General features: G+C 34.3%; 1 pseudogene; it reads left to right on the top strand.

Moving 5' to 3' along the window:
• Positions 1-6135: 6135 nt before the first annotated feature.
• LOC123596377 lies at positions 6136-24219 on the top strand (annotated as a pseudogene).
• Positions 24220-63651: the final 39432 nt, after the last annotated feature.

Genomic DNA, 63651 nt, shown 5'->3' with positions numbered 1-63651 from the left:
GCAGAAATTTTGATTGATACAAAATAATTTGGATAATACAAAACACACACACACAAATGTCTATAACTAAATATTCTTTGGGTAGGTTTAATAGTTACACATTAAATCAGAATTAGTAACTTGACAAATAGTGTAAATGAAAAATGTTGAAAAGTTTTAGGAATAAGAAGGAAGGAAGGAAGGTTGGAAGGTGGGAAGGTAGGAAAATAAGGAGAGAGAAGAGAGAGAAAGAAAAGGAAAGAAGGACAAGTTGGATATAAAAGGTTTCTAACATAATCACAACTGAAATGTAAAAATCGTTTAAATGAGAGGAGGGAGAATATGGTAAAAAAGTATTAAAAGAAAGAATGGCTAAAAATTTTCTCTAACAGAACATTTTAATACAGATATCTTACAAGCTCAAAGAGTCCCAAGTAGTATTAAAACATCACTAAACTAAGAGATCACACAGGTAGACAAAGACAAAAATTTAAGAAGAAATCTTAGAAACAGAAGAGAATAAAAAGAGAAATTATCATTTGAGGCACACATCACTTCATATATATGAAATACATAAAAGCCAAAACATAAAGTTGCAAGGGTGCATGGAATGAATGAAATTGTTGTAAAACTTGCTTAGTGGACAAAGAATAAATGTAGTTATTTAAATACATGGTAACTAATTCTGCATATGAAATATCTAAGATATCTATAAAAACCACAGTTAATTACATTTTAAAGTAAATGTTAATATTAAGAAATTATGAAAATGTAAAATATTCACATAATTGAAAAGAAGGCAGGAAAGGAGGAATAAATAAATTAAGAACAACTAGAAATAAAACTAGGTTAAATAGAGCAGGAAGTTAGGTGATAGATTTAACCTCAAATATATCAATATATATGTATGATACCATTAAGTGTTAATTGTCAAAGAACTACCATAAGATTGTCCTACTACAAAGCAAACAAAAAATGAACAAACACAATTCTATGCTTAACTACATCATGTTTAAAGAGACACATTTAAAAAAATTTATTTAAATTTCAGTTAGTTAACATACAGTATAATATTAGTTTCAGGTGTAGAATTTAGTGATTCATCACTTACATACAATACCCAGTGCCATCATGACAGGTGCCCTCCTTAATACTCGTCACCTATTTAACCCATCCCCCTGCCCACCTTCCCTCTGGTAACCATCAGTTTGTTCTCTATAGTTAAGAGTCTGTTTCTTGATTGCCTGTCATTTTCTCCCTATGTTTATTTGTTTTGTTTCTTAAATCCCACATGCATGAAATCATATGGTATATGTCTTTAGCTGATTGGCTTACTTCACTTAGCATAATATTCTCTAGTTCCATCCACATTGTGGCAAATGGTAAGATTTCATTCTTTTTGATGGCTGATTAATATTCCATTGTGTGTGTGTGTATGTGTATATATATATATATACACCACTTCTTCAACCATTCATTAGTCAATGGAAATTTGGGCTCTTTCCATAATTTGGCTATTGTTGTTAGTGTTGCTATAAACATTGGGGTGCATGTGCACCTTTGAATCAGTATTTTTGTATCCTTTAGATAAATACCTCATACTGCAATCGCTGAATCATAGGATAGTTCTATTTTTAACTTTTTGAAGAACTTTTATACTGTTTTCCAGATTGGCTTCACCAGTTTGCATTCCCACCAATAGTGTAAGGGAGTTCTCTTTACTCCATCCACATCCTCACCAACACCTGTTGTTTCCGGTGTTAATTTCAGCCATTCTGACTGGTGTGAGGTGATATTTCATTGTGATTTTGATTTAAATTTCCCTAATGGTGAGTAATGTTGAGCATCTTTTCATGCTAAAGAGACACACTATATATAAAAATATAAAATATTAATAGTGTAATAAGTGAAATATATATTATTTTGCAAGCAGCAAACAAAGGAAAGCTGGTGTGGTTATGTTAATATCAGAAAAAAAGACTAACAGGCAAAAATATATTATTAGAAATAAAAAATATATTTCATAATAGTGCAGGTATGGCTTCAATTGGAAAGCAAACTAATCCTAAATTTATTTGCATGTAATAGTATTGCAGTAAAATATATTCAAAGATGTGTTGACAGAATGAAAAGAACTAATACATGAATCTGCAATCATAGTTGGAAAATGTTAATAATACACAACTCTCAGTAACTCACAGGACAAGCAGGTAAAGCTTCGTGAATATAAAGGAGATTTAAATATCTTGATTAATCAACTTCACCTAATTAATATTACTTGATACATGTACAGAATGCACCTTTTATGATCAAATGAAACATTTACTAAAATAGACAATATGCTGAGGGATAAACCAATTAATTCAGAATTCAAGTAATTGAACTTACATTAGTATATACTCTGATGATAGGAAAAATTAACAAAAATAAATATGTAGTAATAACTAAAATCACTCCAAATTTTAGAAATTAAGTAGGTCATTTCTTAGACATACATCAAACAAGAAATCACAATAAGGAATGAACTGTAAGATAAATATATGTAATATTCAAAACTGGGTTCCAGCTAACAGTGACTACAATCAGTAATTTCTTGCTCTAATGCACACACTGGAAATGATGAAATGCCAAAAACACACTATCTAAATTTATCTAAACTTATTCTTTAAAAAACAAATATCAAATGTTTGATAACAAATAAATGAGGAGATAATAAAGATGAGTTAATGAAATAAAAATCAGATATTTTTTAAAAATTAATAAGCCCAAGTTATTTTTTTAAATAATTATTCTTTAAAATTTTATTAACATTATAAACCCAGTAAGTGGCATAATAAATGTAACTTGTTGTCAAATGATTCAGAAGACCATATCTATTTTTCTATATATCCAATCTGTCTATCCAACCATCTAGTTATCTATTTCAAGAGAGAATGAGGAGGAAATATAACAACGGATTAATTCTTGGAATATTTTTTAAGTTTCAAATTACTTAAATGAAGAAAACAAGAGCAAAAATGTCAATCTTATTCACTATATTAATAAAATATATCTCTGTCCCAAAAATAAATAAACGTTGAAAAAAAAAATTAAAAAAAAAAAAAGAAAAAAAGGGGCGCCTGGGTGGCGCAGTCGGTTAAGCGTCCGACTTCAGCCAGGTCACGATCTCGCCGTCCGTGAGTTCGAGCCCCGCGTCGGGCTCTGGGCTGCTGGCTCAGAGCCTGGAGCCTGTTTCCGATTCTGTGTCTCCCTCTCTCTCTGCCCCTCCCCCGTTCATGCTCTGTCTCTCTCTGTCCCAAAAATAAATAAACGCTGAAAAAAAAAAAAAAATTAAAATGTTTAAAAAAAAAAAAAAGACTAATCAAATTACAAATCTAAGCAAATCTTTAAAATTTTTTTTAATGTTTATTTATTTGAAAGAGAGAGAGAGAGAGAGCGCGCAAGCATGAGTGCGCGCTCCAGGCATCAGCACAGAGCGAGATGCGGGGCTCAAACTCACCAGCCGGGATATCATGACCTGAGCGGAAGTCAGACACTTAACCGGCTGAGCCACCCAGGCGCCCCTATAAGTGAAACTTTTAAATTGAGAAGTAGTATCTAAAGAAACAAAAAACAAAAATAAAATTCTGCTCTTGACAAAAACTTAATGATGATATAATAAATGTTTCTCCCCTAAAGTTAGGTAAGATAAATGATATGCACCTTCAGCATTTCTTTCTCTCTCTTTTTTTTAATGTTTATTTATTTTGAGAGAAAGAGGAGGGACAGAGAAGAAAGAGAGAATCCCAAGCAGGCTCCGGACCGTCAGCACAGAGCTCAATGCGGAGGTCTATCTCACAAACTGTCACCTTCACCACTTCTATTTGACATTATACTGATGATCCTACGGTACAATACATGAAGAAGTAGAAGTAATTGGTGTAAGATTGGAAGGAAATACATATTTGGAAATACATTATTTGGAAATGAAATAATTGTGTGCATTGCAAACATAAGAATACCCATAAATGATCAGTAAATGGTGATCTTAGTAAGCATTGAATAAAAAGGTATTAAAAATTCATTTGTATTTTAACAACCAAAAAGCAGTTATCAATTTAAAGTAGAAAAATATCATTTGAAAGACCTTGGAAATAATAAAATATCTAAGGATTAATCCCCAAAAAGTGATAAAAAAGTAACTACACTGAAAACTACCAATTTGCTGAGGGATGGACATAAAGGAGTCCCAGAAAAACTGAAAATTATTGTAAGACTCAAGACTGTTAAAATATCAAATCTTGTCAAAGAAATCAATAGCCTCAATACAATACTCTGTGTGTGTGTGTGTGTGTGTGTGTGTGTGTGTGTGTGGTCCAATTTGACAAGCTGGTTTTAAAATTTATATGATGATGCAAAATATCCAAGTCAAGACAATCTCCAAGAAGAATAACAAATGTCGAGTACCTGAATTTTATGTTTTAAAGCTTTTGCAAAATATAAAAATGGTGTTAATAAAATAAAAATTAATTAATAATCAGAGTAAAGTCCAGAATAGTTCCGCACAGATACAATAATTTTATTTATAACAAAATTATCACAGTAATTTAGTGAAAAATTAATGGACTTCTCAATAAATGTGCTACAGCCATGTGCCTGGGTGACTCAGTCTGTTACGTGTCCAACTCTTGATTTCAGCTCAAGTCACGATCTCACAGTTTTGACATCCAGTACCATGTTGGACTCCATGCTGTGCTTGGAACCTGCTTGAGAATCTCTTTCTGTCTGTCTCTCTCTCTTGGTCTATCTCTCTCCCTCTACCCCTCTCCTGGTCTCTCTGTCTCCCAAAATAAATAAAAAAAATAAACGGTGCTAAAGCAGTGGATAACAATGCATAACTTTAATGTACTTTATATATATATATATATATATATATATATATATATATATATATGCCAAAACAATCAACCTTTTGTAGAAAGGAAGGAAAACATGTTTCTAGCAAAGCCTATTTAAATAAGATATATATTAATAAAACATTAATCATTAAATAATGATGACCTGAAATTCATTAAAACTAACAATTTCCATTCTACTTTTATTAAGAATGTGTGTTGTCTGGGGTCTTCTGAGAAACAAACATCAAGACAGATTATACATGAAAAAATATGGGAGGGGATCCTAGAGAAGCTGGCAAAGCACAATACAAATTTGACTCAGAGTGAATGAAACAAGAGAGGAAAATAAGGATGGAAAGTTGAGTGGAAGTTTCTTAGAGAGCATAGTGATTCCAATGAGATTTTAAGAGAGCTGCTAAGGTGTCTTCCAATCGAAGTCATACATCATATGAGTCCTATGTATCCCAGAAATGGGCCCACCTTAATATACTGGATGTATTACCAATTATGAGCAGATCATGGGAAGTGTGAGTTCCCTACAAACGAAATGGTAGATTTCAGAGAGGGGTTTCAGTCAGCTGGGTTCTCTGCATCCATAGGTCTGAAAAGATATTTTAATGGTCACCATAGATATGAAAAGCAAAGCAGTAAGTCTATATTTATACACCCACACACACACAAACACACCCAGATGTGTGCAAAATTATGAAAATCATTGTCAATTTTTTTGAAAAAGAAAAGGTTTGAAGAAGCAACAAATTAATGGACTCATACTGTTCAATTTTGGAAAGATACCAATTCCTTTTAGGTTGATCACTAGTTAAATTAATTAAATCAAAATCAAATGGAAACCTGAAATACTTTTAAATTTTTCTATAAATAGGGAAAATGCTAAAAATGTCTATGGATCACAAGGAAGAGAAACAAACTTGGGGAGTTTAAGTGCTATATACAAGACTTATTATAAAGATGTGGTAATTAAGATAGAATAGTTTACAGATAGGTTTTACAAAGACCACTTGTGGACTCCTGGCTGGCTCAGTCAGTTAAGTGTTTGAATTTGGTTCAGGTCATGACCTCAGGGTTCATGAGTTCAAGCTCCATGTCAAGCCCCATGTCAGGCTCTGTGCTGTCAGCATGGAGCCCACATCGGATCCTCAGTTTCCCTCTCTCTCTGGCCTTGCTTGCAGTCTCTCTCCCTCTCTCAAAAATAAATAAACTTTAAAAAATAATTTAAAAAAGCTAAAAAGGACCATTTGTATAAAATAAAGAAGAGATTATGGGAGAACCTCATGTGGATATAGAACTTGATCTCTATGGCTTATATGAGACTGCAGATTATAGAGAAAGGTTAAATCATTTAGAATTCAATGGTGAGAATATTAATTATTGTGTATTAGCTATGTATTTCCTGCATATAAAAATTCTCTAAGATGTAAAGGGGTTAAACAATACATTTATTCAGCTCCCAATTTTATGTATTACCTAATGTGGTTATGTTCTTGGCTGGTTTTGCTGATCTTTGTGGTCATTTAACAGCTTGGCTGGGATGGATGGCCTAGGATATCTAGCTAGAATAGCTGATCTAAAATGTCTCTACTAAGACAGGTTTGTTTTGTTCCACATGCTACGAATTTCCTGGAGGCTAGACTGGGCTTGCTTACATAGTGACAGCAGCATAAATAGAAACCTTAAAGAGCAGGCAGTTTTCAAATCTCTACTTATGCCACGCTAGTTTTTTACCCTATTTGTCAAACCTGTTCAACAAAGTTAAGATCAGTTTTGGAATATAAGAAAAGTCAATAATGTTCAGAGAAGGAGTGGAATAATGGACAGTTTCAAAATTACACACACACACACACACACACACACACACACACACACACACACACAATCTGCTATAGATCGAATGTGTCCCTCACCAAAATGATATGCTGAACCCTTAATACCCAGTGTGATAATATTTGGAGGTAGGACCTTTGGGAAATGATTAGATCATGAGTCTGGAGACCTTATGAATTAGCTCCCTTGTAACAGAGACCACTGAGAGCTTCCTTGCCTATTCCGCTGTGTGAGGACACAGAAAATGGATGGCAGTATCCAACCAGGAAGAGGGCCCTCCTCAGAATCTGGCTATGTTGGCAATTTGATCTCAGACTTTCAGCCTCCAGAACTGTGAGAACTAAGTTCCTGTAGTTTATAAGCCACGCAATTTATGTTAGTTTGTAATAGCAATCCAAGCAAATTAATACACAATTCATAAGAGAAAAATGAAAATTTTAACCCTTACAACATAGATACAAAATGGATTAAGGGTTAAGTTTAAATTTAAGCCTTAAAAATTTTTAGTATGAAATATGGATATATTGTAAAAAAGTTTTCTTAACTCAAAAATAGTCAAATAATTAACCTCATTAAATTACATTAAAATTTCTGTTCAAAATGGACACAATAAAGAAAATGGAAAAATAATTTGGAGAGTATATTTAATGCATATAAGGATTTAATGATTTACATATTGTACATTCTTTTAAATCTTAAAAAATAGTTTAAAAATCTTAAATGGTCATTTCACTAAAAGCAAATCTGAATGGATACTTTAACAATAATTAGGGAACTAAAATCATTATCACAAATGCTCATCAGTTTATAAACATTACATTAAAAACTACAGATGTTGAGGTGCCTGGGTGGTTCAGTCAGTTGAGCTTCTGGCTCTTGGTTTTGGCTCGCATCGTGATCTCACGCTTGTGAGTTGGAGCCCCACGTCAGGCTCCCACTGACATTGGGATTCTGCTTGGAATTCTCTCTTTCTGCCCCTCCCCTGCTCATGTAGGCATGCACGCTCATGTGCTTTCTCTCTCTCTCTCTCTCTCTCTCTCTGTCTCTCTCTCTCAAAATAAATAAATAAACTTTAAAGAATACCATAATTTCTGTTAAAAAAAGAAAATGTAGAAGTCTGGTAATGCCCACTTTGGTAAAGATTTGGAGTATTAAATATGCTTCTCATGGAAGTGTTCACTGACAAAAATATAGTGGAAAAATATGGTATTTATGTAACTTGAAAATGTCATTTCTCAATGACCCAGAAGTTCTAGTAATGAGTATACTCCACAGTAAAATTTCTCATGAATGTACATCAAAAGACATATAATTCAGTGTTTGTAGAAACATTGTAACACTTGGGAACAATCTGAAAATCCATCAAAGAAGACTGGATAGTTGAATTGTTATATTCACTCATGGAAATACATATGAGTGCAAAAATGGATATCTATACTATCACACCGATACATATACCTTTCGTAATTAAAATGCTGAGCAAAAAAACCCACAAAACACAGTATACCTTGAGTGTGGTTTCAATACGTGATTTTTTAAAAGCAAACTCTACCTGCAACATGGGGCTTCTATTCACTACCCTAAGATCAGTAGCCTCTTGTTCTACCAACTGAGGCAGCCAGACACATCACAATAGGTAAATTTCAAAAGCAGAGAAAAGTACAAATATATCATTTCCCGTTCAATAAAAGTAATCTGAAAATTATGAGTATGATAGTCATGTAACTCAGAATAATGTTTGCCTCCCTGTATGAGGACAGTGTAGTGACAGAAATGTCAAAGGCTTTGATTCTCAAGCAGTATGTTGTATATATATATGAGTGTTCAGCTTACCTCTTTACCTCATACATCTATCTAAGTCCAATATTTGTAAAATGTCTTTATAATAAAATAATTTTAAAAAACAATATTTGGGATAATGAGAATAATCTATAGTTTATGGAAAATACGTTATTCATTGTTCAAAAGTCAGTATAATTAAAAAGAAAATAGAGTATAAAAAAAGTAAAAAATGAATATGGGCATACTAGAGTGTATCACAGGCCAATTTTTTCTCATGAAAATGTTAGATTTTGATCATTCAAATTTCTCACAGGTTATTGAGGCCAAGAGGTTTGATACCATGTAAAACATAGAGTATTACTACTTTATGGAATTCTTGACTTTACACAAAAGTTAATATTGCTAAGCTTCTCTTACATCACATCAGAATGAAAGTATTAATGTAATACTAAATTATATATAATATTAATAGTCAATTTCTGCCAGGTTAGTGTAACGACATAAACATGAGAGTGAAAAACATTTAAAGAGGGAAAATAAGGGCTCAATAGCTATAGTTATTAGTACTGTTTATCATTACGCTTATACTGAATACCAGTTAGGATTGCTCCATAATTATAATAACTTAATTAATTGAATGTCGTATAAATGCTTAACACACGGAGAATTGATTATCTTTTATAATCTATTTCAAGTATCCTTCAGTTAACACTCTTATAACCATTACAGTTTCATGAACAAGATTCAAGAATATTTTGATGTTTTTCCCTTATTAGAATATCAATGATATTCCTGTCAAAAAAGTTACATTTATTAATAAATTCACTTATGTTTTTGCTACAGGTTCTGTAACTTTATTTGTATTATCAAATTGGCCTGTGACCCATAACAGCAAGAGAGATACTCTTCTGAATAAAAATATGAACAACTAATATTTTCAAGTTCAAATTAAAATTCTTAAGTGCATTTTTGAAATAATAGCTGATACTATAACTAACACAATCTATAACAGATATAGCATTCAAGATGGACAATTTGTTTCATCTCTTAAAAGTAATACGGATGCATGGATCAGGAAAAGTGACAAAATTTTGCTTTCCTTGGGAGGAAACGTTGCTATTGTTTATGCTAAATGGGCATTCTTGTTACCAATAGAGTGACCGAACTGCGGTTGATTTCTTAAAAATGGCAGACTCTACGGGAGATGTGGCGGCGTGGTGCACGACTGCAGGAGAATAAAGTTACAACCTTTTATTCTGCACCAGCACTAGCTGTGCTAGACAAGTACAAAGTAATACCATTTTTATTTCTTGACTTAAAATATAAATTTTAAAGCTTATATCTTCATTGCCTAGACAACTCTCCAGGGTGTTTTGATATACAAACTGTTCCTTTACCCTTAGGCACATTCTTTATTGACTTCACAAAAAAATGCATCATTTCCAAAATAGTACCTATATTTCGTTACACTGTGAAAGACTGAGAATGAACAGAATCTGCGAATATTACCTGTTCCTTTATATATAAATACTGCCAAGAATTCACCTAAATGTGTTGAGATCACGTGAACATACATAAATATCTCTTATTATTACCCCACCACTTCGTCCTTAAATAATCATTTTAGGATGAGTTTTCATAATTAAACCTAGATAGGATTTGGGGGAAGGTATTTGGCCACCAGTGCTTATAGGTTATTTTGTGACACTATGTTTTTCAGTTGATCTCACTGTTACCAAAGTGTAAAACCTGGACGTATAATCATTATACCATTTGCTAAAATGACCAAATACTGACTTATATGTTGTTTTTTGAAAGTAATCTGGTGAAGAATAAGAAAATCTTAAAGTTGCATATGATAGTATAATTTTCAGAAAAGAACATTTTCTTTAACATTTTAGGTGCATTAGAGTTATATTATGTTCTCATTATATTTTTAGTGATAAGGACAAACGCTACTTTTTCCTTTCTGCATACAATGATTGTTTCAGGGGCTAATGAATAATAAGCCCCCACACCTTTAAAAAAATTTTTTTAATGTTTATTTATTTTTGAGAGAGAGAGAGAGACAGAGTACAAGCAGGGGAGGAGCAGAGAGAGGGAGACACAGAATCCTAAGCAGGCCCCAGGCTCGAGCTGTCAGCACAGAGCCTGATGCGGGGCTTGAACCCATGGACCACAAGATGGTGACCTAAGCTGAAGTCGGAGGCTTAAGTGACTGAGCCACCCAGAGGCCCCAAGCCCCCACACTTTTTTAATGTACTTTCACCCCCTGAGGAACCACTTCATGTTTGGATTCTGAGAGAAAAATGTAAATCCTTCTCACTTTTTTTTTATGAGGAATGTCACTTTAATGGGGGGAAGGGTAGATTAAGGATGGGGGAGTTACACAAATTAATTTAGGCTTGTGTTCAGTAAAAACCCTAATAAACTTGAATAATGAATTAATAAGTTATGTTAATGTAGGTATGCATTAGGGGGAGCTGAGATTTGTCTGCGTGTCTGTTTGCATTATATATAATATTAGTACTATTATGTGGGAGACTGCCGACAAAAAAGCTGCAGAAGCTGATTTCATTATGAATACTTTTGTAGGTTGAGCTCTCCACAAGTAGATGCCTAGATGGAGTGTGGCATGCATGGTATTTATTCATCGGGCATCAACACCTGTGGAAAGGAAAATGGAAGAAGTAGATTTGGAAGTTAGAAGTGTGCCTGCAAAATAGGCCTAAATGAAAATTCAGCCAATCTTACAGAAAATTTAGGAGTATATATGGCTCATCACAGATGCCCAGCCTTTTAATCTGCACCACAATCCGTCATTGTATATGGCCTGCATTAAGATAAACTGAGGTAATTAAAAAGAAACTGACAGCTACAGTCTGTCTGCTGACAGCTGTGCGATAAGTCCTGTGTCAAAAGCAGATTTAGTTGGGGCGCCTGGGTGGCTCAGTCGGTTAAGCATCCAACTTTGGCTCAGGTCATGATCTCACGGTTCGTGGGTTCAAGCCCTGCATCGGGCTCTGTGCTGACAGCTCAGAGCCTGGAGCCTGCTTCAGATTCTGTATCTCCTTCTGTCTCTGCCCGCCCCCCACCCGCGTTCACTTTCTCTCTCTGTCTCAAAAATACATAAAACGTAAAAAAAAAAAAAAAAAAAAAAAAAGTAAAAAGTAAATTAGGTAATATATCTCTGTACCGATCAAAGTCCATCCAAAGTCCATCCAGTGGGCTACTCATCATCTCTGTCCTCTACTGTATTCAAGTTAGATTCTGCTTTGCCCATATCAGTGATTCCTCTGGTGTTATGACCTAGACCCCCATTCCCTAAGTGTAGAGACCCTGGTCACCACGTCCTTCTCAGCTGAGGTTAATGAAGGTGTTCATTTACAGTCATGACCGGGCAAGTGTGTACCAATAGGCACCAAAATGGATTATCTGGATGATAGCTATACATCTCATCTCTGCCCTTATTGTGTAACAGCAGCCCTATCCCCTTCGGAAATAATCAGAGTTAATTACACTTGCCAAACTGCTGACTCCTGCCTTTGCCTACTGGTCCTTGGACACAGTAACCTAAAGTGCTTGAGTGGCAGCCATCGTTTTTAGCTTAGTTTTCGTGATCCCTGGTGAAAGAATGTTCCCTTTGGGGAATACGAGCTGTAACTTGGCAGAACATTAGTATGTGAGAGAAGAAAGCCAAAACACTTCCATGTGTTATTGAGAATGATGATAAGTGGAGGTAAATCCAGCTTCCATATTTAATTATCAAACTTATGTCAGACATACATTCTTCCTGTTGGACATACAATGACATAGAGAGGTCTTTAGTTCAATTTGTATACTAAAGCTTGGAAGACAGTACCTCAACCTTGTATACTATTGTCTCAAGGAGAAGGCGGTGGGACACATCAACTACATCTCCAGCAGATTGTTCAAATACTCTATCAGCTAGTCATTTCAGGGTGGTGCAGTATGGGATATAAAGTAGATTCTAAAGTCCTGAAATAAATCTTACACTTTCTTTGCTATAAAGTGGTTCCCCTAATCCGGTGTGATTAATGTGATTAAATTCTCCAAATATCTCAAGGAGTAGTGCATAGTGAGGCCCTCTGGATATTATTTGTCTAAACTAATCTATGGGCTAATGGAAAAGAGTTCAATGCTAATGTTTGTTGAAGTTTTATTTGAAATAGACAAAACTAGAAATTATAAAAACATATAGCAACAAGTGAAAGAATAAAATATCTTTAGGATATCCATACAATGCAATGCTCTACAGCAATAGAAAAGAAACTATTGATATGAACAACAACATATATGGATATCAAAATTATTACATCAAGTAAAAAAGTAAAACAAAGAGTACTTTCACCTAATTCCGTTTATATAAAATTAAAAAAAAATGTAAACTTAAAATCTTTAGTGACAGTAGATCAATGGTGGTGTGGGGAAGGAGTAGGAAATTTGGAGAGCTGAGAGGGATAGATTACACAAGAGAAGGAAAACACTTTTGATGGCTATGGATATGTCCATTATCTTCAGTGCAGAAATTATTTCATGGGCATATATCATACCAAATCTTATCACCTTTTACACTTTAAACATGTGTACTATATTGCATGTCAATTAAACTTTAACAAAGTTGTTTGAAAAGGAAGATATAACAATCTCATCTATTCCCACCTGGTTATTTCCAAGATTAAGTGTGAAAAGTAAACATAATATACTTTGAGCCATATAGGTACTAAATAAATATTGGCTATTATTACTCATAACAAATAAGAATAAATTACTAGTATTAATGTAATAAAATACCAAAAAGCATTAGTAATAAGTCATAGGTCAAAAATTAATAAATCATAGCTCAAAAACCATGGTACATTTTTCAAAATGCTAGAAACTGAATGATGATGAAGAAATTAGTAAAAATGTTAAAAAGTGAGTTGCAGCAAAAGGGATAATTTGAGAGAAATCTGCAGCCCTATTTCAGTTACAATAGAAGAAAGTAAAAAATGAAAAGGTTGTGAATGTGTTCTAAGAAATTATAAAAAGATCAGAATAAAACCAAAGAAACTATAATAAAAAGTCTGGCCTGATCAGAAAAAAGAAGCACACATGAATAATATTAGGAATAAGTAAAGAGACATAAAAACAGTTTCAATATTGTTAACGACAAGAAGGGCCACCAGAAAAGAATATCAATTTCCAGTACTTCTCACACAGGTATTGGGGATTATTCTAACAGCTAAAGAAAACTAAGAAAATTAAGAGTAATAATAATAGTCCCAAAATGAAAATGGTGGAAACCAGAAGATTTTGGCACAGCCAAAACCTTTCAGAATTGGGAAATTCTTTTACTTATTTGGGAATTATTCTCAAATAAGTAGAGACATCCAAGAAGCTGCAGGTTTAAAAACCCTTCAGGCTAGGGGATAAAACAGATCTACTATGGTTAAAGACCATATCATGTAAAGACTGGAGGATCACAGGCAGACACATTAGAATAAAATATTAAGAGTTTGAAAACCAACATTCAAATGACCTGCCTTTAGGCTTTAAGAAACATGGGTTGTCTGGAGAAACTTATGCTTTGGAATTGGATAAGGTAATAATACCAATACCAATAATACCAATGAATTTAGTTTTCTATAATATATATATATATATATATATATATATATATATATATATATGAAAGAATCATTTCTGAAGGAATAAAACTTCATGCTAGTTTTTGAATAATTTCTAAAAACAAGTTGTTTCAAATAAAATGTTTAGCACATAATCAATTCTAGGCACCCAAATAATGAAAGATAGACTTATAAATCTATGCTTAATATTACAAGGAGATTATAGTTAATCTTGAAATATTCATAAGATAATTGAAAATTAAAAAAACATAGTGACATATCAGTGTCAGACAAAAACAAAAGCCAAGAAAAATGATAAAACCTGATAAACACAGAAATTATAATTAATAATTCAGTGAATGCATTTAACAGTTTAAACACATCTGGAGGGGGAATTAATTGCCAGGAAAATAAGTCAAAATAAGTGATACAGAAGTGGAATGCAAAGTTTAAAAAGATGGGAGGGCGCCTGTGTGGCTCAGTCAGTTAAGTGTCCACCTCTTGATTTCAACTCCAGTAATGATCTCACACTTCATGAGATAGAACCCCACATCAGGCTCTGTATCGACAGCATGGAGCCTGCTTGGGATTCTCTCTTTCCTTCTCCCTAACCCTCCCCCCTTTTTGCTCATGCATTCATGTGTACACTCTCTTTCTAAAAATAAATAAATAAACTTTAAAAAAGGAAAAGTTCAGACTAGTAGAAAAGAGATATAGGAGGTAGAGTTTAACAAATACTTAATTGGAGACCTAGTAAGAAAAGTAAGAGGTTATGGAGTAAAAGAAATTTAAAACAATTTGAGTAGTTAATAGGTAATAATTTTCCAAAACAGTTAAAAGTCATCAATTCATAGTTTAAAAATGCTCAATAGCCCCAAATAAGTCATAAAGAAAATCACAACCAATTACATCATAATGAAATCATAGAAATCTAAAGAAAAAAGGAAATAAATCATAAATGAGCTAGATGGCAAAAAAGAGACGCTATGTTTTAATGGCAAAATTTAAACAAATAGCTGACTTTTCATCAGGAGTAATTAAAGCCACAGGATAGTGGACTATGTTTAAAACACTAAATACATAAACATTTGATAATTGACAAGGAAAAAAATATACACTTCTGGAATTCAGACCAGTCAAAGATATTTTCTAGCAACCTAAAAGAAAGAATGCACTACCAGCAGACCTAAGCTAAAGGCCATTCTGAAAGTGTTCACCAAGTTCAGGCAGAAAGAACTATTTTCAGATGAAGTATTAGTGATGTAAAAATAAATGAAGAACAGTAAATATAAAAATGCAAATGTGAATATTGATTCTACCAAGCGGTAATAATATCCTTTGGGGTCAAACATTTTATGGATAATAAATAAAATTGCATACTGTATTGGTTAGTGTTTTCCAGAAAAACAGAACCAATAAGATATATAACGAGAGAGAGGAGATTTATTATAGAAATTGGCTCACATAGCTATAGAGGCCAAGAAGTGCCAAATCTGCTGCCTGCAAACTGGAGAACCAGAAAAGCCTCCAGTGTAATTCAGTTTAAGTCTGAAGGCCTGAGATCCAGGAGCTCCAATGTTATAGGGCAGGAGAAAATGGACATCCGAGAGAGAGAGAGAGAGAGAGAGAGGGAGAATTTCTCCCTTTCTTGGCCTTTTCCTATTTGGGTTCTCAGTTATGTGTGCCACATTGGTGAGGGTGATCTTCTTTGCTCAATCTACTGATACAAATGCTGATCTCTCCCAGAAACACCCTCACAAACACACCCAGAAATAACATTTTACCAACTACGTGGACATTCCTTAGCTCTGTCAAGCTGACATCTAAAAGTAACCCTCACACATGACAAGAATAGAAAAACATTTGGGATGAAGATGAATGGAATTAACATTATTAAACTCCTTTTATTATCTGTGAGAGGAATGAGGGTGTCAGGAGATTTTGGTAAGTAAAGAATGTATGCTCTATTTCCTAGCTACTGCTAGAAAAAACAATAAAAGAAATATAGCTTCTAAGTTGACAGAAAGGAATGTGGTATAGTAATTGTGGAATTAAGAAAGCAGGGGCGCCTGGGTGGCTCAGTCGGTTGAGCGTCCGACTTCAGCTCAGGTCACGATCTCGCGGTCCGTGAGTTCGAGCCCCGCGTCGGGCTCTGGGCTGATGGCTCAGAGCCTGGAGCCTGCTTCCGATTCTGTGTCTCCCTCTCTCTCTGACCCTCCCCTGTTCATGCTCTGTCTCTCTCTGTCTCAAAAATAAATAAAAACGTTAAAAAAATTAAAAAGAAAGAAAGAAAGCAGAGGAAATGACTACAGACAGATTACACAAAAAAGAAAAAAAAAAGAAACAATCACAATTAGAAAGCGCTCTTTCCAATATATATATACACATGTAGAAACGCTGAGGTAACTACATAATGATAAGATAAAATAGAAATTAAAGCAAAACTTAACCAGTACGTCATTTCAAAAGAAAAAAGTTTCAATTCACCAAGAATATGTAACAAGTTTAACTTGGTATGAATTTAGTAAAATCACCAGAAATTATATACAGCTGTAACTGATAGACAAACAGAAACTATCAGAAGGGATAAAGGCATTTTGAATAGAAATTAATAAACTTGATCTAATATACATACACAGAACATTGTTATCTAAGAATTAAAGAACATACTGCATCTCTTTCTTGGAACTGTGGGTCCTAGGTGTTCATTTTGTTATTTCTAAGTCCATTATATGTATGTCCTGTGTTTTCTTTTAAACTTAATATTCTGTAATAGAAATTAAGGTAAAACAACTATCACAAGATTTATAGAAGGGAATAACCATGATACAATAACAAAACATCCAGAGATTAAATTGAACAGCAAGAAATTAAGTGCATGTGGAATAAAATAAGGAGTTCCAACAAAGTCTATGTGGAATATTCTAGAATACTGATAGTGGGGCGCCTGGGTGGCGCAGTCGGTTAAGCGTCCGACTTCAACCAGGTCACGATCTCGTGGTCCGTGAGTTCGAGCCCCGCGTCAGGCTCTGGGCTGATGGCTCGGAGCCTGGAGCCTGTTTCCGATTCTGTGTCTCCCTCTCTCTCTGCCCCTCCCCCATTCATGCTCTGTCTCTCTCTGTCCCAAAAATAAATAAACATTGAAAAAAAAAAATTAAAAAAAAAAAAAAAAAAAATAGAATACTGATAGTATATATGAGGCTCTATCCAAAGACAAAATAGTTAATACTTTTTTATAACTGGAAATAACACATAAGTTTTTAAAAATGTTTTTTTAATGTTTATTTATTTTTGAGAGAGAGCACAAGTGAAAGAAGGGCAGAGAGAGGGAGACAGACTATGAAGCAGGCTCTAGTCTCTGAGCTATAAGCAGAGTTCAAAGCAGGGCTCAAACTCCTGAATCATGACATCATGATCTGAGCTGAAGCCAGATGCTTAACTGACTGAGCCACCCAGGCGCCATAAAATACATAAGTTTTTATATTAGGAAAACATGAATATAGTGCTGAATATACAGAAACATTCTGCTAAAACTGCAAAACATAAAGGAAAAAATAAATGCTCTAAAAGATATTCAAAAAAACCAATGTGGATTAATATGAAAAAAGAACATTGGACTGAAAGATAACTTTTCATCAACAATAATATGCTAGAAAAATCAATAATAACTAAAATGTTGAGGAAATATATTTATTATATAACTTATCTAGCTAAATTCAGAAAACAAATGTAATTATACGTGGCTTCTGATTATCAACAAATACTGGAAAAACGAATAAAGATTTTAAATTTCCAAGGAAAAATATTCTTTAGTCTACAATTCTATCTCCTGTATAGTCTCATTTAGGAGGTTTAAAAATGAGGTTAGGTTGCCAGATATAACATTTTCAAATTAGAATAAAAGTGAAAGTTTACCACAACAAAGCATTCCTAACTACTTTTATGAGTTATGTAACATTTAGAAAACTCAGCTTTTTCATTTGTAAACTGTGGAGGAGTGTATAATTCTACTTTGCATTGTGTACAAGTTTAATTCTAAAATTGTAAGCATAAAGTACAAGTTCTGATATATTATTAGGCTTCAATGAATATTACTTATCTTTACTATTACTTTTACTTATTAACATATAGAAATAATGCTATATATTTTTGAAAGAATGGAATTAAAACACATTTATTTATTTAATTTATTTTTTCCCATCTTTATCAATATATAATTGACATATAGTATTAAGTTTAAGGTGTACAACATTGTTGTGGCTTTAATAAATTGCCCTTTGTTAAGTCGAACCTGGGTGTCACATGGTGAACCATGGGGTTTAAGAAGAAGCCACAAAGGAATTGAAAGAAGTTTATTACTCACAGGTCCTGGAGGAAGTACACAGCACACCTTGAGGGGTCACGTGAGGTTAAGGCATGATACAGGCAGAGAGAAAGAAGGACCTGAGGCACATCCTTTTATTAGGGTCCTTAAGTTGGATGCTTTGGGGTTCCCAGGCTAAGACCAGATTAATCAATTCAAACCCCCCCAAAAAAAATCTAAACTCCACAGGGTCTTATATAAGGGGCACACAAGGGGAAAGGCTCTGTCTGGGAGACACAGGAGAGTGTTCATCACAAGGGCCTTTGGGGAAGTCTTATCAGGGACTTACATTTACTTGTGACTTTGTGGGGTGCTATCTAGGGCATGTGCTCACATGAGGCCACTGCTGGCAGTTTGATCAAACAAAATGTATGCCAAGCCAGCAATAGCATGGTGTAGCTTAGCTAAATGCTTGACAGAATAATAACGAGATACATGTATATACTGCAGAATGAAATCACTTAATTTAGACTACTCCCTCCAGTCTTGGAATTGGCAAGAAATTAAATAAAGCAAATAAAATTTACAAAAATATTAGCCTTTATCAGATATGAATAATGACACAAATACTGTGAAAAACCACTACTTCTTATAAACAGAAAAAAATAAATGAAAATATACTTCATTATTGTGTGCTAACTTTTCCAATATTTTCTGTTAACAACCTCTGATAGAGAAGTTAATAATCTGTATAAATCATTTCAAAACCACTTCAAGTAATGCTTATTGCTAAGGAAATGTTTTAAGTACAGGACAAAAATATATGAGTATTTTATCATCAAAAGTCATGCTTTTTGGTCTAGATCGAAAACTTTTAGTTTTTAATTTTGACTTTTAGTACTTGGAAAAAGAGATAATGCTGCTGGCAGTATCATTGCATCCAGAGATACAAGCTAGCCAGCCCCGCTTATGACCTATGCAGAAAGAAAGATTAGATTATAATAAATCAAGAATGCAGCATTTTCAAATTTGCCCAATGGATCTATATGGATCTTGGTTAGTTTGTATATTGCACTGGGCTCACCATTTCTACAGACTCTTTGTACAAGTTATTGCTGTATTTGTGGTTACATATTATTTATTAGATGACACTTACCTTGAACATAACATAAAATATATTTAACTAAGCTTTTCTTACACTAAAGATTTGTGATTAATCTAGTCTTCAAATATATCAGTCACATAACAAATATCTTGGATATCTCTTCAAACATTATGAGCTATTGGGACAAGCTAAATGTTTGCTGAGGTTGCTTAAGACACAGAATTTCATTACAGCCTAGGAATATCACTTATTGAAAATAAGTCTTAATTTTCCTTGTGAGTTATAGATGTCTTAAGACAAATGGGAGCTCTATCAGTATTTTTAAATTCAAAAAATAAAAACAGAGAAATGTATCTTAAGAGTGCCTATAATAACAAGAAAGCAAGTACTGCATGTGAAGGTATAAATGGCCCTCATTTCATAGATAGAAATCCAACTTTGGTCCCTTGAAGCAGCACATTCAAATGGAAATAGCAAAAAGTACAATAACATTTAGAGATTTTCATGTGGAGATTGTTAGAAATTGTTCTGGAAGTGAAGAGAAAATGTAAAATTTCATTTAATTAATGTAGTTAATTAAATGAGATAATTTTGTGGCTAGTTGATATTCAATTTGATTTAGACAAGTGGTAGTTGGCTCTGTATCAAACATATCAGTATTTAAACAATTTCTTTGGGGAAGAAAATTAGTTTAATGGTGTTACAAATATTTATTTTATAGACATGTGGAAGGTACTGATTAGTCATTAGACAGATCTTATTTATTTAGGAAGCCTCTATTATCATAGAATATACTTTATTTCACTATTTTAAAATTATTTTTTAAGTTGGTGAGGTATTTAAGCCGTCAGGATAGCAAATTGCTAAGAAAGATATAACACTACAGTTCATCAGTGGTATGTAACATTACTAAAATGTTATAAATAAATATGAATATGAAATATAATATACTTATCTCAATGTTATTTACAAGATTCTTGCAGAAAATTATTTTCATCATCATAATAGGCCAAATTTTACATATTTTGATTTTAAGGCTTTATGTAAATAAGATTTTTCTTTGGGACAGATTTTTATAGGAGTAACAAAACGGAAAATGCTACTATTATTCTTTGTGACCGGCATTCTCAGTTACTCTATATTTTGTGAGACTTCTTCAATAAACATGAATTTTTTGGACTATTGGTTAATTTGATTTCAGTCAGCTTAGCATACTTACCAATGGAATTCATAAAAATCTATAAGAAATCAGATGACCTTTTAAAAAGTATTTATCAATAGGTATTTAATAAATACTTCTTGGATAAAATGATTAAAATATGTTACTAGCTTACAAGTTCTCATAGTACCTAAATTGTCCTTTTGAAACTTCAAAAATATTTTTCCCTTATTTAGGGTAAAGAAGGGGAAATTATCTCTCCAAATATCTCTTGTATGAAAACCCTAAATATGTGAAATATATTAAAGCAATAGACCAGGGAAGATAATGATGGTAACATAAATAGACTCTCTAATTTCTCTTACAGGAACAAAACAAAAGAACAAGTAGATATCAGAAGGGAAAAAAAAAAAACATACCAAACAAAATAAAACAAAACCACCATCAATAATGAAAACAATAACAGAACATCAGAAGAGAGACATCTTCAACAAAATTGGATGAAAAATTATCCCAGAAAAAAATGGGGAGATGTAAATCATCTACAACAGCTGGATTTAAAGAAGATGGACATAACAAGATACCAAGATCATGAACAGATGGGTTTGTATGATTGTCTTAAGCTCAGGGTATAGGAAATGCTTAAAAATACCTTTAAAAGGAGGTGACTCTAAAATGGTGGAATCATTAGTAGGTGGACATGAAAACAACCAGTAAAAACAGTAGAAATGTCAGGCTTTCATTTATAAGCAAGTGATATTAAGAAATATTAACAGGGGTGTCTGGGTGGCTCAGTCAGTTGAGTGTCTGACTTCGGCTCAAGTCATGTTCTCATGGCTCATAAGTTCAAGCCCCACATTGGGCTTTGTGCTGACAGCTCAGAGCCTGGAGCCTGCTTCGGATTCTGTGTCTCCCTCTCTTTGCCCCTCCCCTGTTCATGCTCTCTCTCTCTCTCTCTATCTCTCTCTGTGTCAAATATAAATAAACATTTAAAAAAATAAAAAAAAAAGAAATGTTAACAAAAACTAGGAAATGAAACATGATGATGCCTGCATATTCTTTTCATGTCATTGCTTAATAGTCAGTGGAGAATTCATTTTCTAGGATAATGCATTTGACAAGTATAGGCAAAATATTCTAAAATTACAGGTTAAGTTATAAATGTTTGTACAGTAGAAGGTATAATCATATAGATTACATATTTATTTTCTTATTGGATATTGAGGAGTTTTGTATCAATTAGGAAATTTATTTCATTATTAACATGACAGAATGCTTAAATCTTCAGCCCTGGGCCACCTGGATGGCTCATTTGGTTAGGTGTCTGACTCTTGATTTTGGTTTAGGTCATGATCTCATGGTTCATCAGTTTGAGCCTTCCATCGAGCTCTAAGCCGAGCGTGGAGCCTGCTTACAATTCTCTCTCTCTCCCTCTCTTTCTGCCTCTCCCCCACTATCACTCTCTCTATCTCAAAATAGAATAAATAAACTTTAAAAAATTAATAAATAAATCTCAAGTCTTCAATATCTTTTTTGAACTAGCCTTATCATCCTACTGGTTTCCTCATTGCATAATAAGTTTAATAAAATCTTTGACAGATACTCATTTTATATTTGTATATCACAGAGAGAAGCATTTGTAATTTCATACAAATTTCATACAAATTTCATATATATTTCTTTAATATATATACATATAATATGTATAATATATATATATATATATGTATATATATATATATATATAAAGAGTGTTGGGGGTTCAACTGAAATGCTTAAGTAGACCTACCTTCTAGAACAAATGAAACATATTAATTCACAAGTGCTCCTCATGGGATATTTATAGCTAAGAACATCTCTTTCCCCATTATTTCCTCAGGTGCTTGAAATTTTTACAGGTACTGTGATTTGTGTTGTTTTTATAATGTCCATAATTATAAAACCAACCCAGAAAACACACACACATGTCTGCAAGCACACAAATTTCCACATGGTGAAAAGTTGATATTTCTGGCAACAGTATTATGTGTTGTCTTCTATGTTTACTTCAAAATTATATATTGTAACTTTAAATAGGCAAAATATATTGATCAGGTATCCATGATTTTATCTAATCATATGATCAAATCACTCTGAAATTCTGTTGGTTGCCTTTTAGAATCAGCTTTTAAATAAGAATAAATAAAGAGATAAATGAAGATTTGCAAAGTCTCTTACACCTGAAATTATTTCAGATTTGCTAGAAGTACCTCAAAGATTGTAAAGCTTTGTTCTTTCACACTATAAGAATGCTATAAATAATTTTATTTGATGTGTTCATTTTTTAACTGGATTCTGTTATTATAAATAGCTGAATGGAAAAAAATCAAACTAAAGGGATATTTGTGAATAGAAATTTATTATTGTAAATTTTGGAGGGATTAAACACTTTACAGAATATATTAGAAGTCTCTGGAGATTTGTTAATGTTCGTAATGTCCATAATATTGTTAAGCAAAATCGAATCTGGACTTATGTGAGGAAAAATTTTATACAAAAAGACTATTGTAACAAAGAAGATGCTCTGATCTGAGGATCTGCAGGCGTCTCAAAATGAAACAAACAAACAAAAAAAACTGTGGGGGAGAGACTTTTATAGGGAATGGAGGGTGCTAGCTGGGACTTTGAGGAAAAAAATGAGTAAGTGGGGGTTTGCACACAACATCACTGAGGAAGTTTAACAAGAAATAATTCATGCTGTGCAAATGATTCTTGTAATAAGTGATTGTTCTACACCTTAGAGTTTACTTAAACTTGGGGTGGGAGGAGCCACAACTGAGAGGACTCTGAGAGGAGAGAAGCCTGATGGAAGGTTGTTCAAGCCAAGTCAGTGGCCAAGTAATGGGCAACCGGTCGGTCCTCTCTGTTGTTTAAGAGAGACAAAGTTCATCTTTAAAAACTATTAGAGATGGAATAGTTATTGTGAAGTTGAGGTTCTCAAGGTGGTTTTCACAACGGGTTGGACACACACTCTTGCTGGCTTTAAAAAAAAAAATAGCTGTATGATTTATTGTGTATGTTGTCAACCCAGCAATTATGGAGAGCTTGGAGATCCAGCATTTGATGAGTGGTATGCCTTAGTAATATAATAAAACGAGTAAAACCGGTTTGTGCTGGGAGTTGGTGGCGTGGTGCAGGGCTCTGAAGAATGAGCGGCTTCGGTGCACAGACTGGTTTCCGGGGATTGTGATTTGCAGGGTCCGCCACGGAGCCAGAGCAGATGCTGGAGACACAGACGCAAGGTATGGTAAACCCTCAGTCTGGGTGTGGTCTCACCAATCATGTCAAGGAGATAGTAGACGATGAGAATATGAATGCAGAAAAGTCATCAAAACAGATAGTGGATCTCCATTCTTTGCCACCTCGTGCCTATGTGGGTCAGATAGTTGTGCCTATTTTATTATAGGGACTTGCTGTGTTTACAAAAAGCCACCAAATCCCATTGGGTTTCTACCATCTTACCTTTAAACAAAAACAAGGCACAGTTTGAAGATCGAAACTGATTTATTGGGAAGAACAGAAAAAAATTGTTTTCCACTGCAGATTTACGTGATTAACAGGCAGCTTTAATTGCCACGATTCCCCCATCCCCGCCCTGGGTTTTGTTTTTCGTTGTTGTTGTTGTTTGTTTGTTTGTTTGTTTGTTTGTTTGTTTTTAAGTATAAAAACCTTCAGAACAACAGAACTTATTTCCAGAATTGCAGAAAAAAACAATTTCCCTTATTTTTATTTAATCATCACATTTATTTAATGAGTGTATTCTGTGCAATTTTTGATCAGATTGTCTTTAACTTTGCTTTTAAAATGACCTTCAAGGGGCACCTGGGTGGCTCAGTCATTAAGAGTCTGACTTCTGCTCACAGCATGATCTCGGGGTTCAAGAGTTCAAGCCCCACGTCAGCCTCTATGCTGACAGCTCAGAGTCTGGAGCCTGTTTTGGATTCTGTGTCTCCCTCTCTCTCTGCCCCTCCCCTGTTCATGTTCTTTCTCTTTCTCTCTCTCTCAAAAAATAAATAAATAAATAAATAAATAAATAAATAAATAAATAAAATAGAATGTCCTTCAAAATAAACTATTAAAGCATAGAAGAAGAGGAGGAGGAGGACAGGAAGGAGGAGGAGGAGAAGAAGAAGAAAAAAACAAGGTTTTAGTTTGGAAGAAAGCCAGTTGAGAGGATTCTGAACATTGGCATCCTTAGAAGCCAGAGTAAGAATGCAGTGGAATCAGACAAACTTTCTGGTATGATCTGAATATTTTTGGTGTTGTCACAGCCATCAGGGAGGCTTTAGAGAACATATGTACAATACTTGATTTTAAACACTGCATGAATGCTCCCTTAGGACCAGAATTATGTCTGCTGCCAGATGATTTTACAGGAGTTCCTATAGTTCTCTGGCAGTGAGGTTAGATTAGGTAAGATTGTCCATAGTCTTGATTTATACTCAGAGTGGAAGTTGGAAAATATAGGAGTTCTGGTGAATATTTTCAGTGGCCTATATGGAAGCAGTGCCAGGCATGAAGGCTAACCATACAGATCTGCTATGTGGCATCCAAGTCTTTTAGATTTACTTTCAGTCTTCAAGACTATCATCTGAAGCTTCCTTAAAAACTTAATGAGAATGGAAGGTCACAGTGTCTTACTGGGGTTAGATTTTTTAACCTAAATTTGTAACTGAATTATTTGTATAGACATTTTAGAGCATCAAATCAAAGGTAATAGAGTAGGTCTGATAAGAAAAAAAAAAAGGGGGGGGGGCAGTCTGGTTAAATATTTGATAAGGGCTAATACAATTAGCTAACAGGAGCCAGTCCAATTAGCAGGCAGATACTAATAGGCATGGTTGCCACAAATAAATTATGACTCCTCAGAGGCTACCTGGAATTCATGGAATTAATTATTCCATGGATTTTTATTTTGAAGTTCAGATAAAACTTTTTGATGGAGATGTTTTCTCATTAGCTGGGAATAGGAAGTTCCTCTGGTTGTTTCTTCCAGGATGGACTGTCCTAAGTGTACCAGATAAAACTATGCCTAGTATCAGATGGGTCTATTAGATGCATATAAGACAAGGAATATATACTTTTTCATCCCATAATAACTGTAAATATTTGTTAGTGGGGGGAAAAAGTGTACTTGCTGATACTTACACCCATGAAAAGGTCCTCAGTTGTCTTATAGCAGAAGCATAGATTGCTCTTTTATTTTATTTATTTTTTTAAATGTTTATTTATTTTTGAGAGTGATAGAGACAGAGCATGAGCCAGGGAGGGGCAGACAGAGAAGGAGACAGAGAATCCAAAGCAGGCTACAGGTCTGAGCTGTCAGCACAGAGCCCGAGGCAAGGCTCCAACCCAGGAACCATGAGATCATGACCTGAGATGAAGTCAGACACTCAACTGACTGAGCCATCCAGGCACCCCTAGATTGCTCTTTTTGGAAAGTATTAAGGTTAAAGGAAATTTCTTTTGAAGTTTTGAGAGACAAGCTAAAGAAACCCTGTATATTAACACATAGGATGCCCTTATCTTTAAGGTATATATAAGAATTTGCAGGAAACTGGAGATTTCTAAAGGAAAGAGAGTGCATAATGAGCAATCAGAAGTAGGGTTGTGAAATGGTTCTGAGTGAATGGAAGAATGCCATAGATTCTGGAGAATTTGCAGGGATGGGGGATCACTGGGGGAGAAACAGATTGGGGAAGCAGGAGGAGATACTACAAAGTAAGGTTGATTATAGAAGGCAGTAGTTGCATGTGGATAATTATGTGAAAAGCAGGAGTCACATTGGAGGGAATTAACAAGGAGAAAAATACAGTAAAGAAAGACAATGGAAATGAGAATAAATAAGCAAAGGATCTTAAAGGACATTTTTCTGGCATTGTGGGTAGAATCTTATTTTCTTATAATGTCATCTGGTTGACCTGTAGTTTTGGGAAAAGCTGTTTATCTCTTGGTGTCATCTGCTTTCTTGGGATCTCAAGAGAGTCTTTGTTTCAGGTCTTCAAATGGAGTGCACATCCATGAAGAGTAGCTTGTGTACCTTTTTTGGGGGGGGTGGTGAGAGATATAAATTTAAGGTCAAGCCACCTAGAGTTCGCCAGCAGTATTGGTGATATGGAGGATGATGTAAACGCCCCTGTAAAGGGATTTAAGAGTCGGTTTCTGGTGATGTCACTTCCAGAGACCTAAATTTCCAGTTTCTAGATTGTGGATAATAAGAAAAGACAAGGAAAAACAGGTTTGACCAATTCATGAGAGTATATGGGTAATTGAAAAGTCTGTTGCAGCATTTATATTGTCTGAATTAACCAGATTAGAACCTTTCAAAGTGTGAGCAGAATAGGGAATTTTTATGGGTTGGTTAACTATTGTTTAATATGGAGACAGTTAGTGTGACCATCAGGAAAGGACTGGCAGTCAATCAGGGCTCAGGGCAAAACCTGAGGACATGAGAGATTATGTTTTTCTGTTACTTTGGCAAATTTTAATTTGTATAGTTTAATTTGGATACACATTTTGATAGCTCTCACCATTATTTCAGATGATTACGGGTGTTAAGGGGGTATTGGAGGGGGATAAAGAAAGGTTTTGTTATTTGGATGACTTTGCCAGTGAAACAGATCCCGTAGTCACTTGAAAACATTAGTGAAATTCCCCATGTGGGAAATACTCATTTTATTAAGTTTTAGCCGTATTATCAGTAACTCTTTTTAAAGAAAAACTTCAAGTTAGTGGGAAAATGTTAATATGAGGGTAAGGACATATTTATTACCAAGAGATTTAGGGAACTAAACACAATCTAGTTGTCAGTGAAGAAGTCCTAAACATTTGCATATTAATGAAACTTTTCAGGTAATTTATGTAAGTCCCTAATTTAAAACCACTCTTCAGAATATACTGGATTTAAATTAAAGATGCAAAATTACAACCAAAATAATGTACTTTAAAATTTTTTTAATGTTTTATTTATTTTTGAGACAGAGAGATACAGTGCATGAGGGGGGAAGGGGAAGAGAGAGACTGAGACAAAGAATCTGAAGCAGGCTCCAGGCTCTGAGCTGTCAGCACAAAGCCCAATGCAGGGCTCAAACCCACAAACTGTAATTGTGACCTGAGCCAAAGTCAGACACCCAACTGACTGACCCAACCCAAAATAATGTACTTTTAAAAAGTACTAAAATTATTACTGATATCATCATATGTGTATTCTCTTATTTAGAAATAATGTAGATATTTAATGAAGACCCAATTAACTTCGTTTAATCATATGTAAGGTATTAATAGAAGATCTTGAAAAATATATTTGAGTTGACTTATTACAAAATATATTTAAATTTTGAAATAGTTTGTTAAAATAATCATTTCAGTTGGTTATATATAATATAATCTTAAACTTTATAATGTATAATGCTAATTTAGTCAGTTGGTAAATGTGCATAGGTTTAGGAAGAACCTACTCAAATAGAATAAAAATACATGCTTGCATTATACTTAACACTGAAAACTAAGAATGTGGGGAATAAGCTTACAAATTCCCTGAGCTTGCAACCATGTATTAACAAGGCATAAAGAATTCGAAAGCCACAGGATGAACATACCCAAGTTTGGGTAAACAAGATTAGTTAAAAGGGGCAAAGGCTCCCAGTATAGGACAAAGGTATAGGAATAGGAAATCTCAAGATGAAAACATCCAAGGTTAGGTATTCAGGGCTGAAGCACCCTCCAATTTAGTACAATAGCAGAAAGCTGTTTTCAGAGGAAGGAAAGACAAAAACAGGAAAACAGGACTTTAGAGTGCAGCAGGGTGAAGTTGCCCAGAGTGGAGCTAATTAGCAAAAGAAAGGTGCCTTGTTGACCCTGAGGTAGTATGCTCTGTCTTTCTTATCCCCTAGGCCAGTTTAACAGAGGTGGCACCTCCTGTCTGTTGTAAACAGCCTTCCACCCAGCACCAGGATTTTGTTTTGTATTGACCAAACCCCTAACACCTCTTGTCTGCACGCCCATCATGCTTGTGAGCCTTCCGATTCTAGTAAAAACGGAACAAGGACCCTTACTTGGGGCTCTTGTCTCATCCTAGACATTAACCTCTCTTGCATTTCAATCCTGCCTTCACTCTCTTGCCTGACAAGAGAGATCTCCAGACCCAGAGTCTATAACATAAGAAGATGTTTTTATTAAATCCACAATATTAAACTAACCTCATTAGTGGAAGTTTATCTATATTATGTGTAATAGAATTTATAAAATGTTTATTCCAGTTCTTTTGAAAATATTAGAAATTTATATATTTTTTTATTTCTGGGAATTTCAGGAATATTTAATTTTTATAAGGGTTTAACTTTAACCCAATCAATGTAGAGCTACATTAAGGGGTTTTTATCATCTAATTTGTTAACATCATCCAGAGGTAGAAAGACATTACATACATAAAGCATACATATATACATGTATACACATACGTAAACATATAGACAGACATAGAGAGCTTACATTTTAATTTAAAAAATTTAGCTATGAATCAGGCATAAATACAGAAATATAAAATTTACTGTTTTATATAAGAATAAGCTCTTGTTTCTGTTCCAAATGTATAGTTTTATTAGGATTGCGTTTCTCTCTGATGCAACAAGTTGAAGTTGCCTGAGCAATATGACACATACCCTTCAAATACTTAGAAAGGAGACATTTAGACTGTTTTCTTCCTCTATCTGCAGTTTTATGGAGGCTGTAGACTAAAATCTGAGCTACAGACCAAGACCAAGCAGCTGTTTGTGTGTCTCTAATGCTCATCTGAGTGGATTAAACAGCCAGCCTATTTCAAATTCTCTTTTTCAGCTCAGGGTGGTTGCTCCTGGGATCTCTGAGTCCTTCAAATGTCCCAGTAATATTGAGTTACTAACAGGAAGTTGAGAGGCGCCAGTAGGAAAGGAGTCTGGTGACAAGGATTAACATAGGGATTAAAGAGGTGCAGATTTTGAAGTTGGGAAGATTGAAAGATTCAAGGGAGCTCTAGGAAAGGTTGAAAGTAGAAAAAGGAGAAAGAAGGAACAGGGGAAGAGAGAGTACTTAGATGAGCTAATCTGAGGAGATCTCAAGTATCATGAAGTTGTAAATTTTTCTTTGTCAAATTTTTCTATTTTGGAGATAGTGGCCCAAATTAATGTCTTAGTGTGCAACATACATTCCACAAAGGAGAAAGGAGACTACACTGTGAAGTTAGAATCAAGGAGATATTAGTTCTAAATTTGTCTTCTAAAATGAGACTCAATTCTGTTTTGTTCTGTAATTATTGCTCATTTTAATACTTTTGTTGTAATTGTACATTTCACACAAAAAAATTAAAATGGTATCTTTAGAAATGAAATGCAAACAAGTTTGTTCAAAAGAAATGTGTATGGGGCACCTGGGTGGCTCAGTTGGTTAAGCGTCTGACTTCGGCTCAGGTCATGGTCTTGCAGTACATGAGTTTGAGCCCTGTGACAGGCTCTGTGCTGACAATTCAGAGCCTGGAGCCTGCTCTGGATTCTGTGTCTCTCTGCCCCTCCCTCCTCTCAAAATAAATAAATAAACTTAAAAAAATTTTAAGAGAGAGAGAAATGTGTATAGAAATTTAAACTGCATCTAAAACATTTTATTATTCCAATGACCAAACTAGGCTACGGGCTAACTACTTCTTCCTGAGTTTTGGCCAGCATGTAATACATTTACTTGAAAAGCATTAATCATTCAATGAGATCGTATAACTCTGACAAATCTTTTAATTTAGTAATTATATGATTTGATAGGATCAAAAAGAGCAATACATTTTTAAATCAGTAACTTTAAGCTTTTCTTTCTCCAAAAACTATAATGATGGAAACTGTAAACCTTGAAAAACAAGAAAATTTTTAAAATTAAGATAATTGATAAATCCTGTAATAAATATCTTCACTTGAACTAGATTAATTTTATTTCCTTTTAGCAAAAATGATACTCATTTAACTTTACATATATACCTACATATGATACAAAAATTAACAATATTTTATTTCCAATGTTGACTTTTTCAATACATGAATCAAAAACTTCTACATTTTTTCCAGAATAAACAGATATTTTAAACAATTTTTCTGTATTGTTTTGAATTATAAACTAAAATGCTAATACCTCTCTTTATCTTGTTTCACAGACTATGAAAAAAATTATTTGAGAGTCACCTGTAATATATTTGTGTTATTGATAATTATATTTTATTTGTGTTTTTAATTTTTTCTCTATGACTTTTAGTGTCTAAATGTTGCTGATAAATAAATAATGAATTGTTAAAAACACTTAATAACATATTTTTTATGATGGCCAACATATATGCTTATGACAACCATACCTTTTATTTCTTCTAATACACTATAAGTGACTAGAAAAATAATTGTATTTCCAATAAATAACATTAACAGGTTTTGCTAACTGAGAAACTATTGAATCACTCTCATCAATATTAATATTACCTTTCTCTAGAACTTTTCCTTTCTTACAAAGATTACAGGTGCAAGTAGTCAATCTTTATTATCACGCAGTGTGATTTCACCTACTTATAATAAAAATTTGCTTCACTGCAGTTCATTACACAGTTGATTTTCAACATTTTCCCTATTCCATTGATTCTTCATGAGACCATAGCACTTTCCAATAGAATAGAATAAATTATTTCATTTAAATTGCTTTCCATCACCATACTAATAATGTATGGGTAGCAGGTATGATTAATTATTCTCTAATATGTGGCTTACATATTGTCTTATCATTCATATTATTCAACAAAAATAACACAATAAAATGAAAGCACTATCAGGATTAGAAGACTTTTTAATCATAATGGAGAGAATAACACTGCTTGAATATTTCTAGTAAATATGGGGAATAATACATATACATATAATATTCTATTAACATGTTTATTTATAGAGTCCACTTAATCTTCATGGACTTAGTTAATAGTAATAAAGAACATATCTTGGCAGAGTAGAGCATTAGTACCTTCAATTGCATGTAGAATTTTAAAACTAAATTTCAACCGCTTAAATGAAGATTTTTGCCACCTTTACTCAAGCTACGCAAACTTTTATTTTTCTAGCAAGATATAGACATGAAATATATAGACAGTGTTAAGTGCTACAATGCTACAACTACAAACACATATTCATTGGGTATTTAAATATCACAACAAACTTTGCCATAGATGATGTTATTTTCGTAAAATGATACGTGACTCTTTGTAAATTTTTAAGACATAAATTATTCCCTCAGTTTTAATGGTAGATATATTTATGAGAATCAAAGGGCATGTTAAAACTAGGTATAACAAAACAAAACTTTTATATGTAAAATAGATTAAGGTCTTAGTCACAGATAATTTGCATAGTCATAATTATCAAGTAGGTCATTTGAAGGTCACATCCAAAGTAATTCTTTGTTGTACATAACTGTCCCCTACATTTCAAAATTTTTAGCATCCCTGTGGCACCTGGGTGGCTCAGTCAGTTGAGCGTCCAACTTTGGCACAGGTCGTGATCTCATGGCTTGTGAGTTCAAGACCCACATAGGGCTCTGTGCTGACAGCTCAGAGCCTGGGGCATGCTACAGATTCTGTCTCCTTCTGTCTCTGCCACTCCCCTGCTCTCTCTCTCTCTCTCTCTCTCAAAAAAAAAAAAAATGAATAAAACATTAAAAAAAATAGCATGCCTGAAATCTACTACTAACTATATGCCAATAGTTCTACCTGATAGTTCTACCAAACTCCATAAGTGGGCAACACCATTTCTACTGAGAAACAATTTCTTACATTATAAATGTGGTACCTTGGATAATTGTTAATATAACCTACCTACTCCAGTGGGTGGGTATTATTTCACTAATAGTTATACTGTATTGAATAGCTAACATTAACAACACAGGAAAGAACAGATGTTGGAAACGATGTGGAGAAAGGGGAACACTTCATTGTTGGTGAGAATGCTAACTGCTGCAGCCACTCTGGAAAATAGTATCAAGGTTCCTCAAAAAATTAAAAACAGAACTACCCTATGACTCAGCCATTGCACTACTAGGTATTTACCCAAAGGATACAAAAATACTGATTCAAAGGGACACATGCACCCTGATGTTTATACTGGCATTGTCAATGACAGCCAAATTATGGAAAGAGCCCAAATGTCCATCAACTGATGAATTGGTAAAGAATAAGTGATATATATATATATATATATATAGAGAGAGAGAGAGAGAGAGAGAGAGAGAGACAGAGAGAGACAGAGAGACAGAGACAGAGAGAGACAGAGAGACAGAGACAGAGAGAGAGAGACAGAGAGAGACAGAGAAAGACAAAGAGAGACAGAGAGAATGGAATATTACTCAGCCATCAAAAAGAATGAGATCTTGCCATTTGCAATGAGGTGGATGAAGGTAGAGTATATTATGTTAGGTGAAACAAGTCAGTCAGAGAAAGACAAATACTACATGATTTCACCCATATGAGGAGTTTAAGAAACAAAACAGATGAACATTGGGAAAGGGGGAAAAAGACAGAGAAGCAAACCATAAGAGTGTCTTAACTATAGAGAACAAACTGAGGGTTGCTGGAGGGGAGGTATGTGGGGAATGGGCTAAATGAGTGATGGGCATTAAGGAGGGCATGTGTTGTGATGAATAGGAGGGGTTATATGTAAGTGATGAATCAGTAAATTCTACCCCTGAAGACAATACTACACTATATGTTAACTAGAATTTAAAAAAAAAAATTGGAAAAAATACTTTTTTAAATAGCTATACTGTGTTAATCAAAAATTAAAGTGCTTTCCACATACACATATTCACATATTCCACCCTGGTCATACTAACATTTATTAAACTTTATTCTCATTTTTATTTGAATAGTTTTCTCAGAAAATAATTCTATTTTTTGCACTTGTTCTGTAGACATTTATGTTCTTCCTTCCTACCTTCTTTATATGAATGTTTTCTCCAAAACTTTATTTATTAATAATTATTTTAAATGGAATATACATATACACACAGAGAGGACACATAAGCTACGAAAAATTATAAAGACACAAGCACACACACACAGACACACACATACACAAAATAAGCCTTTTTAAAATTTCTACCAGATAATCTCTGCTGAAATTTTTAACACAATCACTAATATATATATAACATATAATAAACTATACATATCTCAAGTGCACAGTTTGGTAAGTTTTAATGTATGTGTACATCCACAAAATCATAACCACAGTCAAGATAATAAATTTCTCTATGAACCCTGAGAATATCCTCCCTGTCCCTCTGTAATCTCTCCTTCAAGTCTCTATCACTATGCATTTTCTTAAATTTTATATTAATGAAAAACTCAGTATATACCCTTGTGTGTCTAACATTTTTCATTTTGAACTCTGTGATTATGTATTCAATGTTTGGCTTTTTAGATTTGGGGGTTTAAAATTTTCATAAAATTTAGAAAATTAATTTTATTATTATTTTTTAAAGTATTTTTTTTCCATTTTACCACTCTCAGCCTTCTCCTTTGGTGACTTCCATTACATGAAACCCAGATCACCTGAAATTATCCGACAACTCTATCAGTGCTTTTCATTTTTGTTAATTGATTCTATTGCTATGTCATCAAGTTCATCAATTTTTTTTTCTGCAGCATCTAATCTGATATCCCCATAATCCCGCCCATAATAATTTTTATCTAAGACATTGCAGTTTTAATCTCTAATACTTAAACTTGGGTCATTAAAACTATGATCCATAATTAAACTTAGCATATTTAATGTTTCTTCTACCTTCTTAAACATATGACATACAGCTATATGCCTTTTTAAAATTCCCTTGTCTTCTGATTTTGTTACCACGTCATTTCTAGATTGGTTTGACTAGATTTTCTCTTTCTTGTGGGTCTTATTAGTATTTTTTTGTTTCTTTGTATTCTTGCTAATACATAATTGTATTCTAGCCATTTTGAATTTTACTGTATGCTGGCTATTTGTGCTCTTATAAATATCTCTAATCTTCAATCTAATATTTTGCTCAATTATTTAGAAAGAGTTTGATCCTTCTGGGTCCTTTAACTTTGTTAGTTGAGACAACAGCAGTGTTTGGTGCTCATTTCCTTTACTACTGTAGTAAAACCTTATCAAGTATCTTATGGTGTGTGTGGTGTACCACTCAATTATTATTTGAGTTCTGGATATTGTTTAATCTCTTTAAATGGATTTTCACACAGTCTCAACTGGTTTCCTCACACTAGCTTGTCCTAGCATGTGCTCATACTAGATTCCTAGCACATCCTGACTTAATGGGGCCCTCGGCAGATTTCTGGTATTCTCTCTGTGTGCAGCTCTCTCTTCTTTGGTACTCAGCCTTGTGAACTCTGACCACCTTGGCCTCTTCAGATGTCCAGTTCCCTCTTCTCAACTCAGGGCTCAACATTACAGCACCAGGTCTTGAAAACTCTCTCCAGTGAGTTAATCATGCAAATGTAAGGCTTGTCTCCATTGTTTCGTTTCTCAGACATCATTGTTCTTTTACTTCTCTCTCTCTCCCCAACTCGTGCTCATTTTCTCTCATAAATAAATAAATAAATAAATAAATAAATAAATAAATAAATAAATAAGTTAAAATTGAATATGATATCCCTGAGAGTTTACAAAATTTCATCTTGGACCTAAGTTATTGAGAAAGGCTACATCATTGTCAACTGATATGGAAAATTTGAACTGATAAGGTCTTTCTTTCAGGTAGAGTCTTTCTTACACTGAAATAGCACGTGAACTGTGAGTGATATCTAGAAACAGATATAGGTGGCAAAATGTGTTGTATGACTAGGGCCTTTCACCTGGACAGACATGAAATGGATAATGAAGAGGAATAAAATCAATTGTTCTGTTCTTTCTGGGCCCTGAAGATTATATTAGAGTAGCTACACTCTGTTTTTTTCCACGTGTTTACATCAAAGTGTGTGAATTTAATATTGCTTAGAAGCTCAAAGCTGATTGATTATACTATTTACACATCCCACATACAAACACAAATCTTGATCAGAAAAAAATTTACTCATCCATATTCATGGAGGTCATAACATTTTCTTCCTATTGAGATGATATGGCAGGTACTAAGGAGCCTTTATTAGCCTTGTCTTATTATCCTCAAGAAAAATACAAATAGTTCTATGGAGAATAGAGAAATCAGGTTAGAAGTATCAGAATGGAATATAGGACTAAATTTAGGAGATTAAATCCTACCAAATTACTAGTAATTCTAAAATAACACAGACTTCTTGCAATTCAGATATGCTAGTTCTGGATCTCTCTCTTCTAATAAGTGATATATTTTTATTTTGACTCATACTCAGAAAAGGTTCAAGATGCTCCAGGAAATGTGAGGATAAGATTATCTATTTCAGTTAATAACATATGGGAGAGTAGTGAGATATAACATAAACAGATCAATTAATTGTTTTTAACTTAACATCAAATACAGCTTATTTCACTTTTGATTTAGCTAAAAAGCCTGGAACAAACAAGCCTTGCCATGGTTCACTCTTACAAGATTGTTTTTAAAAACCTAGCCAAGGGCGCCTGGGTGGCGCAGTCGGTTAAGCGTCCAACTTCAGCCAGGTCACGATCTCGCGGTCCATGAGTTCGAGCCCAGCGTCGGGCTCTGGGCTGATGGCTCAGAGCCTGGAGCCTGTTTCCGATTCTGTGTCTCCCTCTCTCTCTGCCCCTCCCCTGTTCATGCTCTGTCTCTCTCTGTCCCAAAAATAAATAAACGTTGAAAAAAAAATTAAAAAAAAAATAAAAACCTAGCCAAGACAATTTAAATGTTAGGAATTTGTAATGAATTCTGTAAGTTTAAAATGTAATAATACTCAACCTTGCTCATTTTCTTGTTGATCACTAAACCTCTGTTGAAAATCAAATCACAATTGGAGGGTGTATATGCTGTTGTTTGCATTATTATACATACTTTAGAAATACATTATTAAAACATGTAGCAGAATAAGTTGGTGAATGGGGCTTCTTTGTTAATCTGAATTCATATTTAACAAAATAAGCACTTAGGGACATCTGGGTGGCTCAGCCAGTTAAGCGTCTGACTTCAGCTCAAGGTCATGATTTCACGGTTTGTGGGTTTGAGCCCCGTGTCAGGCTCTGTGCTGACAGCTTAGAGCCTGGAGCCCTTGGGATTCTGTGTCCGTCTCTCTCCCTATCCCCCTCCCTGCTTGCGCTCTGACTCTCTCTCCCTCTCTCTCTGTCTCTCAAAAGTAAAATAAACATTAAAAATTTTTAATAAAATAAAATAAAATAAAATAAAGCACTTAAAGAAGACTTTATGTCTGAATGGAAATTAAAAGATCTTACACTACAAATTATTTTGTTTTCATAATAATTTTACTCATGTCTTCATAACCAAAAATACATATTTTTCAAATATCTACATATTATTGTCATTTTGAAGTAGGCAAAAAACATCTAAAGAGTACCTTTTACTCGAAGTAATGAAACAAACAAGAATCCCTAACGACTCTTCCCATGGTTTAATTATAAAAATGCATATGGGTATTTATGGGAGTTTCAGTGTTGCACAATCAAGGGGTAACCAGTCACAACCACATTGGGTCCTATTTGTTAAATCATTGACTGGAATATCTGGTTTCATCACAGAAAAGGAGAGACTGAAATTGCTTGGGACGAGTAATCCTATAGTACCTAAGTGTGTTTAAGAGCCTAGTGTGTAGTTCAGTGCAGCTCGCGCTTGATTTACTCACACATACAAAAAAAAATTGGTTGAATTTTCTCCTTGTCCTCTAAGTGACAGGACTTAGTGCTGCCTCCTGATAGAAATAAAGGCCCACCGGTGGCACTGGTAAGTAGATCCCATCATCCAGCTCAACCTCTCACATGCCCCGTCACTATTCTTACTGCTTTGTTTCCAAGTCATGTTTCATTTAGCAAACACAAAAAGATGTTTCAATCACTGGACCAGAAGAAAAAGATGGAAGTTTTCCTATTTTCTTTTGCCTCAAATGCCATGCTATTACTCCTTCCTCTAAGTGAAGACAAATAATGTATTCATTTTCTTTTCTTTTATCAATAATGTTAACACCAGGTCAGGAGATTTAATGACTTTTTCTTTACTAAGAGTCCAAGCAAGTGTCATAGAGTTTAAGTTAAAATAAAAATAAAAGGAAGAAGGAAATAAAATATTTTCTCATGTGTTCTCTTTCCATTTCTATTTTGAGACAGTCCTTTAAATATGCTTTACATATACCAAGCCAAAAAACTACAATAAATACAAAATTGATTCACATATATTTTCTATCACATATATAATTTCTAGTTAATATTATATCATGAAATCTGCTTTTATTCTACGGTATTACTGAAAATAGCAAGCAAATGTTTTGTTTGCTTTGGACATGTGCCAAAACTAAATCCTTCCATTACAAGAAACCGTGAATTCCTGCCCTCAAAGAAACCAATGATGTGTAAACTTGTAGTTATGGCTCTTAACAGTAAAGAAAGTGATTTAGAAAACACATACAGTACTACAGTAATTTATTATTTTGAAAAGGAATTGTCAAAACTGCGTGCTAAGATAAAATGGATTGGCAGGGGATTTATGCCCCTCAATAGAGAGCATAAGAGTTTTCAGTGAGTAGTGTAGCAATTAATGTTGCTTCAGTGGACATCTGGCAGTCCCAGTCAAAGGAACAATGACATAGTGTAGTGGTACAAAGATTAATTTATACTCAGAGTATTGGAAACTTAAATATTATCCTTTTCAAATTTAAACTTAATCATTATTTTAAAATCACTTTTTCTCGGGGTGCCTGGGTTGCTTAGTTGGTTAAGCCTCCGACTCTCGATTTCAGCTCAGGTCATGATGGCACAGTTTGGGAGTTTGGGCCCTGCATCGGGCTCCCCACTGACAGTGCAGGGCCTGCTTGGGATTCTCTCCCTCTCTCTCTATCCCTTCTCTCTCTCTCTCTCTTTCTCTCTCAAAATAAATAAATAAACTTAAAAAAGTAAAATTACTTTTTCTTTTTAAAAATTAAAGTACAATTAATATACGGTGTTATATTAGTTTCAGGTGTTTAATGTAATGACTCAAAAATTCTATACATTACTCAGTGCTCACACAGTAAATATACCCTTAATCCCCTTTACCTATGTAGAAATGTAAACTTGCCACTTATCAAAGATGATTAAAAAGTCAAGGTTTTGAAGAAAAATATTTTACAAGTTACTTTCTACAAAAGCAAAAAGATGCTGCACATTTTACTTTATCTTAAAATTTAGTCTTTTCCATAATATGTCATAATGGAGAAAAATGAGTCAGATAAAATATTTTATGAGATATGTAGCAATGTTAAAAAATAACCCTTAAGCTATTTTATATGATTTTGTGTGCACACAGATGTATAAATTCTAAGGTAAATATCTAGGAAAATCTTATATTTAATATGATTTCTCTTTGTTTGAAGAACAGATTGAATTTCTGGTGTATGTTGATGCATTTACTGTTGTCAGTATAATAGAGAGAAGCACACGGGTGATACATGTGCCACATGATTAGACGATGAATAATGGGTGATGATTCAGAGCGCAGCTTTGGAGACAGACTGCTTGGGATCAAATCTTAACAGTTGTTGACTATATGATAGTAGGCAAATTACATTCTTTAAATTTTTCAGTTTCTTCAACAGTAAATGAGACTTTAAAGGGCCTCTTTATAAAAAACACAACAGATGAACACAGCAGAAGGGAAGGAAAAATAAGATAAAAACAGAGAGGGAAGCAGACCGTAAGAGACTCTTAAATATCGAGAACAAACTGAAGGCTGCTGGAGGTGAGTGAGGTGGTTGGGGGATGGTCTAAATGGATGATGGGCATTAAGGAGGGCACTTGTTGGGATGAGCACTGGGTGTTATATGTAAGTGATGAATTACTGGGTACTACTCCTAAAATCAATATTAAACTATATGTTAACTAACCTGAATTTAAATAAATAAATTTAAAATAAAAAATTTAAAGAAAATAAAGGATCTCTTTATAAACTGAACACTGTATAATGTCTAATGAAAAGTAAACTCTTAATAAATGTTAGACATTTATAATATTAATGTGATGCATATTTTGGGCATCAAATCATCTTATCCTAAAGATATATTTGAGGATATTCTATAATTAGGTGTGCTTATATGTAGAAATTTATACAGAATTGGTCACATATATATTAGGAATTGAGATGACATGAAAAAAAAAAAGCTTGTCTTTTCAAATGTCTTCTTAACATATTGGCAATTAATTATATCATTAAACACTTCAAATCCTGATAAGACAAGAGCTAAAATAAGAAGGGGAAAAAATGGAGTAAGGGAAAATCAAGGAAAAAATCATTTTTTGGCTTATTAAGTATGGTAGATTCCCTGGAAGATTTAAAATAGAAAAAGGAAGGTTATGGTAAGAAAATATAGCCTTTAAAGTTAATGTCAAGCTTCCCAGTTTGAAGAGGCTCAAGTCAAGGGACAACTCTTAGTAAGAAAGAGCATCTTTCTGAAAATTGAGCCCAACAGCAGTATATCTTTCTTTATCATGTGGTGTTGAAATAATATTGTTAGATTCCATTAAGGTTAATCGTTACTGTTCCTCCCTAATGTTATTTTCCATAAAGTATTTTGAAAGACAAGAGATTGCAAACTTATGTCCCAGTGTTTACATTTATCTACCAAATTTATTGAAATTTTATATCTATTTTAGTTTCTAGTTTTTCCCAAAAATTAGTTATTAGAGAGAAATAGTTAAATCTAAAGTGAACTCAGTCTAATGTAATGAAAAAGGCATGGATAAAAATGCTAGCTATTTTGTCATGTGCTTTAAATCCCTTTTACCTGAGTACAAATTTTGCTATTTGTAGAAGGGGTAGCATTGTGGCTTTGGAAATTATTGAGGAGGAAAGAATCCATTTAACAACAACAGTGTAAACTTCGAGAAACAAATTTATTCTAAATTAAAATAATGTTTACACTGCCTAATAATTGATTTCCTGACTAGAGAGTCAACCCTTCTCTGATTAGACAGATGATATTTCCATTTTCTTTATGTGACTTCTGGAATTTCACCAAGGTTCACAAGTGAATAAAAATAAACTTTTAAATTAATACTATTATTCTTTATTAGGCTTGTTAATGATTACTGGCCCTTCTAATTCTGACAAAAGGTATAATTTTTATTGGTCTAGTTGGCTAATAGACCTTTGCCTATGGTGATGTTCTTGTCACACTCTTTTACATGCTTCCTAGAAAATAACAATTAAAGTTAATAGGGTATTTATCATTATTTCAAAGCTGTAACCTTTTTTTTCCCCCAATCTACAACTGCTAAGATCTGAATGCAACATTTGCATTTAAATTAATCCTAGAGGGATTAAATAGCAGTTTGTAAAGCACAATGAAATAAGTATAGAGATATTCCTGAATTAATAAAATAGCTATTATTCAGTGAGTCCTTTAGGTATTCCAAACATGCTCAATTGCTTTAGCTTTACTCTTAACAACAAAGGAAATGTTTACCTCAATTTAGAAATTAAGAAACTGAATTCAGAGAAGTTATGGATATGTAGAATAATGTGACATTGCCATTTTTTGACTTTTGATTTTAACCTAGCCAGTTTCACATCGCTTAACTGCTAAGGGACTGAGCTATGCTTAGAGCCTATAATTGGCTGCCTTTGTGACACTTTTCACTATGTCAGTTTCTCACCTTGTCCTGCAATGTCTCCAATGAAGACAAAATTTGGCAATGTGATAGAGTCTAAATTTACTAAGAAAGCAAGATTTCAAACATACTAAGGGGATTGTATTACTATTACTATTCTTCTTATTATCATTATTATTATTAAAGCATGACATGCTTTAAGAGAATTTAAGTTCAGCTCTAAGCTATAACCTTGTCAAGGTTCAGCTTTAAGCTTCCTGATCCATCCTTTACATAAATTTCTATTTTTATAATGCTATTAGGTTTTAAAACATACACTTCAGAAACACAAGAAAGAAATATAGAACATATATTAACTGATTAAATTCTATGTGATAGAAATTATATTTCTGGGTCCTGCTTAGAGGTAGCTGTTAAAATATGAGACGATTTATATTATCGAGGTCTGAGGAATTTGGTGGAGAAAGCATGCAAGAAAAAAGTGAAAAGTTTATATGACTATGGGTTGGTAATTTATTATTATTATTATTATTATTATTTAAATTCAAGTTAGTTAACATACAGTATAAAATTGGTTTCAGAATTATAATTTAGTGTATTCATCACTTACATACAATACCCAGTGCTCATCACAAGTGCCCTCCTTAATGTCCATCACCCATTTAACCCATTCCCCTACCTAACTCCACTCCAGCAATCCTGTTTGTTCTCTATAGTTAAGAGACTATTTTTATGGCTTTCCTCCCTCTCCGTTTTATCCTATTTTATTTTTCCTTTCTTTCCCCTATGTTTATCTGTTTCTTAAATTCCACATGAGGGAAATTATGATATTTGTCCTTATCTGACAAACTTATTTCACTTAGCATTATACACACTAGTTCCATCCACATTGTGGCAAATGGCAAGATTTCATTCTTTTTGATAGCCAAGTAATATTCCATTGTATCTATAATACCACTTTTTTTTTTTTTTTAACATTTATTCATTTCCAAGAAACAGAGAGAGACAGAGCATGGGGCGGGGGGGTGGTGGGAAGGGCAGAGAGAGAGGGAGACATAGAATCTGAAGCAGACTCCAGGCTTTGAGCTGTCATCACAAAGTCTGATGCAGGCATGAACCATGAGATCGTGACCTGAGCTGAAATTAGATGCTTAACCAACTGAGGTACCCAGGCGTCCCATACCACTTCTTCTTTATGTGTTGATGAGTCGATGGACATTTGGGCTCTTTCCGTTATTTGGCTATTGTTGATAGTGCTGCTATAAATATTGGGGTGCACGTGCCTCTTTTAATCAGCATCTTTGTATCCTTTGGATAAATAGTAGTGCAATTGCTGGGTCATAAAGTAGTTCTATTTGTAACTTTTTGAGGAAACTCCATACTATTTTCCAGAGTAGCTGCAGCAGTTTACATTCCCATCAACAATGCAAAAGTGTTCCCCTTTCTTTGCATTCTTGACAAAATCTGTTGTTTCCTGAATTTTTCATTTTAACCATTCTGATAGGTGTGAGGTGATATCTCATTATGGTTTTGATTTGTATTTCCCTGATGATGAGTGATGTTGAGCATCTTTTCATGTGTCTGTTGGCCATCTGGATGTCTTCTATGGAAAAGTGCCTATTCATGTCTTTAGTCCATTTCTGTACTGAATTATTTGTTTTCAGGGTGTTGAGTTTGATAAACTATAGATTTTGGTTACCAACTCTATCCAGTATGTCATTTGCAAGTATCTCCTCCCATTCTGTCAGTTCCCTTTTAGTTTTGTTGATTGTTTCCTTTGCTGTGCAGATTTTATCTTGATGAGGTCCCAATAGTTCATTTTTGCTTTTTTGTTTCCCTTGTCTCTGGAGACATGTCTAGGAAGAAGTTGCTGCAACAGAAGCAAAAGAGGTTGCATCCTGTTTTCTCCTCTAGGATTTTGATGGTTTCCTGTCATACATTTAGGTCTTTCATCCATTTTGAACTTATTTTTGTGTGTGGTTCAATTTCATTCCTCCACACGTTGCTGTCCAGTTTCTCAACACCATTTACTGATGAGACTGTCTTACTTCCATTGGATACTTTTTCCTGCTTTGCTAAAGATTAGTTGCCCATACATTTGTGGGTCCATTTCTGGATTCTTAATTCTTTTCCATTGATTCATGTGTCTGTTTTTGTGCCAGTGCCATAGTGTCTTGATGACTACAGCTTTGTAATACACACTGAAGTTCAGAATTGTGATGTCTCCAGCTTTGGTTTTCTTTTTCAAAAATTTTGGCTATTTGGAGTCTTTTCTGGTTTCATACAAAATTTAGAACTGTTTGCTCTAGCTCTCAAAGAATGCTGATGTTATTTTGATAGGGATTGCATTGAATGTGTAGACTGCTTCACATAGTATGGACATTTGAACATAGCTGTTCTTCCAATAAATAAACATGGAATTTTTTCCACTTCTTTGCGTCTTCATCAATTTCTTTCAGTTTTCAGTGTACAGATCTTTTACCTCTTTGACTAGGTTTATTCCTAGATATTTCACGGGTTTTGGTGCAATTGTAAATGAGATCTATTCCTTGATTTCTCTTTCTGCTGCTTCATTATTGGTGCATAGAAATACAACAGATTTCTGTACATTGACTTTATATCCTGTGACTTTACTGAATTGGTGTATCAGTACTAGCAATTTTTTGGTGGAATCTTTTGGGTTTTCCATGTAGAGTATCATGTCTGAAAAGAGTGAAAATTTGACTTCTTTCTTGACAACTTGTATGCCTTTTATTTCTTTTCGTTCTCTGGTTGCTGAGGCTGAGGTTGCTCCAGTACTATGTTGAACAACAGTAGTGAGAGTGGACATCCCTGTTGTGCTCCTGACCTTAGGGGGAAAGCTCTCAGTTTTTCCCCCTTAAGGATGATTTTAGCTGTGGATCTTTTGTATATGGCCTTTATGATGTTGAGGTATGTTCCTTCTATTCTACTTTCTTGAGGGTTTATATCAAGAAAGGTTGCTGTAGTTTGTCAAGTGATTTTTCTGCATCTATTGAGAAGATCATGTGGTTCTTATCCTTTCTTTTGTTAATGTGGTCTATTGCATTCATTGATTTGCAGATATTGAACAACGCCTAAAGTCCAGGAATAAATCCCACTTCATCATAAATAATTCTTTGAATGTGTTGTTGAATTCAATTTGCTACTATCTTTTAGAGAATTTTTGCATCTTTCAGGGAAATTGTTCTGTAATTCTTTCTAGTGGAGTCTTTGTCTTGTTTTGGGATCAGGGTAATACTGGTCTCATAGAATGAGTTTGGAAATTTTCCTTCTATTTCTTTATTTTTATTTAAAAATTTTTAATGTTTATTTATTTTTGAAAGAGACATAGATAGAGCATGAGCAGGGGAGGGGAAAAGACAGAAGGAGACACAGAATCCAAACCAGGCTCCAGGCTCTGAGCTGTCAGCACAGAGCCTGATGCAGAGCTCAAACTCACAAACAGTGGGATCATGACTTGAGCCAAAGTCAGACGCTTAACCAACTTAACCACCCAGACACCCCATTTCCTTCTAGATTTCTAATTTTTGGAACAGTTTCAAAAGAATAGGCATTAACTGTTCTTTGAATGTTTTGTAGGGTTCTCCTGGGAAGCCATCCAGCCCTGGACTCTTGTTTGCTGGGAGATTTTTTATTACTAATTCAATTTCTTTACTGGTTTATGGGTCTGTTCAAATTTTCTATTTCTTACTCTTTCAGTTTTGGTAATTTGTATATGTCTAAGAATTTATCCATTTCTTCCAGATTGCCCAATTTGTTGGGATATAATTTTTTCATAATATTCTTTTATAATTGTTTGTATTTCTGCAGTGTTGGTTGTGATCTCTTCTCTTCATTCATGATTTTATTTATTTGGGTCCTTTCCTTTTTAATTTTTGATAAGTCTGATCAGGGGGTTCATCAATTTTGTTAATTTTTTCAAACAACCAGCTCCTAGTTTCATTGATCTGTTCTATTGTTGTTGTTGTTGTTGTTGTTGTTGTTGTTTTAATTTCGATACCATTGATTTTTGCTCTAATCTTTATTATTTCCTTTCTTCTGTTGGTTTGGGGCTTTATTTGCTGTTCTTTTCCTAGCTTCTTTAGGTGTATATTTGAGATCTTCCTTCCTTTTTTAGGAAGGCCTCGATTGCTATACACTTCCCTTTTATGCCCACTTTTGTTGTATCCCAAAGGTTTTGGACTCCTATGTTTTCATTTTCACCAGCTTCCATGAACTTTTTTATTTACTCTTTAATATTTTTTGGTTAATGTATTCATTCTTTAGTAGGATGCTTTTTAACCTCCAGGTATTTGTGATCTTCCCAATTTTTTTTCTTGTGGTTAATTTCTAATTTCATAGCATTATAGTCTGGAAATATGCATGGAATGATCTCGACCTTTTTGTACTTGTTGAGAGTTGCTTTGTGACCCAGTATATGATCTATTCTGGAGAGTATTTCATGTGTATTTGAGAAGAATGTGTATTCTACTGCTTTAGGATGAAATGTTCTGAATATATCTATTAAGTCCATATAGTCCTGTATGTCATGCAAAGCCATTGTTTCCTCATTGATTTTCTGCTTAGATGATGTGTCCATTGTTGTAAGTGGGGTGTAAAAGTCTCCTACTATTATTGTATTATTATCAATGAGTTTGTTTTATGTTTGTTATTAATTAATTGATTTATATATTTGGGTGCTCCCAACTTGGAACCACAATTATTTACAATTGTTAGATCTTCTTGATGGATAGACCCTTAATTATGACACAATGCCATTCTTTATTTCTTGCTACAGTCTTTGTTTGAAAATCTAGTTTGTCTGATGTAAGTATGGTTACTCTGGCCTTCTATTGACATCCAATAGCATTATAGATGTCTCTCCATCACCTCACTTTCCTTTTTTTTTTTTTTTTAAGTTTATTTATTTTGAGAGAGTGAGTGAGCCTGATGCAGGGCTCAATCTCATGAACCATGAGATCATGACCTGAGCTGAAACCAAGTGTTGGACGCTTAACCAGCTGAGCCACCCAGGTGCCTGTTCATCCCCTCACTTTCAATCTGCAGGTGTCTTTAGGTCTAAATGAGTCTCTTGTAGGAGGCATGTAGATGGATCTTGTTTTTTTTTGCAACCCATTTTGATGCCTTATGTTTTGATTGTAGCACTTAGTCCACTTACATTCAGAGTGAATAATGAATGATGTGAATTTAGTACTGCTGTGTTGCCTGTAGAGGTCATGTGGTTCTGGTGATGCTCTCTAGTCTTTTCTAGTCTTTGTTGCTTTTGTCTTTGTTTTGTTTTGTTTTTTCTCCAATCAAAGAGTGCCCCTTAAAATTTCTTGTGAGACTGAGGAACCTGGGTGGCTCAGTTGGTTAAGTGTCCAACTTCAGCTCAGTTCATGATCTCTCAGTTCCAAAATTGAGCCCCACCCCGGCCTCTGTGCTGACAGCTCAGAGCTTGCAACCTGTTTCAGATTCTGTGTCTTCCTCTCTCCCTCTTCCCCTTCCCTACTTGTGCTCTGTTTCTCTCCCTCAAAAGTAAATAAACATTAACAATTTTTATTTAAATTCTTGTAAGACTGTTTTAGTGATCTCGAATCTCTTTAGTTTTTATTTGTCTGGGAAACTCTTTATTTCTCCTTCTATTCTGAATGACAGTCTTTCTGGATAAAAAATTCTTGGCTGCATATTTTCCTCATTTCAGCATATTGAGTATATCTCTCCATTCCTTTCTGGCCTGCCAAGTTTTTGTGGAGAGATCTGCTGCAAAACTGATCTGTCTTCCATTATAGGTTAAAGACTTTTTTTTTAATAGAAAAGAAAATAGAATAAAACATTACTCATTCTTTATCCAAGAAAGAGAAAAGAAAGAGAGAAAAATAACAACAAACAACTAACAGAAAAGGAACAAACGAGCAAATAAACAAACAAACAAAAAACCCAAATGAAGCTAGATCCAGTTTTCCCTAGAACTGAAACTTTGTAGCGCACTATGATCCCTTGACTAAGTGTGTGGAAGAGATTTGTGCTGGTCTTCTGGAATAGGGGCCTGCTGCTCTGGTTCTCAGTAAGACTTGCCCTATTGGAGATGTGCCTGGAGGGTGCAGGTGGGCGGGGCTTTGTGTAACAGCTTTGTTCTCCACTTAGTGGCACTACTTAGGTCTTTGGGGTCAATCACTACAGGTGTGCGAGTGGTGAAAATGGCTTCAGCCTCTCTCTAGTCTCCAGAGTGGGAATTTAACACCCTCACATAAATGTCATCAGTCACCCCTCCTTTGTTTTAGGCTTAAGTCTGCATCCCTGTGTCCAAGCTGTTCGTCTTCCAGGTGGTGACTCCCTTCAGAGTTTTATATCAGATGGGGCTGTGTTTCAAAACCCCACACTCAGAGACCCCCGGGGCTCAGACCGCCACTGATCCTCTAGGGGAAGGTCTTGATGAGCAATGGCTGGGTAATGACTTGTCCTAGAAAGCATTCTTGCGACCCCACAATGGCAGATGCAGAATTTATGGTAAATCACAACACATAGCCAGTGCCAGGGTTTGTTGCCCTCAGCCAGTGTCTTTATTCCTATATTGGTAAACGTGGCAGCTCTCTGATGCCTTCTGGGACTTTTGCCTGCCTGTGAAGAGGGTGTATTGCATCTTCCAAATGCACTCCAAGCAGGAGAACCCCTTCTCCTCAACCATACTGCCAGCTCCTGGGGATTCACCCTGCTTCCTCACTGGAGCACTGCCAGGCACTGAACTCCAAAACTTCAGACTCTGTGCTCCACTGATTATAAAAAACTGATGGTATTGAAACCCTCTCATATTTTCCCATCAATGGTTTTGGGGAACAGATGTCTTGTTCAGTCTCCTTTGAGTGTTTCCACTCTTCCTCTCTCTCTTTCTCTCCAGTTAATTTCGGGCAGAGTGCTTTTCCTGCATGATCCCAATACACTGCGCTCTCTTCCCCTTTCTCTTTCTCTCTCTGTCCTCTCTCTGCGAAAATAGCTCCCTACCCTTTGCAGCACCACACCTTTTTTCTCCTCCAGTTCACCTCTCTGCACCACATACCCTCCAGTTCACCTCTCTGCACCACATACATGCAAAAATCTCTTGCTCAAATTATGCAGGTTGTTGGGTTAATCCTCAGGTCAATTTCCTAGGCGTTCAAAATGGTTTGGTGTTGATCTAGCTGTGTTTCAGGGGTGAGACAAATTCAGGGTGCCCATACTAGTCTGCCATCTTAACTCCTCTCCCTATTATTATTATTATTTATCTGACAAAATGGGCAAAAAGATAATGAAGAATTAGGATGCATTGAAATTTATTAGGATGCATTAGAATGCCCTTTTAAAGTGGCATCTAGTGTAAACTCAACAACAATTTAACAATTAGCTACTTCATGTCCACTACAGTGGCCCAGTTATTGAGGAACTGTGTAAAAATGAGGACAGGTTCCAATACACATGGGTTTCAATTATTATGATATCATGCAAAAGCAAGGATTGCTTTATATTACAAATATTTGGGATGATATGGCCTTTCTGCTCTATATCTCTCAGTTAGTCAATTATCCTTAAGTTTTCAGGATGCTCCCAAAATCTTTCTTGATAGTGTACATAAACAATTTTGCACTAGTTTTATGAACATTCAGAACATTGATAATACCAATAAGTGAAGCAACTTAAAATATGCTGATTTTATCATTTTCATAGAATCATTCCACACTCTCAATATGCATTATCTCATTTAATTTTTACAGAACTTTTAGAAGTAGTAACTTTTAGTATGCTCATTATACAGTCAAAGGAAAAGTTTTACTTGCTCATATTCACAGTCCTAGTTGCTGGCAAAATAGACAGTTGAAACCACGTTTCACTTCAAAAGCTAAATGCCAGAGCCTCTTTATACAGTTATTGTGATTTCCTCTATGTGGGAATTGCCATGGAAAGCATAAAGCATGAATTTTTAAATCACTTTATCCTAAATTGAATCCCACATTTGAAATTTACTACCCAATTAAAAAAAAAAAGCAGTTAAACTTTTTGAGAGAATTGTTTCTCCTAGTGATTCTCTAAGAAAAGCTTCCAGTATAATGTACATTGCAGTCTAATATTCACTTTTCCCCCTCTTACCCTACAATGAAAAAAATGAATTTTTAAGAATACTTGTGGAAATAATAGATTGAAATCTCCATAATTCAGAAGTGGGAAGTAATTATTGAGTTAACAAGTTCTTTCTTAATGTATTTGTATAGTTTGAATATATAATTTGAGCTAGGCAGCAAAAGTGTCCTACTAGTAGGAAATTTTTAGATATGCTACCAAATCAGCACAATATTTCCATATAGATAAATCACTCACAGATATTGAATAACACTTGGATTTAACTTTTATAGTGGAGATGATTAATATTCTACATGTATTATACAGTTGTTTATTATATACTGTTCTTCAACAGTCTACAGGTAAAGCATATCTAAGTTCTTTAACTATTTTAAAAGTACATGAAATTCCAGTACACTACTTTTTCTATAAAAGAAATATAATGTTGATCTCTGTATCTTCAATTCATTAATCCTTCTATGTGCTAAATTGTACACAGGATATAGAAAATATAACGTTTTCATGTTAGAAGCATTTATACTTATGGTGTAGAAATCAATCTTTTGTTAATCAAGTAATTCTGCTTGGTAACAAAGATTATTACTGAATGGCTAATGTATCTCTGGGAACATCACAACGAATTTGAATAGGTTTCTGTATCTCAGATCCTAAGTGGGGAAAATGGTCAATTTTGTGGGAGAAACAGGTATTTTCAAAAAATGTAGTAGATTTATGAGAGTTACAACAGCAAAAAGAATTCTTTAAGGCCCAGAGCAGAGTCATTTCCTTCAGGAAGATCAGATTATTGAGGGATATTTATGTCTATGTTTTAAGCCAAAGACTATGGAACAAGGGGTTCCATCCAGAATTAGATAGTCCCATTGCTGCTGAAGCCTGATGTGGACTCTTAGAATATGAAACAAAAGTAAGTATTTGAAAACAATATTTACATTATAATCAAGTAAACTAAATTAATTGTACATAAATGCAGGGGTTATCTCTGGAAGGCATGGTTTGTCACTGCCTCCTGCTGTTTAACGTTTGCAGTTTTTCTCCTGGCAGCTTTTCTTTTTACAATTTTTCTTCACTCTGTGCTGCAGGATGCTTGGTGCTGTTAGCATGCTCCCTTCTTCCTTTGGATTATATTCTAAGTCCTACAATGTACAGTCTTTCTCTTCTTTCTAGATTCTATTTTATCATTTTCCCGATTTCCCATTTCTGACTCCCTATCTCCACTGACTCACTTTGGTCTAGGCAAAGTGTTATGAGCAATAGCTTCTTTTCTAACCTTCCAATTTCTATTCTAAACCATTTTACTATCATCATCCATACTTTTTTCCAAAATGTAATTCCAATCACACTGTTTCCTCATTAAAGTTGTTCAATGGCTCTTCAGGGCTTTCAGGGATGAAGCTCAAACATCTTTTTTTGTTAATTCCAAACATTCTATGTAACCAATTCCTATTTTAACTCCTCTTTATTTATCTCTTCTATTTTGCTCAATCATTTATGGACAAAACTGGCTCCTTACGCTTCCCTCAGTAAGTGCACTTTTGTGCCTGTGTGGTTTTCTTCAAGTTATTTCTTATGCCTGGACTGACCTCAATCACCTTGCTTTCGTTATTCACTTGAATACCTTCTCTTTCAATCTACATCTCAAGTATCTTTTTTTCTAAGAAAGCTTTATAATCCCAAGTCTTATTTGGATGCTTCACACCAGTCTTTGTTATCAGATGCATGAGGCACTGCTGTGACTAAGAATATCCACATGTTACTAAAAGATATGAGACATTTGAAGGTCCGTAGTATGTATGTGTGTGTGTGTGTGTGTATATGTATGTATTTATTTTTTTAATGTGTATTTCTTCTTGATAAAAGGACAGCTCTCGTGAAGGATAGAGAGGGAAATGAAGGTTCAGAAACAGGCTCTGCGCTGATAGCAGAGGGCCCAATGTGGGCACAGTTCACACTTCATGAACTGTGAGAGATCATGACTTGATTCCAGGATGGAATGCCCAACCAACTGAGCCACCTAGGTGCCCCATCAACTTCTTTATGTTTAATCATTTTACTCTGAAATAGCTGAAGATCCACGGGGTGTTGCAAAAATTAATATGGAGAGATCCCATGTACAGTTTTTCAAATACCTTTGATTATAAGTTCTTGCAAATGATAAGAGAATATAACAATTAGGAAACTGACATTGATCTTGTTCACATTTCTGCAATTTTACAAGTACTTTTCTAAGAGTATGTGCACAAGAACAGATGTATGTATTTAATTCTGAGTAATTTTATTACATGTTTACATTTGTGTATCCACCACCACGGAAAATAATTCCATCACCATAAAAGATCCCTCATGTTATCTTTTCTTAAGTGCATCCACTTCCTCCCCCATTCCTAGCTCTAGCTCTATCAATTAAAAACAAATAGGGTGCCTGAGTGGCTCAGTTGGTTAAGTGTCTGACTCTTGATTTTGGTTCAAATCAGATCTCATAGTTTGTGAATTCAAGCTCCTCATCAGTCTATGTGCTGATGGTGTGGAACCTGCTTAGGATTTTACGTATATATATAATATATATATTATTATATATTATATATTATATATATTATATTATTATTATATGTATATATAATATATATAAATATATGTATGTATTTATATATATAATATATATGTATGTATATATATTATATAAATATGTGTATATATATGTAGAATATAATATATATAAATATATGTATATATGTAGAATATAATATATATATGTATATATATATTATATTTTCTTTTTTATTTCCATAGTTTTCTCTCCTTTAAATTGAGGTATAATGGACATACAACCTTACATTAGTTTCAGGTACACAAAATAACATTTTGATATTTGCATATATTATGAAATAATCACAATAAGTCTAGTTAGCTAGACTTATGCACCATCATAAGCAGATAAGAATTTTTTTCTTGTGATGAGAACTTTTCAGATTATATTCTTTGCAACTTTCAGCTATGCAATACTGTATTACCAATTATAGTTGCCAGGCTGTATCTCACATCCCCATGACTTATTTAGTTTATAACTAGAAGCTTGTTCTTTGTGACCCCTTTCACTGATTTTGTTTACTACCACCTCATTGCCCCTGCTGCTGACAACCACTGTTCTCTGTACCTATGAGCTTGTTTTTCTTTTTTCTATTTTAGAATCTATACATAAGTAAGTTCATGTGGTAGTTGCCTTTCTCTAACTTATTTACTTAACATACTGCCCTCAAGGTCCCTGCTATCACAAATGGCAAGATTTCATTCCTTTTATGGCTGAATAATATTCCACTGAATAATATTCCATATATATATACACATATATCCATTGCATATATATATATATATATATATATATATATATATATATGTGTGTGTGTGTGTGTGTGTGTGTATACTATATTGTATTCATCCATTTATTCATTGATGAACACTTAGCTTGTTTCCATATATTGGATATTACAAATAATGTTGCAACTACAATAAACATGAGGGTGCATATATCTTCTTGAATTAATGTTTTCATTGTCTTCAGATGAATACCCAGAAGTGAATTGCTAGATCATATGGTAGTTCTATTTTTAATTTTTTGAAGAACATCCATACTGTTTTCCATAGTGGCCATACCAATTTATACTCTCACCAACCGTGCACAAAGGTTCTCTTCTCTTCACATCTTTGCCAACATTTATTTCCTATCAAAAACATAGTCATTCTAATAGGTGTGAGATCATATCTCATTGTGGTTTTGATTTGCCTTTTCTGGATGAATGACGATGTTAAACACCTTTTCCTATACCCCTTGGACATTTATATGTCTTCTTTGGAAAATTTCTATTTAGATCTTCTACCCATGTTTTAATCAGATCTTTTTTTTTTTTTTTTTTTTTCTGGCTACTGAATTGTATGCATTCTTTATACATTTTGAATATTGGCCTTTTTTCATATACATGATTTGCAAGTATTTTCTCCCATTCTGTAGGTTGCCTTTTCATTTTACTGATGATTTCCTTTGCTTCCCAAATTTTTAATTTGAAGTAGTCCAAGGGTGCCTGGGTGGCTCTGTCGGTTGAGCATCCAACTTTGGCTCAGGTCATTATCCCACTGTTTGTGAGTTCGAGCTCTGTATCAGGCTCTGTGCTGACAGCTCAGAGCCTAGAGTGTGCTTCAGATTCTGCATCTCCTTCTCTCTCTGCTCCTCCCTGCTCACAGTTTCTCTCTCAAAAATAAATAAAGATTTTAAAAAATTAAAAAAAAAATTGAAGTAGTCCAACTTTTTCTTTTTTTTAATTTTTGCTTTCAGGGGCACATTTTTAAAACTTAGGGCCATGAACAATGTTAAGGATCTTATTGCCTTAGTTGTCTTCTAGGAGTTTTATTGTTTCAGGTCTTACAATTAAGTCTTTAATTCATTTGGAGTTATTGTTTATTTATAGTTTAAGATAATGGTACAGCTTCATTCTTTTGCATATTGAAGCCCAGTTTTTCCAACCCATTTATTGAAGAAACTGTCCTTTTACCATTGTATATTTTTCATTCCTTTGTTATAAATTAATTAACCATATATGTGCAGGTTTATTTCTGGGGTCTCTATTCTATTCTATTATGTATCTGTTTTTATACCACTGTCATATTGTTTTGATTATTATAGCTTTTTTTGGAATTTTTTTAATATTTATTTATTTTTGAGACAAAGAGAGACAGAGTGTAAGCGGGGGAGGGTCAGAGAGAGAGGGAGACACAGAATCCAAAGCAGTATCCAGGCTCTGAACTGTCAGCACAGAGCCCAACACAGGGCTCAAACTCATGAACCATGAGATCATGACCTGAACCAAAGTCAGATGCTTAACTGACTGAGCGACCCAAAAACTTCTGATTACTATAGCTTTTTAATATAGTTTGAGTCATGCACAGAGGCCTGTCTTCTACCTTTTCTGATGTGATGGAGTGGATTGGCCTCTCCAGGTGCTGCTGTTGCTTCTTCCATGGGAAGATTGTGTCACTGCAACCAGAAGCTGTAGAACAAAGAATGATTTTGTCCCCTGAGCTCTGTTGATCACATTGCTGCAGGTAGGTTGGATCTATTGTTTTCACAGAGAATGGGTCTTCTCCCTAAGTTCAGCTGAGATGTACCTTTCCTAGTTCTCTAGCCAGATAAACCATACTCTTTTTTTCTTTTTTCTTTAATTTCTCCATCTCTTTCTCTCTCCCTTCCTCTCTCTTGCTCTCTTTCTCTCTCTCTGTCTGTGTCTCTGTGGATGTGTGTGTGTGTGTGTGTGTGTGTGTGTGTGTGTGTTGGCATTTCTAAGTTGTACAGCATACGTCCACCCAACCTAGAATTACCCTTGCACTTCTCTTTAAGTCTTGATGTCTCTACCTAGTTCGTCTCCATCTTTTCAACCTTCAGGGTCCTTTTATGGTTGTGTTAGATTATTTCTAGTGTGTTTAATTGTACATAGAGGGGAAGAAAAAGGAAAAACGAATCTCTGCCATCTTTTCTTAGGACCAGAAGTTATTAATTGACTTTAATAAGCTCACAGTGATAGGGGGTTATTTATTTTTCAAAGGAATTGGCTTCTGGACTGAGTGTCAAAAGAAAAACTATTCAACAGGTGTTCTTACATTTTTACTTTTGATCCTCATCTGGTTAAAAAAAAAGTCTCAGGACAACAAGCCATATAGGACTTAATAGTTATGATAGCTTTTGAAGTATTTAATCTTTTTTCTATTTTAAGTTGCATAGTTTTGACAAAAGTGAAATTGTTATAGATAGGATCAGATTGCAAAGCAACATAGAAATAGATACTGTGGAGAAATGGGCACAAAACATGAATAGACACTTCTCTAAAGAAGACATCCAGATGGCCAACAGGCACATGAAAAGACGCTCAATGTCGCTCCTCATCAGGGAAATACAAATCAAAACCACACTCAGATACCACCTCACGCCAGTCAGAGTGGCTAAAATGAACAAATCAGGAGACTATAGATGCTGGTGAGGATGTGGAGAAACAGGAACCCTCTTGCACTGTTGGTGGGAATGCAAACTGGTGCAGCCATGCTGGAAAACAGTGTGGAGTTTCCTCAAAAAATGAAAAATAGATCTACCCTATGACCCAGAAATAACACTGCTAGGAATTGACCCAAGGGATACAGGAGTGCTGATGCACAGGGACACTTGTACCCCAATGTTTATAGCAACACTTTCAACAATAGCCAAATTATGGAAAGAGCCTAAATGTCCATCAACTGATGAATGGATAAAGAAATTGTGGTTTATATACACAATGGAATACTACCTGGCAATAAGAAAGAATGAAATATGGCCTTTTGTAGCAACATGGATGGAAATGGAGAGTATTATACTAAGTGAAATAAGTCATACAGAGAAAGACAGATACCATATGTTTTTACTCCTATGTGGATCCTGAGAAACTTAACAGAAGACCATGGGGGAGGGGAAGGAAAAAAAAAGTTAGGGAGGGAGGGAGCCAAACCATAAAAAACCCTTAAAAACTGAGAACAACCTGAGGGTTGATGGGGAGTGGGAGGGATGAGAGGGAGGGTGATGGGTATTGAGGAGGGCACCTGTTGGGATGAGCACTGGGTGTTGTATGGAAACCAATTTGACAATAAGTTTCATATTTAAAAAAAAAAAGGAATAGATACTGTGAGACAAGCTCTGTGAACTGTGTTTGTTCCAGATTTTACCAAAATTGAACAAACATAGATACACATTGATGGTGGATGAACACAGAAGTGGAAAATCTGTTTTTCATGGTAAGGAATTCACTCATTCTGTGGCCACCACTGGAATTTTGAGAGTGGGAATTACGTGATTGAATCTGTTTCTTCTTATAAATGTGATAATGCAGTTAGTATCATCCAGGCAACAAGTGGGCTGTCTTATACAAAATAGGTCAATAAATATTTGGTGACCTGCCACAGTTATGGAAGAAGTACAGAATATAGAAGACTAGGAGACTAGAAAGTTGTAGTGATCAATATTATGCTGTGATGTTCCTCTGATACCAAAAATACTTTTATGTATTTATATTTCTCCCTATAATTGAACATCACATTAAAAAGTGTTTATTCTTGTCAGAATTTAAGCATGAAGGAAGAATGTATTTATTTAGGTGGAGCTGTGAGTAGTGGCCTGGGTAACATTTTCAGTTTTATTTGTTGTCACTTTGCGCCCTCAATTTATATGGAGTCTTTCATCTTCTCTTGGAAATTTTTTTCCCTTGAATTGTAAGCCAGGTTTTATTGTGCTCGATATAATGTCTGTCTTTATGCAGACATCATGGAAATTAGTAAATAAATACAACAGAAAAAATATTCTTTTGACATATGCAAAGTCTTCTGAAGTACAGTGAAAATTTGAATTTTAAAGAATATTAAAATAAGATAAATAAACACAGACAAATTCTAATAGAACTTGCATCAACTAAATTCAATGCAAAATCCTGTTTGTAATGCATGTTGAATTAACCCAATCAAAATGTGATTCCTTCTTGTCTTCTGACCCCATTGCAGCAACATGGATGAAACTAGAGTGGATTATGCTGAGCGAAGTAAGTCAGTGAGAGAAAGACAAATATCGTATGATTTCACTCATAGGTGGAATTTAAGAAACAAAACAGATGAACATAGGGGAAGGGAAGGAAAACTAAGATAAAAATGGAGAGGGAGGCAAACCATAAGAGACTCTTAAATACAGAGAAAAAACTGAGGGTTGCTGGAGGAGAGGTGGGTGGGGGGTTGGGCTAAATGGTGATGAGCATTGAGGAGGGCACTTGTTGGGAAGGAGCACTGGGTGTTATATGTAAGTGATGAATCACTGGGCTCTACTCCTGAAGCCAATACTATACTGTATGTTAACTAATTTGAATTTAAATAAATATTTTTTTAAATGCAATTCCTTCCGAATAGTGTAAAATTAAGTATAGATAAACTATACTGTATGATTTTGAATAAATGTGCTTTCCCAGTTTTCAAACAGATAGGTCTTTTTTTGAAGTGTGAATATGTTATTTTTATGTTCCTCCTTTTAAAGGATATTTATTACATTATTTTTACTAGTTACTAGTAGAGTTATTGGTAGCTTTAACAGTGATTTCAGACACTTCTGAAATCAATGATACCTCTTAAAATTTGTGTCTTAAAAATGTTACACGTTTTGTGTACAATATTTATATCAAAATTATAGTATATAGCTAAATAAATAACTGACCTATTGTCTAATATGCCCTCTATGTGGTCACTGCCCTCAGAGCTTCTCACTCCCACTGTTGTGTACTAGGATTCTATGGACTTGCCAATTGAGAAATCTTATCATTCTTCCCAGAAGGAAGTGTAAAGTTCTCACCAAATCTGAGACTACTCACCTCTACCAAAGACAACAATCTCTCCCCTTCCAGTTCGTAAACCATCTGATTCAGTCATTCTAGACATTTTGAATAAAAGCAGCTCTTGCTACTAAAGATAGCCAAAGATGTATGCAGGCTGCATACCTACAAAACTTATCATCACACAAGAACATAATGTTTTGATTGACATCATATTATAGTCACTCAAAATATACCTTCAGTCCTCATACCTGCTCATCTTCCTAATATATTCCAACTCATTTTGGTCTGGATATAAGCTCTGCTCTATCAGTCAATGCTTACATTCTTTTACTCTTCTATTTTTTAATGTTGTTCAGCTAGTTACCAGGTTTTTTTGAGGATATAGTACAATTGAATTGCTAATAAGTTTACTTTCTGCATCAAGCCTGTGCTTTGTTGTTTCTCATTTGAATTAGCTAGAGTCTACCAGACTATATTGCTATATGGTGTATAATGCATTTAGTACTGCTTTTGTGCAAACATCAATTATGAAACTAAATTACTTTTGTTTTTAATTTGGTTTCAAACAACAGAATATCAATATGTAGATCATGAAACCATTATTTTATGAATATCAATATGTAGATCATAAAATCCTTATTATCCTTTGATTTTAGATGCTTATAATATATTTATTATAATTAAACTTATATTACTCCAATGATATCAAAGCAGAACTTGTTGAAAAACAAAATTTTGATAAATACCTTGTAGGAAGAGAAAGTAACTAATTATACGAAGCAATTTGGATCTATGAATGAAATGCATAATCCCAGAAATTCCCATAGCATCTTCACAATAAAATAAGCAAATTGTAGCCAAAATATATCTACATTAATTCTTGACCAAATGACTAATTAAAATTAATGAAAGTGGGAGGAAATAATTTATTCTTCCTTGTAAGCAAACTCTTTGATATAGTTTCCAAACCAAGCTGGGATATATTCCATCATAACATGTTGTTACTAATAGCTATAAACAGTAAAATAATATTTCAAGATTTTGAGGATCAAAGATGATTCACACAAATATGGTAATGGCTAAAAATCAGTATTAATAAGAACGAATTTATAGTAAGTTAATTTTTAATGCATGTTTTATCAAATAGTTATTAATCATCCATTACCTCATAACAAATTACCCCATAGCTTTGTTGCTTAAAAAAATATACATTTATTATTTCAGAGATTCTGTGAGCCCATAAACTGAGTATAGTTTAGTTAGATGCCCCTAACTCGGTGTCTCTACCATTCACTAAAAGAAAGGGAGAGACATAGAAACAGAGCAGAGACAGGGCAGGAGAGGAGACAAACAAGATGAAGGTTGCAGTCTTTTTGCAGTCTAATCTCAAAGGTGACATTCAATCACTTTTATCATATTTAGTTCCTTAGAAGAGAGATAGGAGGTTAGCTCACAGTCTAACAGAAGGGAACACTGAAGGGCGTGAATACCAGGAGGCAGAAACCCGTGGGGGCCACTTTAGATGCCATCCATCTACCACAACCTATTTGTGTATGTACATTTGCATAATTATCTATCGTTAAAAATTACTATTGAAAAATTTCTCCTTAAAGCCACATGCATTTAGTTGTTTTATATATAGAAAATAACTTCTCAGGATGGATATAGTTTCATTTCACAGTAAAATAATGTTGTGGACAAAATGATCACCTAATAAATGTCCACTAAAGTTAAATTAATTCAATCTCAACTCATACCTAAGGTGACCCAAAATCTTTCAGAAGTTTGCCTAAGTGGCAAAATAGTGTCTTTTTTTTTTTCTTCATGCTTTACCAACTGGCTTGACTTTCATAGTCAACCAGGGAAAAACTAACACCACAAGTAATCACTGTGTGTGACTTATTCTTTAATAAAAGGTTTCTACACACACACTTGAAAATTTTTCGAAAAGTTTCTAATTATGCTATTTTGCCACTTATGTTGCCACTTATGTTCCCTTACGGGCAAGAAAAACTTCAGAGTGCCAACTGTGCATATTTAAATGTTCCTATTAACTTACTAAAATGAGAAGCATCCACACTGATGCCCTAAACATGGGAATTTGACCCAGACTGCATCAGTTAGTGTTGAAGTATCTTTTCTGGATATAGTACATGTTTGTCTGGAGTTTGGCCCACATTAAGAAAAAAAAACCCACCAAATTAAAAGAGGCTATTAGTTAAGTAGAATTAAATACTAATCAAAGATCAATGCAGATAGTCTACATAATGTTAAAACTCCATAGAACCTCAAAATTAAAAATAAAATAAATAATAAATAATAAATATTCTCCCTTCCACTGAAGGACCAGATAGATATTCTGTGGAGATGACAAGCTGGACACACATTTATGACTCCTCCCTCTCATAACTTCCTCTCGTGAATAATAACCATAAAAGCATGTGGATGATGCATTGAATCTGAATCTTGATATGTGAGAGTTATTGACTAATCCGAGAGTTCTACATAAGTTAGCATTCAGCTGGTACTGTGAAATATTTTCAGATTTCACAGTTGGTAACCATCATTATGGTTATTCAGGGAAATGCTTAGAGTCCATTTAACAATTTGTCAGGTGAATTAGAAAAAAGAACCCAGAATTAGGGTAAAAAATGACCACAAGAAATAGAATATTCAATCTTGAAATATATAAGTAGGGTGAGGATGACATAACTGAAAATCAATAATGTAAATATTCAGTAAAGCTGTTACAATAGGAATAATATGTAAGACAAAAGAAAATATTAACCTGGATCTAAAATTACCTATAGAGAGGGTTGCCTGGGTGGTTCAGTGGGTTAAGCATCCGACTTCCGCTCAGGTTATGATCTCATACTTCATGAGTTTGAGCCCCACACCGGGCTCCGTGCTGACAGCTCAGAACCTGGAGTCTGCTTCCAATACTGTGTCTCCCTCTCTCTCTGCCCCTCCCCTGCTCATACTGTCTCTCTCTCTCTCTCTCTCTCTCAAAAATAAACAAACATTTAAAAAATTAGCATAGAGATAAAAAAAAGCTAGAAACAGTTTGGGGAGAAGAAAGAATAATTTCCGAATATTCCAAAGAGTAAACAAGCAAACAAATCTATATTTGTAGAGGCAAGGAATACCATAGATAAGGAGAATATCATAAAAATTGACTCAAATGTTATTATCTGCAAAGAACTGCACTTAAGCTAATATTTGAATTGTCATCAGCAATGATAGAAAACAGTAGAGTAATTTAATATTAGCTGTTTGAAAAAAAGTAAATTTCAACTTACATTCATGCAATAACTTTTTACCATTCAACTAAATGTTTTTTTTCCCCTTACAAACAAATTTCCATCCAGTAAAAAGGACTTAATACAAATAAACCCTTAGTAAGAAAACTGCTAAAAGATGTATTTCAGGAAGAAGTTCTGAAATCCAAAAGAAATGATAATATAAGTAAGAAGGTTTGATATGCAAGAAAAAAGTGTAAAACAGTTAAATTGATTGCTTAAAATAAAAATGCATTTTAAAAATTTGAATGACTAGTAATCAGCAAAAACAACATTGACCATTTTCAATTTCTCTCATCAGTGTTTTATACTTTTCAGAGCACAGTTCTTTCACCTCTTTGGTTAAGTTCATTCACGGGTATTTTATTCTTTTTGGTGCAATTGTAACTGGAATTGTCTTCTTAATTTCTCTTTCTGCTACTTTAGTATTAGTGTATAGAAATGCTACTGATTTCTGAGTATTAATTTTGTATCCTGTAAGTTCACTAAATTCACTTATTACTTCTAGATGGTTTTTGGTGGAGTCTTTAGGGTTTTGTAACTATAGTGTCATGTCATCTGCAAATAGTGACAGTTTAATTTCTTTACCAAAATTGTTATTTCTAATTTCTTTTTCTTACAAAAGTAAAGGTCCATAGATTGACCTAGAGAATATTATGCTAAATGAAATAAGTGAGACTGAGAAAGACATACACCATATGATTTCACTAATATGTGGAATCTAAAAAAAAAAAAAAAAAAAAAAAAGAAGAAGAAGAAGAAGAAGAAGAAGAAGAAGAAGAAGTCAAAAGAATAAAGAAGCAAAAAGTACAATATAAATACAGAGAACTGGTGGTTCCAGAGGGGCAGGGGATGGGAGATGGGCAAAATGGATGAAGATGAGAAGGAGATACAGGTTTTCAGTTATGAAATGAGTAAGTCATGGGAATAAAAGGCACAACATAGAGAATGCAGTCAATGATATCACAAGAGTGTTGTGTAGCAACAGATGGTAGCTACACCTGTGGTGAGCACAGCATAACGTATAAACTTGTCAAATCACTCTGTTGTACATCCGAAACTAATGTAACATTGTGTATAAACTTCACTCAAACAAAAAATAATAATTTTAAATGAAAACAAAAACACCCCATAACATTAACCAAAAAGCATCTGAATTAAAAAGAGAATATTGGAAATAAAATGCTCTAAGATTCTAATTTTACAAAAAAATGAATAAATATGTTTAAGTTTGTGCTTTGATGATTTTTGTATTTTAAAATTCTCAAAATAATCACTGAAAAGTGGCATTCTAAATAGTAAAAAAAAAAAAGCGAAGAAAGAATTCATTTAAAGGCAGGAAAAAGATAAAAGAAAACATTTTTTTTTTCAACGTTTATTTATTTTTGGGACAGAGAGAGACAGAGCATGAACGGGGGAGGGGCAGAGAGAGAGGGAGACACAGAATCGGAAACAGGCTCCAGGCTCTGAGCCATCAGCCCAGAGCCTGACGCGGGGCTCGAACTCACGGACCGCGAGATCGTGACCTGGCTGAAGTTGGACGCTTAACCGACTGCGCCACCCAGGCGCCCCAACATTTTTAATTAAGGCTAATAGCAGAAAATATACCAGTAGATACAGTGCAAATAATATTTATATTCAGGTTCAATGTTAGCAGAATAAATTTGCCAACTAAAAGACAACAGATGCCAAACTAGATTAAAACCAAATGGTAAACTTTTGAAAAAGGCCCAAGAAAAATTATAGGAACACTAATAAATGACAAGTCAAAGTCGAAAAATATCCCAGTCAATTAATATATCATATAAAATAATAGCAGACAAGAAGAGAGTATTCGTATTTGTTTCCTGTGACTCCACTATAAAATTACCACAAATAAATGACTTTTTTTAAGTTTATTTATTTTGAGAGAGAGAAAGAGAGCACAGAGGCAGTCAGAGAGAGAGAGAGAGAGAGAGAGAGAGAGAGAGAATTCCAACTCTGACAGTGCAGAGCCTGATATGGAGCTTGAACTCACAAACCGTGAGATCATGGCCTGAGCCGAATCAAAAGACAGATGCTTAACCAACTGAGACACAAAAGTGCCTCCAAATTACCACAGATTTAGTGGTTCAAAATTATGGAAATTCATTATCTCACAGCTCTGGAGGCAAGAAGTCTTTAATGAGTTTGGACTGAAATTAAGGTGACAGCAGGGCCCTCCTCCTGGAAGCTCTAAGGAAGCATCAGTTCCTGGACTCTTTTAGCTCCTGGTGGCCATCAGGATGCTCTGGCTTGTGGCCATGTCACTCCAATCTTCAAGGCCAACATCTTCAAATCTCTCTCTGCTTTGTCTTCATATCACCATTTCCTCTGCATCTTGTCAAATCATCCACTCCCTCCTACCC

This window comes from Leopardus geoffroyi, chromosome B1 (genome assembly GCF_018350155.1).
Source record: "Leopardus geoffroyi isolate Oge1 chromosome B1, O.geoffroyi_Oge1_pat1.0, whole genome shotgun sequence".
In the NCBI taxonomy this organism is placed as follows: domain Eukaryota; kingdom Metazoa; phylum Chordata; class Mammalia; order Carnivora; family Felidae; genus Leopardus; species Leopardus geoffroyi.
This window is presented reverse-complemented; position numbering and strand designations above follow the sequence as displayed.